The 72,089-nt window shown below is 38.6% G+C and overlaps 1 protein-coding gene across 1 annotated transcript; it reads right to left on the bottom strand.

The window, feature by feature from the left end:
* Positions 1-41,509: 41,509 nt before the first annotated feature.
* LOC104249049 (L-ascorbate oxidase homolog) lies at positions 41,510-45,845 on the bottom strand. The gene is made up of 8 exons (XM_009805419.2): positions 45,453-45,845; positions 45,194-45,303; positions 43,618-43,888; positions 43,282-43,384; positions 42,794-43,139; positions 42,310-42,672; positions 42,120-42,198; positions 41,510-42,030 (listed from the first exon to the last, which is right to left on the bottom strand). Exons 1-8 carry the CDS (start codon positions 45,642-45,644, stop codon positions 41,818-41,820), a joined length of 1,677 nt encoding a protein of 558 aa, XP_009803721.1. The 5' UTR covers positions 45,645-45,845; the 3' UTR covers positions 41,510-41,817.
* Positions 45,846-72,089: the final 26,244 nt, after the last annotated feature.

The following is a 72,089-nucleotide window of genomic DNA, read 5'->3' on the forward strand; positions in this document are numbered from 1 at the left end:
AGTAAAGAAAGATATAGAAGTTGAAGGCTCTATTATAACGTAACCCATAAGAATTACGCTATATAAATGATTGGTAAATTTTTTAAAGATTACAAGGGTACAATTGCGTTGGTCTTTATTAAATGACTAAGTGTGAACAACAAGTATATAAAAAGGAAGGGAGGATCCTAAGTTTTTTAGCCTAAAGGATCACCCCGTGCAACATAAATAATACTTCGCAACTCCCTTAAGGTAGGGGTTGCTCATATTATTCAGCAGGAAAAGACTATTATCTCCTCCTACCCAATTACTATGTTGAAGTTGTTTACTTAAAGGTGCTCTAATTCAATTCTAAGTCATGTTCTATGTGTGCATTACTTGTCCCATACTTATGGCCTAAGAGGCTTTGAACCTACTATTTGGGTGGTTCTAGACTTACTTAAGGTGCTTAAAATGATAAAACTAGGCAACATTCGAAACAAGTAGGACTGCACATAATAGTAATGAAAGGCTCAAGTTAGCCTCCACACATAAGTACAAAAGCACGCGATCAGTCACAGATTTCATATTATGCGGTGAGGGGTCGTAAGAAGTTTTAGAATTGAGATGCATTAAAGTCGTTCAAATCCTATAGGCTTGGCTTCTACGTGACTGCATGGTTTAATAAAATCTTGTGGGATATACTGCTATTCAGATTATTGAAGCCACATATCATAATTGTTATTAAAAGCTTATAGACATGATCTCTAGGTGATTTGCTCTTGGGCAGTGAAACTGCTGAAAACTCAGAATTATGCGTCTTTGGTCCTATAGGCATGCTTTCTAAGGGAGTAGTGATATGCTATAGACATGTCCTCTAAATTTTTTCTTGCCCCTATAGGCATGTTTTCTAGGCAGGCGGTGTGATAAGAACAACAACAATCATGATTTAGTTAATCAATTAAGGCTCTATAGACATGGTATCTAGATGAGTATCGATGGAAGCAAATCTTAATTACTTAACGTGATTCTATAGGCATGTTATCTAACAATCACACAACAATAGAACAAGTTGACCAAATAATCAATAATGTTTGAATCTTATAAGCATGCTATCTAATATCGTGTAGAAGTGAAGCATGTAAACTAGTGAAACACTTAAGTTGTTATAGGCATGCCTTCAGTGTATAGGAATAGGACATGTAAAGCAAGTGAAGTGCCTAGGTTCTTATAGACATGCTTTCTATCAGTGTATAGAAACAGAGCATGTCAATTAAAGTAGCAAACAAAACATGTAAACTCTATAGGCATGTTTTCTACCCATTCATGCGAGAATTTTTATCTCAGGCCCCAATTTCACTAATCTCCATATTATTCATTATTACAGATTATTACAGGCCCAAATAGGATAATAAAACAGTTACAGACTTAATAGGGGTAGCTATAGGCCCAAATACAGTAAATACAGGATGCCTCGGGCTGATTTTGGGTCTTCAATTGAGCTTGAAACCTTAGGTAATGAACATGACCATACTCTAAGTGGCTATTAATACGCTTTAGTTTTGAGTACCAAATTGGCCTACCAACTAGGCCCAAACCTTAAGACAGCTGCCCTTGGTACTAGGCCAGCAAAATGAACTTTAAGACTTAGGATTTTCATCTCTTAATACTATAGCTAACAAAGAGAGCAGTGATTTCCAGACAAAGACACACAAATAAGGTTACACAAAATCCCTTACAGTCACATATGGTATAAACAAAACAAGTTCCCCATGACAGGTTTGAACATCTTAAGCTAGCAAACTATGTCTGATAGAGTTTCAAAGAAAAACCTAGTCTAGAGTTAGCCTAAATGACTTCAGACAATCACCATGAGAATCTAGCAAAGTCATAGACAGGAATAAGTGGATGGCAGTTTTCACATGAAGGTTTTTTAATGGCCTAAGGAGAATGTGGCCACAAATAGCATAACAACAGACTAGTGGGCATAGTTTACAACAGTTTTAAGCATATCACATAATTAAACATGAGACTTAACATGTTGAGTATCAATCATAGGATAAAGGTTCATGATATGCAAGCATTAGGTCTTAACCACATACTGAATCTCATCTTAGAAGGCAATATCAACGAGCACAGGAGTGAACAAATTAGGGAGCACGCATTAAGTAGGGGGGAAAGCATGTTTAGCTAATAACATGATCAAAAATTAACCCTAGGAAATCATTAAGTAATATATGCATGACTCAACAAGAGTTAGAACACGTTTTGGGCACGAGCTAGTTATCACGATAGTATAAAACAAGGCAAGAAACCAAACTCATAATAAACAACAGTAACAAACATTTGAGCATAGGCATTAGCAGGCAAGCTAAGAAGGCAGAATCAAAATAGGCAGGCTGAACTACTAGAAGGCATAGAGTCTCAAAAAGAACTTCAAAAAACATATAATGGCATATTGATTCATACAAACTCCTAGAGACATAGTTATGCAGAATAGGAATACAAGAAGGAAGAAAAGAAAACTGCAAGAGTCAAAGATACATTACCAGTTATAGAAGAATAAGTAAACAAGAAGAGTGATTTCACCAACACTTCAATGTTAATAGAAAACGAACAGTACACCCCAAAATCCTAGTGCGTCAGAGTTCCCAAGGGTTTCAAGTGAACCCCGGGCAGTGATCGCATTGAGAAAGAGAAACAATCGAATTTTTGGTGGTCTTAGCTTTCAGCCGGCCAAGGTCTCAAATTTCAGAATAGTGTATAGAATGAGAGAATAAGAGAGCAACAATAGTTAATTTCAATGTCCGTTCCATTTTAGGGGAATTGGGAATGGCTTTATATAGTGATAGAATATGATGAACAAGCATAGAAAATAATTAAATAAATATAAATAAGGAAGGAAAGATCACATGCAATCAGTAACAGAGCCAATAAAAGAGATGACACAAATTTCAAACCATAGTTGGGTGCAACGGCCATAAATCGAACCGATAATGCAAGAGTTATCCATTGAAGAATGTATATAGACGAAATATCACCCAGATCTTCATAAAATCAGAGTCAATCAAGCCTGCTCTTGAAAGGTAGTTCTTTCGAAAATAGGGCAAGAACTAAGTAACACCACAAACATGTATATGAGAACAAAGTATCACAAAATAGGTAAGTGAATTATGGATTAATTCCATTTTTAGGTTGAAATCGGAGAGAAATCAGGAAGCGGCTACTAGGGCTTCTCAGAAGAGGAAAGGGGTTGAGTGGTTTTAAGGGCGGCTAGAAGTTGAAAATGGGGTCGTTGATCATTTAAGCTCCACGACCATGATCAAAGGGAAAACGAGGTAGGTAAGGAGAACAGGTCCCGACTGGGTTATAGGATTAGAGGGGATCTGGTTTGGGTTGGGGTGTTTATTGGAGATGGGCCAGCTGTTTTTGGCCTTGAATTTGTCCGAAAAATTGGCCTATTTTGGGCTAGATATTGAAACCCTTTAAAAATCAATTAAAAATAAATTATTAAAATGTCTAATAAATGGTAAAAATAATATTTATGCTATAAAAATATTTGAAAATAATACCTCAATATTATAAAAATATAAAATTCTTCTTTGGCATAAATAGTATGATAAACGCAATTATTTGTAGAATATAGGCTATTATTGCAAAATTATGTAAATAGCTAAAAAAATACAAATATAATTATGTGAAATGAAGTAAAAATATTTTAAAATATGTATGTGGGTGTAAATAACAAATGTGGATGATTAAGTCTTCACAAAATAATTTGAAACGATAATTAAAAAATAATCAAGTAATTTAATGATGCAAAATGACGTTTTGAAAGTATATTTACTTGTTTTTAAATATGAGGGAAACATTAGGTATCAATAGACATTTGTCGCATTTCTAAACGAACGTTTTTGCGTCTTGCTCCATCAGGGGCCAATAGTATCCTGCCCTAACCAGTTTTAGTACCAACGAATCTATATCGAAATGGATGCAAATTTCTTCATGGACTTCTCTCATCATGTAGTCTACCTCTGAGGCTCCCAGACATCGGGCCAATGGACCACTGTATTATCTTCTATATAATTAACCATACATGAGGCAGTAATGAGCCGCTTTGGTACGTACTGCCCGGGACGCCTTCAGGTCTTCGGGCAATATGCCATGCCAAAGATATTTGACGAATTCGTTCCTCCAGTCCTAGACTAAGTTGGTTGTATTGACCTCACAATAGCCATCCACATCCAATACTGAATGTAGAAGTTGAACGACAGTACTAGAGTGAAATCTTTCATCTCCGTAGACGACCCCAGATTAGGCAATGCATCCGCTTCCACGTTCTCTTCTCTATGAATGTGTATGATCGACCATTCCTTGAATCGTGCGAGCAATGCCTAAACCTTGTTCACATACTGTTGCATGTGTTTCTCCTTTGTATCAAAAATCCCGTACACTTGGTTTATTACCAGTTAGGAATCACATTTGATCTCGATGACCTCGGAGTCGAGTCTTCAAGCCAGTTCAAGTCCTGCAACCAAAGTCTCATAATCGGCTTCATTGTTAGTTAACGAAATAGTTTTAATGGCATGCCTCAAGGTCTCCTCGAGGGCCTGATTAGAACCACTTTGAGCCCGGAACCTTTTACATTGGAAGCTTCATCCGTAAACAAGGTCCAAACTCCTAATGTCTTTTCCGACACCAGTACTACCTCTTTAGCAGCTAGAGGCATTAACCCGGGACTAAAATCGGCCACAAAGTTGGCCAAATCGTAAGATTTGATCGAAGTCCTAGGCTTATATTCAATATCAAACTTACTAATTTTGACTGCCCATTTAGCCAAATGACCTGACAGCTCAGGCTTATGAATAACATTCCTCAAAGGAAAGGCTGTCACAATTTCTATCATATGGCATTGAAAATAAGGCCTAAGCTTTTGAGAGGCGTCTACGAGAGCTAAAGCCAGTTTTTCGAGGTACGAATAATGTGTCTCCATTCCTGATAGTATTTTACTAACATAATAGACAGGAAATTGTGTACCTTCCTCCTCCTAAACTAAAATGGCACTTACTGCTATTTCTGAGACCGCAAGATATATTAGCAATTATTTGCCTTCCCCCAGTTTTGGTAGTAACAGAGGGCCTGATAGGTATCGTTTCAAGTCTTTCAAGTCCTGCTGGCATTATGGAGTCCATTCAAAATTGTTCCTCTTTTCAGAAGCGAGAAGAAATGATGACATTTTTCTAAGGATCTTGAGATGAATCTGTTTAAAGATGCTAACCTTCTGGTTAATCTTTGTACCTCCTTTACATTTGTCAGATAGTTTGGGATGTCTTCGATGACTTTGATTTTATCAGATTTACCTCGATCCCTCTTTGTGAGACCAAGAACCCCAATAATTTTCTAAAACCAACCCCGAACGCACACTTTTCCGGGTTGAGTTTCATGTTATACTTCCTCAAGATATCAAAGGTTTCTTGGAGGTGTTTCAAGTGATCCCCCGGATTCAAAGACTTGGCTAAAATGTCATCGATATATACTTTCATTTTATTGCCTATTTATTTTTTGAACATCTTATTAACGAGCCTTTGATAAGTGGTTCCAGCGTTTTTAAGCTTGAATGGCATCACATTGTAACAATATGTGCTGAAATTCGTCAAGAACGGTATTTTTTTCTGATCCTCCAGGTTCATCTTGATTTGATTGTACCCAAAGTAGGCATCAAGAGAACTCATTAACTCATGCCCAGTCGTTGCATCAATCATTTGATCAATGTTTGGCAATGAGAGCGAGTCTTTAGGGCACGCCTTATTTCATTCGTTATAATCTACACACATTCTAAATTTTTTATTCTTCTTTGGAACTACAACAACAATAGCTAGCCATTCTGGATACTTTACCTCCCGGATTAAATCGATGTCTAGTAGTCGAGTTACCTCTTTTTTAAGAAACCTTTTTCTGACCTCAGCTATCGGGCGTTTATTTTTCCCTACCGGTGGGAAGTTCGGATCCAGGCTTAGCTTGTGCACAAACACCTCTAATGGGATACCTATCATATCAAAGTGTGACCATGCAAAATAATCGAGTTAGCTTTAAGGAAATATATAAATTCTGACCTCAGCTTGGAATTGAGTTTGGTTCCCAAGTGAAACTTCCTTTCCAAGAACTATACAAATAAAGCCAATTGCTCGAGTTCTTCTGCAGTGGACTTGGTTGCATCTTTCTACTCCGGTACCTGAAATTATCTCGGCACCTGGTGAGATTCCGACAACTCCTCACCTTTGTCATCTTCATTTGGAAAGGGAGAAGGCGTCGGTTCCTGTAATTGCTATTTGCTGGGCTCCTTCCCTTTACTATTGGAAATTGACATTGTGGTCATCTCTCTTGCTGCCGGTTGATCTCCTCTTATCTGCTTGATTGTTTCAGGAGTTGGGAATTTCAATAGTTGATGATATATTGAGGGCACAATCTTCATCTCATGTATCCACGGCCTTCCGAGGATTATTTTGTAACACATGTCGGCGTCTACCACTCTGAATAAGGTGGTCTTGGTTACTCCTTTGGCGTTTGTGGGCAGCAGGATCTCTTCTCGGGTTGTCATGCTTACCAAGTTAAACCCAGCAAGGAGCTTTGTTGCCAGAATGATGCTTCCAATTAACTTTCTTATTCCAGCAATCTCTATTGAATGATGTTGGTTGAGCTTTCTAGGGTTAACCAAAACATGCTTAATCTTAAAATCTAAGACATTGAGAGAAATTTCCGCGTCATTATGTGGCAAAAGAAGTCCGTTGGTGTCTTCCTTCGTGAAGGTGATATCATCTTCTGCTACATCCTAGAGGCTCTTATTGTGGGTCACTGATATCTTTATTTTCTTGTCTACCGAGAAGGTTACGACATTTATTTCATTCCCTCCAAAAATCATGTTAATAGTCAACCGAGGGGAGTTTTCTGCTATTTATGAAGGCTCCGCATTGTCTCGAGTATAACCATAATTGTTCTTGGCTCGGTTATTCAAGAACTCCATGAGATGGCCATTTTTTAACAACGTCGCCACCTATTCACGCATATGCCGGTAGTCCCCAGTTCTGTGGCTGTGAGTCCCATAAAACTCGCACCATAAGTTAGGATCCCTCTGACCGAGATCATATCTGACTAGCTTTGAGAATCGTGCTTTTTTGATACTCCTCATCACTGATACCATCTCCACTACACCGTTGTTGAAATTGTAATCCTACAACCTGGGATACGTGGAATCTCGGACCCTCGATACCTTTTTTTCTTGTAACGACCTATTGTTTTGGCCATAGTCAGTTCTTCTATCGGGACCAAACCTATTTGAGGACCGAAACCCTTTACTATCGCGTCCTTTGGATCTCCCCTATGACAAGAAACGACTTTTAGAAGATTGCCGATCCGCATCGAAATCACTTTTGAACTTATCTTGGTTCTTGTCTCCGTCCTGTCCCTTGGTTGATGTGAGGAACTCGAGTTGATTGTCTTCTATCCTTATTTTTGACTCATAACGATTATAGACATCCTCCCATATAATCACTTGAATTCGAGCATGCTTTCTAATAGAATGTATGGGTCTACCAACTTCTATAGAGAACCAGGTTCTCGATCAGGTTCGACAGTACACACACATAGAACAGAAGTTAAATGACAAGAGGAATTTTATGTGGAAAATTCCCAGCTCAACGGGATTAAAAACCATGACCTACCCTTGTAGGATTTCAACTTTACTATTGAGCAACTTTCAGATTACAACCTATGCAACCTAGAAATTAAACTCTTAATCTCTCACGAACTTGTAATACACCTATTACAAGCCACTTTGCAATACTCTATTAAAAAGACATTAAAACATGACTAACTCTAGCCAAGACATAAACACACAGGTTTAAGGTTTACAAAAATGTTCCTATATAGTGCTTCTAAATAAGCTAGATAGGAATTACAATTTGAAGAACTATTACAAAGTTACAACTCAACTAAGGACACACGATAACTCGATGTGGCAACTGGTCCATAGTTGCTTTGTTCTTTGTTCTTGAGGCACTTGAAACTGCTAGCTGCATGGTCACGTGAGAGAGCTTGTATGAAACTTCTAAGTGTTCAAGTGCTTTGTTTTACCTACCTTTAAATGCATATATACATGTGTGACGTCACTTCCAATGATACAAGAAAAGTGGGTAAGAAGTCTTCTTTGGAAAGTGGACTGCAACACTGTTCTGCATAGTAGCATGTGCAGGCAGCAACTTTCCAGCTGCAGAGTTGACTTCGTACAATCTCCTAGTGAACTGGTAGGGACTTGGTCCCTCAGCGGTTCCTTCCACTCTGAGGAGTTGAATCATATTCCACGCTGAGTCCCAACCTGGAGTCTTGTGAACTTGAGGTCTTGTAAATGTGTAACAGGTTCCTTATTTGGTTCTGGATAGTAAGTTTGTTAGATCATCAAAACATAAATTAAAGTACTTATAACCAAAGTATATGTAACTTATCAATTTCCCCCTTTTTGATGATGAAAAAATTATTATTGAAAATCCTAGAAGAATCCACAAAGGAACCAGATTGTGAACCAGAAGGACCTTAAGTTCCCCCTGAAACTATGCATTCCCCCTTTGAACTTTTCTGAGTTCCCAGTTCCCCTTGAATGACCTGGTCCCTCAATCTGTATTTTTTTAATTCAATTACATCATCTCTTCCCCCTTTTGGAATCATAAAAAGGACAAAATAGGTTAGCAGCATAAAGAAGTCTCGCATAGTTAACTTATGCCACTTATGTGCTCACAACATGATAAAAGAAAGAAGTAAAAGAGTAACAGCATAAATAGCAAGAGGGAAACCAATTTCATTAACCAGAATTGGACTATTACATGCGGGAGCAAAGTCATTGTTTTTCATCCACAGTCTAGAACAAACAAAAACATATACCAGAAATAACAAAACATCACCAACAACAACTTAAAAAGATAGACACTAGAAACTGGACACTGAGGAGACATTCTTTAAGGGACACTGGAGAAAGGGGGCTTGGAAGAGAAATCAAGAGTTTTGAGGACAAGATCCATGCGATCATTCGCAGACAGTTGCTCATTGAGCAGTCTTTCTTTTAGGTCCTCCACCTGTTTCCTTAGATCAACATTCTCCTTTGATAGGCGTGCAACCTCTGCGCTGTGAGAACCACTAGAACCAGGCCAGCCTTGCTACTGACTGAGCTGATTCTCAAGAATTGTGTTCTTAGCCTTCAACTTTCGGATCTCCTCTGTGGTACTATTTTGAACATTTACCAATTGGGAGATTGTGGAAGTGCTTCCAACTCCTCTGACTTTGTCAACACACTCACAGTCCTCCAGAGTAGTTTTTGAAAAAGATTGCTTTTGGGTGCCCACTTTGGCCTGACCCAGAGGTATTTTGAAAAACTCAAAGACTTTTGTGAGAAGGAACTCATAAGGCAATCCAGGATTCCCGTATTTGAGGTTCTCTACCTTTTGCATATGCTCAATCATTATGGCAGACAAATTGATAGATGAGAAATTGTCCAAAGTCTCCATAAGGAATAGGTCAGCTTTGGATGCAACTGACCTTTTTTCAGCTCGAGAAAGCAATACTTTGTTGGCCATCTCAAAGAGCAGCTGATAAACTAGAAGGAGTGCCTTCTTATGCATTTGTTCCCCATGTTGGACTGCATTATCCTTGACAATGGCATTTCTGAAGTTTTTTGTGCAAGCACTCTGAGCAAATGACACTCTTTCGGTAGGAACACCCAGAATTGACCCCAGTAAGGCATAGTCCATCACTATGTCCACCCCATTTACCAACACACAGATTTGATCACCATTGACTGTGAAGAGGATGGTGTAGAAACTTTGCACCTCGTCCTCATACACTATAGAAGCCTCACTTGTAAACAAATTGGTCTACTATTGAGCATCACACATAGCCAATAATTGTCTTATCCCAGCACTCTCTGGAATGTTAGAGGCAAATGTTCGGCCCCACACCACTTTCTGATTCCCCAGCATCCTTTTCTCATACCTCAGAGTTTCACTCACTTTTCCTTTCATGATGGAACCAGGTTCCTTATCACCATCGTCATCATCATCACCTCTCTTTCTTTTTACTGACTTGCCAATAGACTTTTCTTTCTCCACCGACTTACTCTGTCTATGTTCACCATATTTCTCCACTTCTTCCTCATCATACTTGTCATCATGCTTCTTCACTGTTATTGATTACTTTACCATATTTGCTCTAGTCTTGAACTACTATATAACTCTTTTTTTTAACTTCTCACATGGACAATAGTTCATAAACTAACACTTTTACACTCTAAAAAGGCTCTTTCTGCTCTCTCTGCTACTTGTGATCTTTGCTATTCTAGCCGGCTACAAGCCAAGGCTAGAAATTGCACAATACTTGTCTCTTGTGTTTTCTTTCTTTAACTAGGTATGCTTCTAATTAATTTTAAGAATCTAAACCTGTGTGTTTATTTACTGCCTTAGTTCATCTGACCTGAGTCCATTCTTGCTTCTGTTTTCTGCTTACCTAGCATGCCAAATACTGCCTTATTCAAATATGTGATTAGCATATTTTCACTTTACTTGCTTGCTTGCTATCTTGTTTAACATGTCTTACATATGTAACTAGCCTGTTGACTGACTACTGTTTATCTAGCATGACTAAACTTTGCTTTTGTATAATTAGCATACCTACACTAGTTAATATTTGCCTAGAATGTCCATTTAAATCATTGCCTGTTCTGCCTTACTCCTACTAAGTTATCTAGTCTCCCTAGGATAACTAAGTTGGGTTGTTTATATGTTTTCAACACGTTTCTGCTTTGACTCTTGCTTTATGTTTCAATGACCTGCATTATATCTAACTTATTTAGTTATGTAGAACCCATAAAGAACTCTATGCACCCTGTTATTTATGTGCTCCATTAAGGTGTATTCTCTGTGTTCTCAACCCCTCTTTCCTTGTGTGGAAACTGTTTGTCAAAGTATTTTCCAAAGTTGTTTGTTTGTGGCTTGTGTTCTGAGGGCAAATTGTTTTTCATACCTTTCTTAAATTGTTTTATCACTAAATCAATACTGTTTTTCATAAACAATTTTCATTACTAAGACCTTTCTTTACACTGATTACAAAACTATTTCAAATCATTATGCACTCTCACTTATTCTTAGATTACTAAGTCCTGCCCCTCTGGTATGTGTACTGCTTAGAGACCCTTGAGATTTCTCTGAACTTTGGCATATCAGGGCTAGTACCTCCACACTGCACATAAATCAGTCCTTATTTGAGAAAGGTCTGGGTGTGAGCACTGCCTAGGATCCTTGAGGTCCTTAGGAAACTCTTACACACCTAGACATGAAATTGGCTATGGAACTTTGGGCATTTGAGACTAATGAAGGTTGGGAAATTGCTTTGGGCCTGCTTCAGGCTCCCTATAGCTTAATTTCTTTTCTGTTTATGTAATATTCATTCAATCATTGTTCTGTAATAATTAATTGTAAATAGATATTGGGGTGACTAGTGAAAAGGGAGGGTAGTTTTATATTATGGGTAAAGTTTGGTAGATAACATGCCTATAGGGTCCATTTCGATTCACATGTGTTTTGTTAGATGACATGTCTATAGGGGTTCATTTGGTTCAAATGTGTTTGTTAGATAATATGACTATAGGAACTGCTTTGGTTCAAATAAATTCTCCTTGCTTTACTTTTACATAATTAGAAATCATATCTATAGGATCTAAAATAAGCTTTAATTATAGAAATTATGCTTATAGGATCTAAAATAAGTTTTAGTTAGATCTAAAATCAGTTTAACTTTAACTCACGCCTATAAATTCTTAATCAGATTAACCAACCTACTCGCTTCTTTAATAATCCTCAACACTGCATTAAGTAATATTGCTAGAAAGCATGCCTATCTGATCCAAAATTGCCCGTTTTGAAATTATTTACTGCTTACTGCATTCCTGATCAATGATTAGATACCATGCTCATAGGACATCACTATCACATGCCTAGGCAAGCCTAGAAGGTGACTAAAATTCTACAAACTGTAAAACTATGCCCTGTTATCGGTGACTGCTCATATTACATAGGTCTAAAATCAGTAAGCAAACTGAATAGGTCTTTGACACTTTGATCCTAACTCAATATTGCATATTCTATACTCACATAGATATCCTGTTCTAGGGCTTCTCTTAAATACCTGAAACTGTGTTTAAGACGTGCACTTGCTTGCTCTGTTTGTGGAGGTAAAACTTGAGCCTTTAATTGTCCTCTTTTAGTCTAGTCCTAATAGTTTTGATTGTTGCCTAGATTTTTCTCTTTTAAGTGCCTTAGAATGGTCTAGAACTGCCCAAACTAGAGGTCCTAAATACCTCCGGGCCACAAGGAAGGGATGGGTAGTACACGCATATGATATCTTTTAAGGTTGGTAGAACGCTTTAGGCTATGACCAAAGGGGAGGGAATTGGGTAGTACGGATATGATGACTGCGCGCTAATATCAAGTGTAGCCCCTCATTGAGGAGTGATTACCGGGCATTGCATGGGTGTGATCCTTTAGGCTAGCCAACCTAGGACCCCTTTTTCCCAATTCCTATGTGCTTTAAATGAACTTCCTTACTAATTCACATAGTTTATGTTCGGCCAGGACCCACCGTTGTGGACCGCGAGGGGTGTCTAACACCTTTCCCTCAAGGTTATTTCGAGCCCTTACCCTAATCTCTAGTAATGCAAACTTGTTCATGAGTTAATTGCTCTAGGCGCCCTAAAGTACCATAATCCGTTAGGTGGCGAATCTTCAAATACTCAATTCCTAAAAAGGAAATGAGTTATTCCCCCATGAATGTCGAAACCCGGACTTCCCCGTCAAAAAGGGCAAAAAGGGAGCGCGACAGCATGGCGACTCTGCTAGGGATATTTTCAGGATTTTGCTATAACGAACTTATCTTTTGTGAATTAGTCCAAGCATGTTATACCCCCACGTACCCTTTTCCCCTTATTTGAATTTAACTGTCTATTTTCAAGCATTTATGATTCTTTTATTCCTAAAACTGACTTGTCTCTTTGTTTTCTTTTCTGTAACTGTCTTTCAATTATTTAAATACTGTATTTATTATTTTCTTACGTGCAAATACTTGACAACATGCTATTTATTGTTGCATAAATCATGCTCAACATCATATTCCACTCGTGCATAATTAATCCTATAGCAGCGCTTGATGAGTGTTTGCGCTCTTCCTATATATCACCCTTTAAATTCGAAAAGGCGTATTTGCGGTAAAACTAGTCGATCAGTGGTGCGTTCGGCAGATCCGTGCCTTTCCCCCTCAAGTTGTCCGCTTGAGGGTCCCAGTCTAGATCTTTATAGTAGCCTTACTCTGGTTAATTATACATGTATCATGGTCAAACCTAGCCGGGTTAATATGTTGTCCGCATAATAACCCTTTAAGACAAGCCTTGTCCAAAAGTCCATCATTTTCCATAATCCCAATGGACGTAACCACGATTATGTGCATTAATTTGGAGAAATAAGTGCCAATATCTAATCATTACTGTATAAATAGACGAACCTAGAGGGGGAAAGGGCCTAACTCTCTTTGTTTTGCAGAAAATGAGGCACGAGGTCCCCAGATTCGGTATGGTTGGCAGCATGCCCTCACTCTTGCTAGATTGGTAGAGGGATCTTACTTCATATGACCAAAATCATGTGAAATGAGTCTTAGGAAACTTGCCTTCTCTATTGGATCTTCAGCCCAACAAAATGTTGATCGAGGCTGCAACTATGTTTTGGGACAAGGAAAGGGTTGTGTTCCATTTTGGGAACATAGTAATGACTCCCCTTCTAGAAGAAATAGGATGATTTGTTGAGTTGCCTTGGGATAGCCCTAATCTGTTAGCACCTGAAAATCGCACTGCTAGGGGATTTTTGAAGATGATGGGGTTGAAGAAGAATGACAAGTTGAATGCCTAAAGGACTCCTACATACCCTTTGAGTTCTTTTATGAAAGATACGGTCACAACAACTCTTACCATATTTTTGATGGTGAGCTCTCAATCATTTCTTTAGGTTGGATTCATCATTGGGTCTTCGTGTTTATTATGTGTTTCTTGGGCATGCTGGTATTCCCAATCCAAGGGGATATAATCCATACTAGGCTGGCCATGGTGACCAAAACTCTGAAGGACAGGATCGAGGGGGAGATATAAACTATCATCCCCATGATCGTTGCAGACATGTACCAGGCTTTGAAGCGATGTCAGAAGGGGTTCAGGTTCTTCGATGGTTGCAACTTGCTGTTACAGGTCTGGTTGTTGGAATATCTCCAAATGGGACAATACCATCAAGAATTTCCACGAAGGCCATGGAATGATCACATAGCATTCCATCATCCCAAAAGAATGAACTACATTCCAGACATGTTTGCCCAACCGGAGGACACTGTAGGATGGGTACAGCTTTTCAAAATTTGACCGAGGATCAAGTCCAGTGGATGTTCGAGTGGTTCCTTACCGATGAGTTCATCATCAGATCCAGCGATTTTCCATACTTGGTGTTGATTGGTAGAGGGGCATATACCCTTATGGTCCTCTCAGGGTTATGAGAGAAGCAAGCAGGAGACAAGTCATATCACGGGTTACTAAAATGTGTCACTTCAGAGCCAATTTCCAAGGTGACTCCATCCCCTACAAGAATGAAGCGTAACACATGTGGACCTTTAAGATTATTATGGAGAAGGATACTATTGAGCCAGACCGATATCATGCGGGCCACTCATACCTTTACCCTTCGTGGTTGGAGGAAAACATAGTCGGGGTCTTTAAGCCAAGGACTGGTCCAGAAAACAATGTCATAGATGAGGTGGTTGAAGCAGAAGTGAAGTACAATAAGCTGTGGAAAAGAGTTCAAGAGTCTGAAGCTGAGCATATGGTGCTGCATAAGGCTGACATGGAGATGATTAACGAGTGGAAAGAAAGAGCTGTTAAATCCAGCGAGAGACTGGAATATTTGGAGTACAGTTTAATGGAGTTGGAAGGGAAGATGAGAAAAAGGGTCACTGACTGCCAGGACGCTGAGGGAAATGAAGAAGGGTATCTCGCAAGGGAATTACTGCTGCTGAACCTGCGCAAGCTGGGAGAGTTGATCGACAAGAGCATCCAGTCTGGAGAAGGTCCTTCTGGAACCCAGCATATTAGATTTATTTTCTTTCAAATGTAATAAGGCCAATTGCCATTAGTGACATTATCTTATTTAATTTCATTTTGGGTCGTTTATTTTTACATTAATTAAATGAGGCAATTATTGGCACTAAAGTTCTCCAAATCTATTTGTCGTTAGGCCTACCTCGGGCACAATGAGGCTCCCAAATTAGGACATAAATTTACATACTCACAATATGTGTTTAAATACTGCAAACATCTCAGAATCCTTACTGACTTGTTTACCTTTTGTTTTTCTTTATTTCTTTATTCCTGCCCTCTAAGGTTGGTTCACACATATTGACATCATCAGCTTATCACACTAGATCTAGAGGCCCTATACCTCCTCCTCCTCCAAGTAATACAAAAGGCAAAGGAAAAGCAAAAATGGACGACTTAAGTGGTATTCGAAAGGATAATTTTGAGAACGTAGAAGCTTCAGACGGTCAAAGTACTCCAGCACCAAATAATCTAGTGTGGAGGTTGGAACAAAAGATACTGGAGCTACAAGGAGAGCTTGAGCAGGTCCGCAACTTGGCAAACTTATCACTCACCCTGAATGTTCCTCACATCAACTAACAAAATATAAAGAACCCAGCACCTCCCCAAAACACACCGAACCAACATCCACAAAACCCTCCTACACCGCATCAATACGCTACCCCACCCCTAAATCTCAATCCCTTGCCAATATCAACTCTGCCACAACATCAACATCAACCAATTCAGTACCCACCAACCGCCAATTATCACACTCCCCAGAACACACCAGAACCCATTCCTGATCCATAAAAATCAACCAATGACCACCATTACACCTAGGCACCTAACACTCACTAAAACAACCCCATATACGTGAAAATTGTACCTCACTCTATCCAACCAATCTCATATACACCAGAATCCTCCGAGAGGGACCTGATCAATAAAAACATAGCTAAAGAACTCAAGAAATTGACGATTTGACTTCAGGGTGTCGAAGGCAGCAAAGGAATAGAAGGTTTGAACTATGAAGACTTATGCATAAAGCCAGATGTAGAACTACCAGAGGGTTACAAACCTCCCAAGTTCGAAATGGTTGACGGTATAGGTGATCCCAGGGTTCATTTGAGGACTTATTGTGACAAGCATGTTGGGGTCCAAAAGGATGAAAGGATCTGGATGAAGCTCTTTATGAGAAGTCTTACAGGAGATGCTCTGTCCTGGTACATCAGCCAAGATCCTAAGAAATGGTCCAACTAGGTGAGTATGGCATTTGATTTCATTGATTGATTTAGGTTCAACACAGAAAATGCACCAGATGTTTTCTACATTCAAAACCTTAAGAAGAATCCCACTGAGACTTTCCGCGAGTACGCTACTCGTTGGAGGTCGTAAGCAGCCAAAGTTAGGCCATCTTTGGATGAGAAACAGATGAACAAGTTCTTCATCAGAGCATAAGATCCACAATACTATGAAAGGTTGATGGTTATTGAAAATCATAAATTCTCTTATATCATCAAACTCAGAGAAAGAATCAAAGAAGGAATCAAAAGTGGGATGGTGAAAACCTAAGGAATTATAGGCCACAAACAAGGCATTACAATCAGGCGACATATCAAAGAAAAGAGACGTTGGGGCAATAATGGTGGCTCAAGGCCCGAAATCTCTACTTACATATCAAACACCTCCACTTACATATCAAACACTTCCACCCACATATCAAACACATCCACCCACATACCAAGCACCACTACCCACATATCATCTTTCATCTCCCAGATATTCCCAACCAGCCACTGCCTATCATACCTATAATTCCCAACCACCTCATTTCCAGTCACTCCCAACTCGCCAAAATTATCCAAGACCATGACCCAATTTTGACCATAAGCCACCCAGACAGTACACCGCTTTTGCTGAACCCATCGACCAGCTATATGAAAGGTTGAAAGTCGTTGGTTACGTCACCCCTATTCCTGTTGTGACATTAGAGAATCCGTCCCAATGGGTCAACCCAAACAAAACCTATGTATACCATTCTAGTATGAAAGGGCACACCATTGACGAGTGCCAAAAATTGAAAGATACGATCTAGACGCTAATTGAAAATAAGATTATATAGGCAAAAAAAACTGCACCCAATGTCCGCAACAACCCCCTCCTGGATCATAGGGGTGGCGGGATACATGTGATAGAAATGGATGAAGAATGGGATCCTGAGGGATCAATCGAGCTTATTCGAGAAGGCGATGACTTTAAACTTGCAGTCATACTTACTCCCATTGTAGTATAGACTTAGTCACCGATCGAAGTTGAGATAACTGCATCAGTTCCATTTGAGGTTGAGGTAACTCCACCTGCGGCCACCCCTGTTCCATTTGAAGTGGAAGTGGCCACACCTTTCACGGTGACAGTATCAACCACACCTCCTTTCGACTCAAAAGTAATGCCCTGGGATTATGTTGCCGAGGCTAGGTGAAAAGGAAAGGCGAATATAGAGGAATCTGATGCTGCCCAAGGAATGACTAGGACCGGGAGAATCTACACACTTGAATACTTAGGAGGACCAAGTAAGGATGCCACTACCAAGCAACCTGTCATTGAAACGGGACCAGATAACCTTTGGAGGAAAGTACAAGCAAGGGAATATTAAGTCATTAAACATTTGAATAAAACCCCAGCTCAGATATCCATATTGTCATTGCTGCAAAATTCAGAGGCACACAAGAATGCTTTGATGAAGGTGTTGAGCGAAGCTTACATGCCCAACAATATCACCTGCGGTGAAATATCCAATATGGTGTGGCAGGTGCTGGAAAGTCATAAGATAATCTTTCACGAAGATGAGCTGTCGCCTGAAGGGTTGAATAACAACAAAGCATTGTATATCACAGTGTAATTTGAAGACAAATTAATTGCCAAGGTCTTGATTGATGGAGGTTCAAGCCTCAATATTTGTCCGTTGGATACTTTGAAAAGACTGGGCAAAGGTTTCCATGAAATACGGGCAGGGAGCATGAATGAGAAAGCTTTTGATGGGTCCCAAAGGGCCACGATTGGGGAAACTAATCTCTCTCTACAGATGGGGCCAACTTGGTTCGACGTTGAATTTCAAGTGCTTGACACATCAGCCTCATACAATGTTATGTTGGGCCGACCATGGATACATGCTACTGGGGATGTGGCTTCCACACTACATCAAGCCGTGAAATTCAAATGGAACCATCAGGAGGTGGTCATTCACGAAGATGGGAGTAGGCCCATTTATACCTGTCAAACCATCCCGGTTATTGGAAATATGAGAAGGTTAGGAGGAGAAACCTATCATCCCACCGAACGTGTCAATGCCATTGAGAAAGACAAATGGTGGAGCAAAAAAATAGAAAGCATACTGGTCTGGTTTGGGTATGAATCCGGCAAAGGGCTTGGGAAGAATCTCCAGGGTATTACTAAGCCGATATAGCTGAAGCGTTACGGTACAACCTTCGGGCTCAGATATCAGTATACATGGCAAGAGTATGATGATTGGTTGCCTCCATGACGCAGACCTTATTACCCTCTCGAGCAACTGGTGTTGTATCTAGATCAAACATTTCACCAAGATGATAAAATATAGGGAACTGTAGAAAAGGAAGCGTTGGCTGGGCTAAGAAATCTGTTTTTGGAAGATGAAGACATGTACTGCAGTGCAATAATTGAGGAGGGGGAGGAAGAAGGCCTCACTATTCAGACTGTGGAGAAGGGAGTTGTTCTCGGGACCTAGACCGCCACACAATCCCGGGCCTGCCGAGTCCCTAGGTAGCTTGGCAGATTTTATTCCGATAGCCATTCTAGACATTTAAGATTTTCAGTAATTTTGTTTTTAAGATTCACTTGTTTCAAAATAAATGCTCGATTCATCGAGCCGTACTCGTTTGGATGTTTTAAGTCTTAATCGAATGCATTGCTCTTTATTATTTATTACTATCTTTCATATTTTCTTTCTACAACATTATTGTTACTTTTCCTGATGAACCGGTGACTATGACATGTAATGAGGCAATGCAACATGAGAATAGTGATTCAGATGAAGAAAATGAGATACCTGAGGAAGTTGTCAGGGAAGTTAAAAACTTTGAGAATAAGCCTAAGTCCAACCTGGACGAAACCGAAGTAGTAAATTTGGGGGATGCCGAGACCGTCAAGGAGACTCACATCAGCATTCACTTATCGCCAACAGAGAAAGAAGAATACATTCATTTTCTAAAGGAATATGAGGACATTTTTGCATGGTCATATGATGACATGACCGGTTTGAGCACGTCCATAGTGGCTCAAAAGTTGCCTACTAATCCCATGTGTCCACCAATGAAGCAGAAACTTAGAAAATTCAAACTAGATATGAGCCTGAAAATCAAGGAGGAAGTTACTAAGAAGATAAAAGCCAAAGTCCTTAGGGTGGTTGAGTACCCACCCTGGTTAGCCAACATTGTGCCAGTTTCGAAAAATGATGGGAAAGTTAGAGTATTTGTTGACTATCGGGATTTAAATAGAGCAAGTCCCAAAGATGACTTTCCACTGCCGAATATACACATCCCGATCGACAACTGCGCTAAGAATGAACTTCAACCCTTTGTGGATTGCTTCGCAGGCTATCACCAGATTTGGATGGACGAAGAAGACACAGAGAAAATCACTTTTATTACACCATGGGGGTATACTACTACAAGATGATGCCATTTGGTCTAAAGAATGTTAGGGCTACCTACATGAGGGTCATGACAACCATATTCCATGATATGATACACAAAGAGATAGAGGTGTACGTGGATGACGTCATTATCAAATCCAAGAAGGTCACGGACCACATAGCGGACTTGAGGAAGTTCTTTGATAGGCTAAGGAGATACAACATGAAACTAAACCCCGCAAAGTGTCAATTATGGGTTCCCGCAGGAAAGTTACTGGGATTCATTGTCAGTCATCGAGGGATCGAACTGGATCCATATAAAGTCAAAGCTATTCAGGAATTGCCACCACCGAAGAGCAAAAAGGACGTGATGAGCTTCCTGGGACGTCTTAACTATATCAGTCGCTTCATAGCACAGTCCACAGTTATATGTGAACCTATCTTCAAGATGTTGAGGAAAGATGCCGAGACAAGCTGGACCGAGGATTGTCAGAAAGCCTTCAACAAAATCAAGGAGTACCTATCCACACCACCAGTTCTGGTCCCGCCAGAACTAGGACGACCTTTGCTACTCTATCTATCTGTGTTGGATGGAGCATTCAGATGCGTTTTGGGACAACATGATGAGACAGAGAGGAAGGAGTAGGCCATATACTACTTTAGTAAGATGTTTATGCCTTACGAAGCACGATATTCCTTGCTAGAACGCACTTGCTATGCTTTGACCTGGACGGCCTAGAAGCTGAGGCATTAATTCTATGCCTATACCATATACCTCAATCTAGGATGGACCCTTTGAAGTACATATTTCAAAACCCATGCCAACCGAGAAGTTAGCCAAATGGCAGATACTGTTAAGTGAGTTTGATATTGTCTACGTAACTCAAAAGGCGGTCAAAGGGAAAGCATTGGCAGATCATCTTGCTGAAAACCCGGTGGGAGGAGAATATAAACCCTTGAAAACCTATTTTCCTTATGAAAAAGTGTCGTTCGTAGGAGAGGACATTACCGAAGCATACGACGATTGGAGGATGTTCTTCGACAGAGCTGCAAATTTCAAAGGAGTGGGCATTGGAGCAGTTTTGGTATCAGAAATAGGTCAACATTATCGGGTATCTGCTAAACTCATATTTCCCTGCACCAACAATATGGCAGAGTATGAAGCCTGCATACTAGGGCTCAACATGGCAGTCGACATGAATATTCAGGAGCTGCTGGTAATCGGCAATTCAGATTTGCTTGTGCACCAGGTACAAGGAGAGTGGGCCACCAAGAATTCCAAGATATTTCCATATCTGCACCATGTGCAGGAATTGAGAAAGAGGTTCACGAAGATAGAGTTCTGACATGTGCCCAGAATTTAGAATGAGTTTGCCGATGCGTTGGCCACTTTATCATCCATGATACAACATCCAGATAAGAATTTCATTGATCCCATCCCAGTGAGAATCCATAATCAGCCGGCGTACTGTGCTCATGTCGAGGAAGAGACGGATGGAAAGCCTTGGTTCCATGACATCAAGGAGTATTTGGCGAAAGTAGAATATCCGGAGCATGCGAACCACACTCAGAAACGCACACTCCAAAGATTGTCCAATCACTTCTTCCATAGCGGAGGAAACTTGTACAGGAGAACTCCCGATTTGGGATTGCTAAGATGTGTCACCACAAAAGAAGCTTCTAAGCTACTTGAAGAGATACATGCTGGGACCTGCGGCCCACACATGAATGGTTTTGTCTTGGCTAAGAAGATACTTAGGGCCGACTACTTTTGGATGACCATGGAGACAGATTGTGTCCAGTATGTCCGCAAATGCTACCAATGTCAAGTGCATGTTGATATGATAAAAGTGCTGTTAAATGAGCTTAATGCAACAAACTCACCTTGGCCATTCGCCGCCTAAGGAATTGATGTCATTGGTCTGATTGAGCCCACTGCTTCAAATGGGCACAGGTTTATTCTAGTAGTCATTGATTACTTCAATAAATGGGTAGAGGCTGCATCTTACAATGCTATAACCAAGAAAGTCATCGCAGACTTTGTCAAACATCATATTGTTTGCCGATTTGGAGTTCCCGAGTCCATTGTTATTGATAATGCCGCCAATCTCAACAGTGATATGATGAAATCCATGTGTGAAACTTTCAAAATCAAGCACAAGAATTCCAGAGCCTATAGACCTCAGATGAATGGAGCCGTAGAAGCCTCCAACAAAAACATCAAGATGATTCTAAGGAAGATGGTAGAAAACCACAAGCAATGGCATGAGAAACTACCCTTTGCTTTGTTGGGATACCGTACTACAGTTCGCGCATCAACCGGGACAACTCCTTACATGCTGGTCTGTGGTACCGAAGTGGTCATCCCAGCCGAGGTAGAGATTCATTCTTTAAGGATTATACAGGAAGCTGAACTCAGCGATGCAGAATGGATAAAGAGCCGCTATGAACAATTGGCCCTCATAGATGGAAAAAGGATGAACGCAGTATGTCACGGTCAGCTTTACTAGAATAGAATGTCTAGTGCTTTCAACAAAAGGGTCAAACCAAGGCAATTTGCACCAGGACAGCTAGTGTTAAAGAAGATCTTCCTATACCAAGATGAAGCCAAAGGAAAATTCTCTCCCAACTGGCAAGGTCCTTACATGGTTCACAGGGTGCTAACAGGAGGAGCACTCATACTTGTAGAAATGGATGAAGAAATTTGGCCAAAACCAATCAATTTAGACGCTGTCAAGAGATATTATGCTTAGACTATTTACATTTTCCCATCTGATGTAATTGAACTACGCTTGACCTGATTCCCATTTAAGAGGGGATATGTAGGCAGCCTTATGGGTTCGGTCATATCATAATAAAATTTCCATTTCCCACTAGGATCAGAAAATAGGGCAGAATTTTGAGGAGGAGCAAGTCCAGCCAATGTCGTCTCATGCCAGAAAGTCAGAAATGGGTTAAGAAACTAGGGCAGAATATTGAGAAGGATTTTCAAAATTCCAAAGAAGGTTCAACAAGTTCCGTCACTCGCAAACGACCAAAGGATTATCCACCCAAACTAGGGTAGAATTTTGAGGAGGACCCTCAAAATTCTAACCTGAGAAAGTTGCAATATCCCTGAAATGTGTTACAGTCACTAGTTTATCTAAAACTACTTGTTTCTAAAACAAATTTATTTTTATCAATAGTTATTTTTGAAACTCTATTTTTCGGAACAATCAGGTGCTACTCAGGGAAAGTCAAATGTGGCCTCCAGAACAGAGCAAAGCAAGGCCAGTGGAAAAAGGCATGAACCAACCTCCCCTTACAAACTGACAATTTTTCTTTGAACGCAGGCACATTAGATGTAGCGATAGCATTCAAAAACGTGTATACACAAAGCAAATTCACTATCAAATAGGCCATCAGACACCGACTATATCTCCAGCTAAGAAATATACTATTCTTATTTGCTACTCTCTTTTTGCATGGGAGTAATCCCTGTCCCGCATACTTGCATAAGACTAAGCTCTGTCTCCAATCTGCATAAGGCTAATCCCTGCCTCCATATCTGCATGAGGCTAATCCCTGACTCCCTATCTACATGAGGCTAATCCCTGCTTCCATATTTGCACGAGGCTTGTATGAGGCTAATCCCTGCCTCCATATTTGCACGAGGCTAATCCTTTCCTCCCTACTTGCATGAGGCTAATCCCTGCCTCTATATCTGCATGAGGCTAATCCTTGCCTCCCTATCTGCATGAGGCTAATCCCTTTCTCCATATTTGCATGAGGCTAATCCTTGCCTTCCTACCTGCATGAGGCTAATCCCTGCCTCCATATCTGCATGAGGCTAATCCCTGCCTCCATATTTGCATAAGGCTAATCCTTGCCTCCATATTTGCATGAGGCTAATCCCTGCCTCCATATTTGAATAAGGCAAATCCTTGCCTCCCTATCTGCATAAGGCTAATCCTTGCCTCCATATTTGCACGAGGCTAATCCTTGCCTCCATATCTTCATGAGACTAATCCCTGCCTCTATATCTTCATGAGGCTAATACTTGCCTCCATATTTGCATGTGGCTAACCCTTGCCTCCACATTTTTATGGGACTAAGCATTGTCCCTCCTTGCATAAATATTGCTCTACTCTAGTACTATCTGTTTGCTTTTCAATCGGGCTAAGTTCAACCCTTCATTTCACAAGACTAAGCCTTGTCTTGTTAACATCATATTATTGCATATCATGGGCTAAAATATCGCCGACCTATCCAAAGGCATCATAGTCTAAAAGGCATTATCCTCATAGCCGGAAGATACCATGTCATGGCTTGAGGATCTCTCAAATTTGCATATCATTATTCAAAGGCGCCATGGTTCGGAGGCACCATTTTCATGGCCCGAGAATATCATTTCATGGCCTGCGAATCCCTTGCTAAACAATTCATGACCCAGGACATCATGGTCCGAGGACGTCATCCTTAACCATTCGAAGACAATTTTCATGGTCCAAAGGGAATTTGCATCATGTTTAAATTTTCGCACAAATGCATGTTTGTAGCATCTCTTTATCTGCAAGTGACCAGTAAGCAACATTATCCTAGTAGGAGCGACCTTGCTCCAGTTCCTTCAGCTACCTCAAACCTGGACCATTCACCATAACCATGTCGTTTTTGTAATGACTTCTACGATATATTCCGCCAATGAATCCAGAACTACACGTGGCCTGATTCGGGTAAAACCAGGAATATGTAGGCAGCTCAAAGACTAGAGTCCGGCCTCTATCTTTCAAAACATCCCATCTGGTCAAAATTGGCCATAATTTCTTTACCCGAAAACTCTTTCATCTTTCCCAGGTAAAGAGGGGCATGTGTTGATACCCAATTTTTCCCATAGTATTTTCAAAACTATGCATGGACATCAATTAGTATTTTTCATAAAATTTCTGCATTTTAAAAATATTTTAACTAATTTCTCCCAGCATTTATTTTATAAAAACAATCACTAATTGCATCACAAATAGTTTTATATTAATTTTGTGGCTTAATTTTATTATTTGCATTTGTACCAAGTTTCAATTATTGCACAAATAGCCACATTTATATTTTTAGAATGCAATTGTAACTACTTTGTAATTATAGCCTATGCATGCATTATTACATTATTTTACCGAAAAATAGCCTTTTATATTTTTAAAATATTAAGTAATTATTTTAAAATATTTCCAAGCATAAAAAATCATTTTTTACATCCTATTAATTATTTTTTTAAAACAATTCTCTATTAAAGAGGTATTTAACATATAGTCTTTTTCTATCCTGGACCTAGACTAATTAACTAGCCCAATTTTAACCCCTTATAAACCACCCCAGAAACCCTAGGCACAATACCCACCTGCCCGACTCAATACTCGGGCAAATCTTGGCTATTGATCATTGTGATCAACGGTCCAGATTCCCCCTTACCTAAAATAAAGCAGCCTATACCCCCAAACCCTAATCGTTCTAACACCCCTCCCCGCCGTCATCTGTTCCTCTCCTCTTTCGAATGCTCTCAAAACCTAACCCTAATTCACCCTCATCATAACTCATTTGATGTCGTTCATGGTGGTTTCTCACTAACATCATACCTCTAATGGCCTCTCCTATGTTGGTATTTTCATCTCTAAGGTCCTCGAGGGACCAGGGTCAGTCCACTTACACCTATGGCCCTTTTTTGCCTGTTTCAGGTTGTTCTGGTTCAATTTCGAGTAAAATCTTCCTATGTTGCCTTAAATCTATGGATTGTTAAGCCTACTTCATCTATGTGTTGTTCTTCTTGAAACCCTAATTTTGTTCTTTGAACTTCTCAGATCCGTGCAAGATTTGAGATGGATCGAACCAATTTCACATGAGTTTTACAAGAACCTTCTGATTTTCGAATGATTTTCCATTTCTCTAAACTAGGGTTTCCCTAAAATTTCTTTCCCCAAAATGTTTGATAATTTTAATCTTCTATTTCTTATGTGTTTCAACCGATTTCGTAAAGGTTTGCTTTAACCCTAACTAGTTTGTGCTAAAATCCCAAAAAATATTCGACAGTTTGTTTGGTTTCTGAGTTATTTGTGTACTGACTTTGTCCTATGTTTTGATTCATGTGATTTTTCTTTAGCTTAATTCGATGTCTTGTGATTTTTTATCCTAATGTGCCTCTACTAAGGTTCTTGGTTTGACTTTTCTACTGATTCTATATGTCTATATTCATTCTGGCAATTCATGGTAAACCTATATTTTTCTCCTTAAATCAGTGTTATTTTGAATTCCTGATTTACCAATTTGTTTCGTTAAAACCTATGTGTTGAATCCTGATTATTCCTTTCTTGCCTTATTTGAATTGTCTGTGATACTTGCTAATTCTTTATATGATTCTCTCCTTAATTAAATTCTTGACTATTGCATTCTGAAGGTCTTATTTTTGGTTTGATTTGAACTCTTTTCCTTAACAAAACCTCTGACTCTTACTTCTTTACTCGGTCTGATTGAATCTCTTGCCTTAATTAGCTCCTGTCATTACTGTTGATTGATTTTCCTTAATTAAAAGAGAAGACTATACTGAATCTTTGTATTATTGATTCTGAAATTCCTAATAGTTGGTTATTGATTACTTTACCTTATTTGCTCTAGTCTTGAACTACTATATAAACTCTCTTTGTTTTAACTTCTCACATGGATAATAGTTCATAAACTACCACTTTTACACTCTAAAAAGGCTCTTTCTGCTCTCTCTACTACTTGTGATCTTTTCTATTTTAGCCAGCTGCAAGCTAGGGCTGGAAATTGCACAATACCTGTCTCACATCTTGTGTTTTCTTTCTTTAACTAGGTATGCTTCTGATTAATTTTAAGAACCTAAACCTATGTGTTTATTTATTGCCTTAGTTCATCTGACCTGAGTCCATTCTTGCTTTTGTTTACTGCTTATCTAGCATGCCAAATACTGCCTTATTCAAATATGTGATTAGCATATTTTCATTTTACTTGCTTACTTGCTGTATTGTTTAACATGTCTTACATATGCAGCTAGCCTGTTTGACTGACTACTATTTATCTAGCATGACTAAACTTTGCTTTTGTGTAATTAGCATGCATACACTTGTTAATACTTACCTAGCATGTCCATTATGTCCTTGCATGTTTTGCCTTACTTCTGCTAAGTTATCTAGTCTTCCTAGGATAACTATAGTTGGGTTGTTTATATGTTTTCAACACGTTTCTGCTGTGACTCTTGCTTCATGTTTCAATGACCTGCATTATATCTAACCTATTTAGTTCTGTAGAACTCCTTAAAAACTCTATGCACCCTGTTGTTTATGTGCTCCATTAAGCTGTATTCTCTGTGTTCCTGACCCCTCTTTCCTTGTGTGGAAACTGTTTGTCAAAGTATTTTCCAAAGCTGTTTGTTTGTGGCTTGTGTTCTGAGTGCAAAATTGTTTTTCATACTTTCCTTAAATTGTTTTATCACTAAATCAGTATTAGTTTTCAGAAACTCTTTTCATTACTAAGACATTTCTTTACACTGATTACAAAACTCTTTCAAATCATTATGCACTCTCACTTATACTTAGATTACTAAGTCCTGCCCCTCGGGTATGTGTACTGCTTAGAGACCCTTGAGATCTCTCTAAACTCTGGCATATTAGGGCTGACACTTCCACACTGCACATAAATCAGTCCTTATTTGAGAGAGGTCTGGGTGTGAGCACTGCCCGGGATTCTTGAGGTCCTTAGGAAACTCTGACACACCTAGACATAAAATTGGCTATAGAACTTTGGGCATTTGAGACTATTAAAGGCTGGGAAATTGCTTTGGGCCTGCTTCAGGCTCCCTATAGCTTAATTTCTCTTCTGTTTATGTAATATTCATTCAATTATTGGTTTGTAATAATTAGTTAAAAACAGATATTGGGGTGACTAGTGAAAAGGGAGGGTAGTTTTATATTGTCGGTAAAGTTTGGTAGATAACATGCCTATAGGGTCCATTTTGATTCACATGTGTTTTGTTAGATGACATGCCTATAGGGGTTCATTTGGTTCAAATGTGTTTGTCAGATAATATGTCTATAGGATCTGCTTTGGTTCAAATAAATTCTGCTTGCTTTACTTTTTACATAATTAGAAATCATGCCTATAGGATCTAAAATAAGCTTTAATTATAGAAATCATGCCTATATGATCTAAAATCAGTTTTAGTTAGATCTAAAATCAGTTTAATATTAACTCACGCCTGTAAGTTCTTAATCAGATTAACTAACGTACTCGTTTCTTTAATAATCCTCAACTCTGCGTTAAGTAATATTGCTAGAAAGCATGCCTATAAGATCCAAAATTGCTCGTTTTGAAATTATTTACTGCTTACTGTATTCTTGATCAATAATTAGATACCATGCTCATAGGACATCACTATCACACGCCTAGGCAAGCCTAGAGGGCGACTAAAATTCTGCAAACTGTAAAACTATGCTCTGTTATCTGTGACTGCTCATATTCAGTAGGTCTAAAATTAGTAAGCAAACTGAATAGGTCTTTGACACTTTGGTCCTAACTCAATACTGCATATTCTATGCTCACCAAGATATCATGTTCTAGGGATTCTCTTAAATACCTAAAACTGTGTTTAAGACGTGCACTTGCTTGCTCTGTTTGTGGAGGTAATATTTGAGCCTTTAATTGTTCTCTTTTAGTCCAGTCTAAATTGTTTTGATTATCGCCTAGATTTTTCTCCTTTAAGTACCTTAGGATGGTCTAGAACTACCCAAACTAGAGGTCCTAAATACCTCTGGGCCACAAGGAAGGTACGGGTAGTGCACGCATAGGATATCTTTTAAGGTTGCTAGAACGCTTTAGGCTATGAACAAAAGGGAGGGAATTGGGAAGTAAAGATATGATGACTGCACTCTAATATCACGTATAGCCTCTCATTGAGGAGTGATTACCGGGTATTGCATGGGTGTGATCCTGTAGGCTAGCCAACCTAGGACCCCTCATTCCGAATTCCTATGTGTTTTAAATGAACTTCCTTTTCTTTACGTATATATATATATATATATGCAAATTGTTCAAACCTCTCCCTTTCTTCCATTACCTAAATCATAGATGTGTTTAGAATGTGAAAACATGCCTTTATTTGCGAATATGTGTTGAAATTGTTTACTTGTAAAATGACTAATTTACATAGTTTAAGTTCAGTCGGGACCTACCGTTGTGGACCGTGAGGGGTGCCTAACACCTTCCCATCAAGGTTATTTCGAGCCCTTACCCTAATCTATGGTAATGCAAACTAGTTCATGAGTTAATTACTCTAAGTGCCCTAACACACTATATTTGTTAGGTGACGACTCTTCAAATACCCAATTCCCAAAAAGGAAACGAGTTATTCCCCCATGAATGTCGAAACCCGGACTTCCCCATAAAAAAGGGAAAAAAGAGGGCGCGATAGCAGATTCCTTCGATCCATTCCTTCAGCTGCGGGATCGTATTAGGAACCCTTGAACCAGCTGCATGACCATAAATACTAGCGATGAGAGAATAAATAAAGGGAAATTGACACTTAAGGAAAGACTACACTTACGAGATGCATTCCACTTCTCGGGGAATGGCAGGAACTCGGGAAGGATCAGGTCTTCAGTTTTTACCCGAACAAAATTCCCCTATCAACCTCGATCTCGATCCTCGTCGATGCTCGAAAAAGGGACCTTGCTAGCTCGACGATAAATCTTGGTTAGTCCTCCTCGTAAAATTCGAGGAGTGTACAGATGGAGTAGATGGTTAATGGTGAACCGAGGAGATTCGATGTTGTTTACAAAATATTGTTGGAGGATTACGATCCTCTAAAGGGACGGATGAATTTGCCCGAGGCATGTCTCGTACCTCTTACAAAAGGACATAATTACTGGGTGCCCAGCATAAATGAGCAAGTGTGAACACTTAAATACCCTTCCATATGGGTAGTTATATCGTCCTTAGGCCCGGGGATAACCACATCCTTTCCTTCCCATTTACAGTCCTCTTGGACTATAGGAAGGGTATCTTCAGTAACGGAGCATATGTATCTCCATGCTCCTTCACCTCGATCTTGTTTGACGGAGGCCTTCTCGAACTTGAAGTCATCTCCGATTGAACATCCCCCGAGTATGAAGCTTTTCATATGAGGCTTTGGATCCACCTCGGGAGCATCCACCTCAACGTCTGTGGTCGGGTGGAAAGATAAAGGGACCGCTTGCTGTGGTAAAGATTTGGATGATTTGGCCATCGTGAATCTGGGAAATATATGAAGATTTGAAGAAGACGTATGAAGATTTGAAGGTTAGAAATGAAGATATGAAGTTCTGGATTGAAAATCCAATAAAAACGTGAAGATTTGAAGGTTAGAGATGAAGATGTGAAGGTTTAAGAAGTGAGGTATGAAGAGTTGAGAAAGTTGAAAGTCGTTATAAAGTACGAAGGTAAGAGCTAGGATTAGAAAGTGAAAAAAGTGAAGAGGTATGAAACTTTTATAGGGGAAAATTCAATCATTACGCGACGTTTCACATTTGAAGACAACCAACCAATGACCGACACACGTCCGAAGTCAGAATGACAGGACTAATGAGATGCTTCGGCTAGTCTGTCACCTCGGTTGTAATGTATGAAGGAAGGAACATGGATTCATCTATTGCTTCCCATCATTTCGGCAAACCTACTCTCTCGAAATTGAGGGGGCTATCTGATATTTTATACTTCAATACCACACAAGATGGGGGAGGGGGTGATTTGTGTGGTACCCAATTTTCGCTTAACTTGATTATAGAAGGACTTGGTTCTTCTATGTGTTCCAACTACTACTGTTGTGGAATAATAAGTACAGAAAATAAAGAAATACAGAGATTTTTACGACGAAAACACCTGGCTTAAATGGTGAAAAAACCACGACCTACCTTCCAGTAGGATTTTCCCAAACTCTCCACTAAAATCACTAATCCTAAAACTGCATTTACAAAAAATCTTTTGTAAACCTAGGATTAACTCTAATCTCATTGTGGCACATAGCCTCAAGTGTTGCGACAATTTCAAGTTAACTCTAACTTGAAAACTCTAAGTACCTAATACAATTGCTTCTATAAAAACTGAAAGGTACAGTGTAAAATCACCTACTACAATTGAACTAGAGTTAAAGATAGACTCTTGGAACTGGTTCTTCTATCTGGTTCAAGTAGCTTCAGGATTGCACATGTGAATCACACATAAATTGCATGCAAAATTGCCTTGCTATTTTCTCTCAATTCACGTTTTACTTCTGCTTATGTGCATTACCTGTAAAAGAAAACACCACTGATGTTTAAGGAGTTAGTAATTAAAGATTTACTAGGATACATATGCTACTCTTCCATGGTGGAAGAGTACTAGTTGATCTCATACTCTAACTATATCGTTTTCCTAAATCGTGTTCTCTTTGTGTAAGGAGTCTTTCTCCTTATCCAATATGCAACCTTTTCGATCATGATCAGGAGATATTACTTCTTATAAGTTAGATTTATCTCCTTCACGTGCATCTCACATGTTTGGGTTGATCACGACTGTACTTCACAAGAAGAACATGGTCCATGTCTAAGTTCTTTTGTCAGTCTTCAAAACTTCACATTTACTTGGGCCAACAAATTCTCTCTTTTTGATGATGACAAACTCTGTGCTTTTCACTCACTTAGGCCATGTAAGAACTCAGCTTATTCATCAATACAAAGTTTAGAAAAATTCAATTATCATCAAGGACCAAGTTAATTAGGTTATAAACATCACATATTCAGAATATGTAAAGCACAATATCTCTTCTCCCTTTTGGCATCATCGAAAAGGTGCATAAATAAAGTGTGAGTCCCAGATTTTAATAAGTACTCATGGCCACTGGGGCAACTGCAAGTGCAATCATGGATTATTCATCAGTAATCAGGAAAATATATTTAAACTATCAAGGAAATAGTAACAATCAACAAGGGCAAAAACAGTAGATATCATTGATAGAGGATATGTTGCTACCACAATCCACAAACAGAAAGAAAAAATATTCAAAACATGAGCAAAGAGAAAGAGAAATCCCTAATCTGGGTCACTGATGGAACTAGACAGGTTCAGGAGATAAAGGCTAGAATTCCTAAGGCTTGGGGGGGCTAGAGGGTTGGTTTTGGGCTTGGAGAAGATTCAACATATTGTGAAGAATCTCATCATTCTTCTCCTTTTCCTTGTTAAGCTCAGTTCTGAGAGCATCCATCTCAGATTCAACCTCTGCTAAGCGAGTCTTAAGCCTAGCTATCTTAGCATCATTGGCCTCACTTTCTTGAACTAGAGCCCTGACTTTACTATTGATAGGTGTCTTCTTGGATGAACCAGGTTCATTTGGAATGTCATTGACTAGATAGTCACAAGCAATTAGAGTATTAATTCCAAAGTAGTCCTTGTTTGTGTCCATTTCCCACTTCTTCAGAGGCACCTTGCACCGATCCAGAACAGTAGTCAAAATAAATCCATATGGGGTGGAATGGGCCTTGGAGCCATTGATAAACTTGTCCAGTAGTTTGATGATGAATGCGGGCCAGTTGATTTGCCTTCCACTTTCAAGGCACTCTATTAGAACTAAGTCCATATAGTTAGCAATGTGCCTTCTTTCCTGCCTGAGCAGTAGACACCTGTTGACAAACTCAAAGAGGACTTTGTGATGTGGATTCATTTCACTCTTGTGCACAGACTTGGCCTTATTCACTTCTTCAACATTACAGAATTGCCTAGTAATTTCAAGGGCAGGAGGAAGGGAATCCAGACTTGGCCATCTTTGCCTAGTATAGTCATCATATCCCTTAGCAGTGATGTCAAGAATCTCTCCTAGCTTCTCTGCATCAAAGGTCACTTGAACTCCTTTTACTTGGCTGGTGACTTTGCCATCTTTGACCTCTGCATTGTCCATGAATTCAATGATTTCATTCCTAGCTAGACTTCCATCCATCAGAAGGACCATGTCCTTCCAACCCTGAACAGTTAGGGCATCAACCAAACAAACATTCTTGGTTCCACCAAGTCTTTCAGCATTCTTCCCTTCAAAATTTTTCTTTTGCCAAACTTGACTAGTTTGTCTTGTTCACCATCAGACTCACTCTCTTCTTCACCACTCCATTCCTCATCTTCAAAAACTCAACTTGTTTGTTTTTCACTACAGACCTTGTCCTCTTGGCCAATGAAGGTTCATTAGCCTTAGACACAGATGAAGACTTCTTGGAAGAGATCTTGGTCTTTTTGGGCTTGGGGGTCTGAACCTCCATTGTTGTATGTTCCTCCTGATGGACCTGTTCCATCTCCCCAATATCAAATGCATCAGAGGACTCTGAAACCTTACCTTTTCCTTTATCCATCCTCTTCTTCTTACTTTCAGCCAAAGCCTTTTGTAATTCACTCTCAACCTATTTGACTCGACTTCATGTGGTCTTCCCTTTGGCAAGGGAATTTCAGTAGTTGTTGGGGAGGAAGACTTTCTTTTTTGGAAGGTTTTGTAGTGCTAGGGGCTTTTGGTGTTGGAGTTATCCTTTTCTTTGGATCATAACTGGCACCTACTTTCTTCAGAATGTCTGCTAGGGCCTCCTCAATAGATGAACCAGGTTCATCTTCCTGTGAACTTAGATTAACCAACCCTTTAGCAGCCTCCCCTGAACCACTTCCCCCTGACTTCTTGCCACTTTCTTCCACAGTTGCATGTTTAACCCCACAGATAGCTGGTACCATCAATTCAGAAGTGGGTGAAGAACCAGTCACTCCTTTCCCTTTTTCCCTCACATCAACACATACACCCTATCTCTCTCTCTCTCTCTATATATATATATATATATATATATATATATATATATATATATATATATATCTTTCTTTTTACCTCCTCTTCTTCCCAATTCAGACAATTCCACATTCCTGATAGACCCAACCAAAACAAACGTATTTTTTAAATTTTCATCCAAAGTAGAACTTACCTTAGAAGGAGAGTTTTGAGCCTTCTCAAAGTCAGAAGACCCAAGTCCTTCCCCCTCACTCACAGATTTGAATGAATCGTCTGAGTTCTCAAAATCTTGGGCTTGGGAAGCCTTCAATTCTGCTTTTAATCTCTTCGACAGTACACCTAAGGCTACAGTTTTTCGAGCTAGCATTTTGACATGTCTTTCTTAGGCTGGGGGTTTGTACTAGGTGGAGAAGGTGTGGATGAACTAGAAGGGGATGGTGGTGGAGGAGTCCCTGGATTATCTTGAGGGTTCGACATTGTAATTGATGGCTTGAGAGAGTTTGTGAGTTGGGCTTTTTGAAGGAGAAAACAATTTAGAGTGAAGGAGAATTTTTGACGGTTTGGAATAATGAGGGTGGCAGAAGGTAATAATGGGTATTTAAATAAAATGACTTATTCAATGGCTATCAGTAGCTTTTAGCAGTCAATTAGAGGTTTAATCAACCTGAAATTTTAGGTTGAATGAACGATTAAGCTTCCCTAGATTTTAGGCATTTTCTGTGGTGAGAATTCTAATAGAGACGGAACTGGTTCAAAAATAAATGGATAGAATTTTCTGATGTTTTTGAACATAGGTAGGAATCTGCTCATGATTTAAATATTTATATTTCTAATTGTGTAAAGTATAGAAAACATGCCTTGTTATTCAGATGAACCAATACTGATCAACCAGGTTCTTCATTTAGAATTCTCTTGATCATGCCTCAATTTACCAAAATAGAGAAAAATTTGTTAGAGATCAGTGAGTCATATCAACACATGTCACAGGAGTATACTATTTAAGTATGAAGCTGAGTAAAAATTAATCTAGATACTTACACAAGTTCCATATTTCCTAGCCAAAAAAAATTAATTTTTCATTTTTCATTTTTTTTCTTGTGCATTCTGAGCTGGTCCCATTAGGTGATCTAAATCATCCCTGATTCTAACATATTCCTTTCAAAACTTTCTCTACTCAGTGCTTTAGTAAAGATGTCCGTAATTTGTTTATCCGTAGCACAAAATTCTATAGTAATCAATCATTTCTCATAGTTGTCCCTAAAGAAGTGATGTCTAACATCTATGTGCTTAGTCCTCTTATGATGAACTGGGTTCTTTGTCATACTTATAGCACTAGTGTTATCACAAAAGATAGGGATGTAACCAACTTCAATGCCAAAATCTATCAGCTGCTATTTGATCCACAGCAGTTGAGCACAACAAGAGGCAGCAACAACATATACAGCCTCAGCAGTGGATAAGGCCACTAAATTCTACTTGTTAGTGGCTTATGATACCAGACATGAACCAAGAAAATGAGCCATACCTGAGGTGCGTTTCCTATCCACAAGGAAACCTGCATAGTCAGCATCAACATATCCTACTAGATTAAAGTTACTACCTTTAGGGTACCAAAGATAAATATCAGTAGTGTCTTTCAAATATCTCAGTATCCTCTTGACAACAGTCAAATGGGATTCCTTAGGATTTGCCTGAAACGGGAAAGCCCTACACTGAAAATTATGCCAGGTCTGTTAGCAGTAAGATAAAAAAGTGAGCCAATCATACCCCTATACAACTTATGATCAACAGATGAACCAGGTTCATCTATGTCTAATTTAGTCATTATTGCAATGAGTGTGTCTATTTCTTTTGATTCATCCATTTTAAACTTTTTAATCAACTTTTTTGCATATTTTTGTTGATGGATCATGGTTCCATTTGGGTTTTGTTTGGTGTGTAAGCCTAAGAAAAAGTTAAGCTCACCCATCATACTCATTTCAAATTCACTCCCCATTAATTTTGCAAATTCCTTACTCAGTTTTTCAGTGGTTGCCCAAAAAATTATGTCATTAACATATATTTGTACTACTAGTACAACCTTACCTTTTTCCCTCAAGAATAAAGTACTGTCATTCTTACCTCTTTTGTATCCATGTTCAAGCGGGAATTTGGATAGACGTTCATACCATACTATAGGAGCTTGCTTGAGTCCATATAGGGCCTTGTCCAATTTGTATACATGATTTGGACACTCCTTACTTTCAAACCCTGGAGATTATTTGACAAAGACTTCTTCCTTTAAGTAGCCATTTAGTAAGGTACTCTTCACATCCATTTGGTGAAGGGTAAATTCCATGTGCACTGTAAAGGCCATGAGGAGTCTTATTGCCTCCAGTCTTGCAACTGGAGCAAAGGTCTCATCATAATCTATGTCCTCCTCTTGCTATAACCTTGGACCACCAGCCTTGCGTTGTTCCTTGTAGCTGTTCCATCTTCATCAAGTTTGTTTCTGAAGACCCATTTAGTGCCAATTACTGATCTGTCCTTGGGTCTTGTGACCAGATGCCACACTTGGCTTCTTTCAAACTGATTGAGTTCATCTTGCATTGCATTCACCCAATCTATATCCTGCAAAGCTTCAGCAACATTTTAGGTTCAATAAGAGATAATAATGCATCAAAAGCACACAGATTCTTTAATTGAGATCTGGTTTTAACTCTAGAAGTTGGATTAGTAAGGATGTTCTCAATGTGATGAGAACTTTGATACTTGTAAGGTTTCACACACAACTTATTTCTGTTGGAGTTTCGCCCATGTTTTGTTGCCGAGGAACAGGCACATGGACAGGTTCCATTTGGGAGTTAGATTCATTTCTTCTGTGTTCAATTCCCCCTATTAGGTTGCCCCGGATGGAAGAACCTGTTCTATCACCTATTCCTTCTTTTGGTGCATCTTCAACTTGATATGTGACTTCACTCAATTATTTTACCAGCCCAATAGCTTCATCTTCATGTTCCTGTCCGTCAGAAAGAATATCAGTTTCATCAAAAACTACATGTACACTTTCTTCTACACACAAAGCTCTTTAGTTGTACACTTTATAAGCTTTGCTATATGAAGAATATCCCAAGAATACTCCCTTATCACTTCTGGGATCAAACTTACCTAGGGAGTCCTTTCCATTATTGTGCACAAAGCACTTGCATCCAAATGCCCTAAGATGGGATATATTTGGTTTTCTCCCTTAAAGTAACTCATAGGGAGTCTTCTCTATAAGAGGTCTAGTCATGCACCTATTAATGATATAACATGCAGTATTTACAGCCTCTGCCCAGAAGCTATGTGGCAGTTTACTAGAAAGAAGCATAGTCCTAGCCATATCTTCAAGAGTCTTATTCTTTCTTTCAGCTAGTCTATTTTGTTGAGGAGTCCTAGGTGCAGAGAAATTATGATCTATACCATGCTCATCACAAAATTCAGGAAACTTAGCATTTTCAAATTCAGTTTCATGATCAGACCTAATTGATGCAAGTTGATTACCTAGTTGTTTCTGAGTTTTTCTAACAAAGGCAGTAACTATGTCAAATGCTTCGTCCTTAGATGTTAAAAACAATACCCAAGTAAACCTAGAGTAATCATCAACAAGTACCATCACATATTTCTTACCACCTCTGCTCAATGTTCTCATTGGACCACAGAGATCCATATGAACCAGTTCTATCGTCCTGGTCGGCCTTCCCATTTTCTTGCTTTTAAAAGATGATCTTACCTGTTTCCCCCTTTGTACAGGCCTCACAAACTTTGTCTTCCTTGAACTTGATGTTAGGTAACCCTATTACCAGGTCCTAGGAGACTAATTTGTTGAGTTGATTTAAACTTGCATGACCAAGTTTATTGAGCCACATGAGGGGAACATTGTCCAACACACTCAAGCAAGTGAGTTTATTTTCTGAAAGAGTGGAAAAATCTACAAAGTAAATATTGTTAAATCTTTTTTCCTACAAAGCAATCTTGTCAGTGGTAAGATTAATCACAAAATATTTGGTAGAGGTGAATGTTACCAGGTTACCTCTGTCACACAGTTGTGATACACTGATTAGGCTATATTTCAAGCCATCTATCAAGTAGACATTCTAAATAGAATGTGAGTCCGTCTTACCTACCTTTCCAACCCAATGATCTCACCTTTCTTCCCATTTCCAAATGAGACATTACCTCATTTTAGGTCCTCAAGTGAAAGGAACTGGTTCTTACTTCCATTCATATGCTTTCAGCAGCCACTATCCATGTACCATATATGGCTACCTCCCTTCACTTGGACCTGCAAAACGAAATCAGGGGTTCAGAATATAAACTAGTTTGGGTCCCTTTCTATAGGTAAAGGGGTGAATTAAATTCCTTTTGGACCATCCAAGCAGCCTATTTTTCTCTTGATCAAAGGTTTTGTTCTTTTGACTGGCCTTTTCTTTTGCATACATTCACTTTTGTAATGACCAGTCTTGCCACAGTGTGTGTAGATTTTGTTTTCAGGAAGTGTGATATACTTGCTTTTGGGATCCCACTTAGGTGCTTGGGTCCCATAGCCAAGTCCTCTATTATTGCTAATGTGCTGCTATTGTAGCCAGGATAGTGCATCAGAGGACTTATTCCATTTGCAAGTTCTATCTAGTTTATGCTTCACCTTGCCTAGATCTTCTTTTAGGACTCTTATCTGCTCATCTTTCTTGTACAACTTATCCTTCATTTTTCCCAGATTTTCTTCTAAGGTGAGATGTATGTGATCAGCTTTCTTCTTACCTGTTCCTAATTTTAGTTTTAAATTTTCAAACCTAAGTTCTAAGACACTGGTGTCAAGTTCAAGAACCTGGTTCTTCAACTCAGTATTTTTAATATCACTTTCACTAGCCCTAAATTCCATATTTTTGCCCTTGGCTTTTAGGATCACACATTCCCTAGACAGCTGTTCCTTCTCATTATTTGTGACCTCAGACTCATCAATGAAGTCTAGCAGTAATTCAGATAGCCTTTTTTTAGACAAAAATTTAATCTTGTTTTTGAGATGAATAACACTTACCTCTTGTTCATCGTTTGATTCTCCAATGGCCATAAATGCTTGCTCATCTCCAGCTTCTTCTTCTGAATCCTCATCTGAGGTTTCTCCCCAAGCAGCAGCTATAGCCTTTGTTGATCCTTTGTTCCTGTTGGGTTGAACCTGTTCCTTCTTCCTATTTCTTTGTTCAACCCTTTCCTTCTTCCGTTAAATTTCCCACTGAGGACAATTCTTGATCATGTGATCAATCTTACCACATTTGTAGCAACCCTCGTTGGTCTGTTTTTCAGGAGCCGTTGGTTTGTTGAAGGTTGCACCTCTTGAAGAACCCTTTCCTCTCATTAGGTACTTCTTGAAATCCCTTGTGATCATAGCCATTTCATCATCCTCTAAGTTTGCACCCTCAGCTATTCTGAGAGCCAGGCTTCTTTCCTTCTTGGGTGCATTCATCTTCATGGTTTGCCTTCTCAGTTCATAGGCAGTAAGATTTCCAATCAGCTCATCCAACTTGAGAGTAGGAATGTTCTTTGATTCCTGAATAGCCGTGATTTTGCTTTCCCAAGTTACTGGCAAGACCCTTGTCAAGATTTTCTCAACCTTGTCTTCATCAAGGATAATTCTTCCAAGAGACTTAAGTTCATTTGTTAGTATTGTGAACCTTGTGTACATCTCTTGGATGGTTTCTCCTTCCTTCATGGTGAAATTCTCCTATTGAGAATATAGTAGTGTTCCTCTTGATCTCTTTACTTGAGGAGTTCCTTTATGGGCTACTTGTAGAGTGTCCCAGATCTCCTTAGCAGTGGTACATCTTTGAATCCTGCTATACTCGTTTGGACCTAGTCCACACACAAGCTATTTCTTGGCCTTGACATTCTTTTCCCATTTCTTCAAATCTTAAGTAGTACAGTCAGCTCTTGTCTTTGGCAGTCCACTCCTTCAACATTATTCTTTGTAGTAGCCAGGGGACCATCAGTAACTATGTCCTAGAGTTCATAGTCTTCTCCTATGATGTGTTCTCTCATCCTATTCTTCCACCAGGAATAGTACTGGCCATTAAAGAGTGGATGCCTAGCAATGGATTGCCCTTCCCAGTTTTCAGGTGGTGCACTCATCTTGATCTGTTCCTAAGGTGTTAGCCTCTTCAAGGATAACCCGCTCTGATACAAATTAATGTTTTATACTTCAATACCACACAAGAGGGGGGGAGTGATTTGTGTGGTACCCAATTTTCGCTTAACTTCATTATAGAAGGACCCGGTTCTTCTATGTGTTCTAACTACTACTGTTGTAGAATAATAAGTACATAAAATAAAGAACACAAAGATTTTTACATGGAAAATACCTGGCTCAAAAGGTGAAAAAACTACGACCTACCTTCCAGTAGGATTTTCCCAAACTCTCCACTAAAATCACTGAGCCAAAAACTGCATTTACAAAAACTCTTTTGTAAACCTAGGATTAACTCTAATCCCGTTGTGGCACACAGCCTCAACTGTTGTGACAACTTCAAGTTAACTCTAACTTGAAAACTCTAAGTACCTAATACAATTGCTTCTATAAAATCTGAAAGGTACAGTGTAAAATCACCTACTACAATTGAACTAAAGTAAAAGATAGACACTTGGAGCTGGTTCTTCTATCTGGTTCAAATAGCTTCAGGATTGCACGTGTGAATCACACATAAATTGCTTGCAAAATTGCCTTGCTATTTTGCTCTCAATTCACGTTTTACTTCTGCTTATGTGCATTACCTATAAAAGAGAACACCGCTGATATTTAAGGAGTTAGTAATTAGAGATTTACTAAGATACAGATGCTACTCTTCCATGGTGGAAGAGTTCTAGTTGATCTCATACTCTAACTCTATCATTTTCCTAAACTGTGTTCTCTTTGTGTAAGGAGTCTTTCTCTTTATTCAATATATTGTAAGGAGTCTTTTTCCTTATCCAATATGCAACCTTTTCGATCATGATCAAGAGATATTACTTCTGATAAGTTAGATTTATCTCCTTCACGTGCATCTCACATGTTTGGATTGATCACGACTGTGCTTCACAAGATGGACCTGGTCCATGTCTGAGTTCTTTTGCCAGTCTTCAAAACTTCACATTTACTTGGGCCAATACTATCTGTATATGGGTGAAATCGGGATTAACGCACACCCCGATTTCTCGGAGGATCAAACAAAGTAAGAGTATGAATATATGAGATCGAAATCGAAGTCGGAAACTCTTTGTATCAAGGCCCGAAGGGAGTTCTTACCATCGGACCCGATAAGACAACACTCCCCGAACCCAGAACGAGCTCCAAGACCTCAGAAAACATGGCAAACGACTGTACACGACTAACAGTGGGCCGTGATATCCGCATTCGACCGGATATCATGGCGTAGATCTCGCTCGATCTCGGTAACAGATCAGTAATTAACGAGAAAGGAAGATTTTTACCTTTTTTAGAATTATACGAGGCATGAAATTCTCCTACAATATAAAGGGGAAGCTTCTTATTTAATAGAACACATTGTAACACGCAAACCAAGGCAATATAATTTCATTTTTATTGCTCTCTATAGCTATAGCAATACTATTATTTTACTCTTTGTTATTCATTCTCTATTGGCTCCGAACCGAGGGTTCGATCGAGGGCAAAACTATTGTCCAACCCAAGTTCAAGCTGGGCTATAACATTACAAATGGTTTGATTATTCATTTTGCCTTTCACTCGTTTATCTAATATCTTTGATTATTTGTGTTGAATCTATCCACGTATCCTTAAAACCACGTACAAATTTAATTGTAATCCGTTTTAAGGGTAAACAGAAAAAACATGAATTTCTGCTCCTAGATATGAAAACAAACAGCAATTCGTTTATTGTTATTCAAGACAACTAAAACAATGAAGATAGAACAGAACAACAACGTTTAGTGGAAACAACGAAAGAATGGGAGCTTGAGTTGAGGTCATTCAAACTAGTTGTGGTAAACTAATAGGGGCAGTAATAAGCTATTACTTTATCCTAACTTTGCTCTCTGAGCCTGTGTATAACATAACACAAGAATCAAATGTAAGTCAAATTCTTCTCTTTTTCACTTTGCCTGAGCTTGATGGCATGAAAAAGTATAGCAGCAGAATGATTTCACGATTTGCAGTTTAGCCTAAAGCGGTCTTTTATGCCTGCCAGCCACTTTGCCACATAGAAGAGCGTTAATTGGAATGGGATATACATCTCGCAAAGAGGTTGATTCTGTGTATACATTCATGTATAACTGCTGTCCAAGATACTGTCGAGCCCAAAACTCGGACCTAAGGTTCCACAGTCCCACATTGTCCAATGCAATATATATTGCTGTCCATGACTTGGGATACACCTGCATTTTTCCAAAAATTTTCTCATGTTAATTTTCTTTCTCATTAATGTTGGAACAAAGTAACATCATATGTTTTCCTTCTATCTTACCTGAGTTGTGCTTCGTGAAACTGCATCGCGTAGATTGTATTGGTTCCTACTAGCCGGAGTCCATTTTCCTCCGTCCATACTGCATTAAGAATGTCAAGAGAAGTAAAAATTAAGAAAGAATACAAGTGCATAACATTTAGGTCATGACATTAAAAACATCTTGTGTTGTTTCTCTTCATAAGCAGCTTACCCTACAACCCAGAAAGCGTAGCCATTAAGATGCCAACTCTGCATGATCCCCTCCTTGTTCTCGAATACAATCTCAATGAATGTCCTATAGTCAGTCTGCAAAACAGATGTATCGAGGTGAATTCCTCCACCGGGTGGGGCGTCAGGTATGTTTCCTACAGTAAAGCCTCCAATCTTGAAGTAATCAACAAGCTTGAGCGGAGTATCAGTTGGCACAAAGGACACACTGTTGACAGCATATCTCTGCTTTCCATTGACTTGTCCAGCAGAGTTTGCAAGTCTGATAGTTCTAGTTGTGTTGATCATACCATAATGGTATGATCCTTGTGGATTTGGCCTTGGTCCACTAGCCGATAAGTTGGTCCTAAGACACAAAAAAATGAATATGAATACCATGCTAGAAGTGTATGATATGTTCAACCCAAAAAATGAAATTGTTGACAAAGAGCAAATATAACTAGCGAAGAGGTGAAAGCATGTGATACCTGATAGAACGAGCCTGGTTAAGCGACCAACCAATTTCAATGGTCGGACCACCAGGGGGGAAGCCGGAGACTTGCTGGTTAGAGTTGCTGTAGTGAAGTACAGCAGTGGTATCAATAAGAATAGACGAGAAACGGTTTGAAGCAACAATGTAGAAATCCTTAGGAGCTTGGTCAGCTGTGAAGAGGACAGAGTAGCATTGTCCAACATGAACATCAAGGGAGGAATAAATCTCTTGCATTGTGTGTGTACCCTCTACTTCCACCAATGTCATTTTATGATCTTGGATTCGGAAGTTGAGTGAATGTTCCAATCCAACATTGCATATCCTCAGTCTATAAGTTTTCCCTGTAAGAGATTCTCATTGTTAGATCATCAGAGAAAGCTATCTGTCAAGAATCTTAATATGATTTTTCTTTTCAAACTCTGTTATACAAATAAGAAATGCATTGACTTGGGCTTCAAATTCGAGCGCCTGCAATTGTTTTACCTTGCTCAACTGTGAAGGAAGCACCATTACGGCCTTGACCATTGATAAGAATGCCATCAACAAAAGGCAACTTGTGGTTTCTGTCAAGAATTGATTTCAAGTACTGCATAAATGGAAGTTCAAATAGTAACCGGTAAGTATCAGAGCAGATCATCAAAACAAATACAAATCTCATGGTTTTAATACATTCCATTCAATATTATTGACGAGCGATTAAGATTTTCCACAGTAAAGCATCTAGCTTGTCTCGTTAATCAAATCACATTGAGCGTGTAAAATTCATTTATACTGTCAGTAAACAAAGCTTAAGTTATTAGCGAGGATAAAATATAGTACCGTGTGATTGCTCTTGTACCAATCACCAATAAGGACGGTGAAATCACCAGCAGGTTCAGGGAAAGGAACAGGAATTCCAGGCCTGCTGAGGATCCTGAATCCTCCAAAACCACCTGCAGCTTTGTGAAATGCAGTAGAAGGAAAATAGTAGAAGCTCCCTATTTGATCCTTCACTTGCAAAACGTATGTGAAATTCTTCCCTGGTGGAATTGGGCACGTCGTTCCCCATACTCCGTCTTGGAATGAGTTTCTCCTGTTTTGAATTCCATTCCTATATATATATATATTTCACAAAAAACTATCAATCATATTTCCTAGAGAAGGAAAAAATAAGAAACAAATGCAAGAAATTAAAAGAAGGAAAAAGGTCCAACTTTGCATTGAGTTAAACTTTTCAGATATTCATGTCTTTAGACTTTACTGTTAGTAAATTGTATCGTATTTGCCATTATTTATAACGGAGCTTCAATGTAAATGAGTGGACTTTACGTATCCAAATTGTTCGACAAAAAAGATTTATATTTATGTTTCAACATTGACTACAGTTTAAATCACTTTCAGGTTAGAGCTCCATTAGGAATCAAGGCCAAATTTGACGCTTTTTCACAAATGAAACAACGGGAAAACTTACATTCGCCGTCCTTTGGCCGCTGTTGCTTCTATTAACTTTAGTTTTTTTTTTTTTAAACTTCGCATTTTCTAACTTCCATTGAGGGGAAAAATGTCGAGGTACATTGTTAGTGCTATTATTATTATTATTATTATTATTATTATTATTATTATTATTATTATTATTATTATTATTATTACCACTATCTTTCTTTAGTGCAGTTATTTGAGTTCACATGCAAAGACACAAGAGGAAGAAGTACATAATGACTAAACTATCTTTCACATGTTTGTCACATGATTACCTACTCTAGTCTAGTGTTTCAAACATTTGAGTATTCATTCAAACAAAAACCATGTGACTTTCAAATATTGAGAGAAACAATTCAAATAGTATTGATTGCCTAATTTCCACACACCCTGGGATCAAAACACTGTTACATCGTTTTCCTATGGATTAATTGCAAATAAACTGATAAATCTTATGGTTACAGTATAATAATAAGATAGCTCAAAGCTAGTTAAAGAAAAAAGCTAGATAAGCGACCTAAAACCAGCTGTAAAAAATCACTAAACTTATTATGTGTGGCCTTTAAACTTTACATTCTCTTTGCATGTTATACGACACCTTTTCTTATAGGTTCATTTTAATTTTTTTAATTTATATATATTTGGAAATGATTTAGTTTTAACATGTTAAAGGGGAAGAGGGGCAGGGATTCACAAGGATCAAATGCAAGGACTTCAATTTTTGTGAAATGGAGAGTTAATGAATCGCCATAAATTCTTTCAACAATATAACATGACATTATACATGCATGTCCAACTAGTTTTCTCAAGATAATGCAGTATTTACATTTTTCGACCGGTAAATGAATGAACACATATCCAAGATATAGAGCCTAGATAAATTAAATGTCAAACTTTTAAAAGTATGCATATGGAAGGGGTTGTAAAGGTAAATTACCATGAAATAAGAAAAGGCTCATCCAAGTAGTTGAAGACGTTGATGATAACATTGTCATTAGTAACAGAGTAAATGTCAGGACCAGGGAATTGGCCATTGATCAGAATTCCCTACACACACAAAAAAGAAAAAGAAAAAAAAAAGAAACACAGATTACTGTAAGATAAATGATCACTTACAAACCCAAGAAAACAAGGTCCAAAAAAGGACAATAATCTTTTTCACATTATTGAAAACAAAAAGATAAAAAGAAACCAACCTTTTGTTTAACACCAAGAGGAGAAATGGTGCCATAAGTAACATTAAATTCATAGAATCTGTAAGGACTCTCTGCTACTGTATTCACAACTAATAGTGCCACTAAAAACACAGCTACTGCTAGTTTTAGTGGCATTTTTCTTGTTCTTGATTTTCTGATGAGTTGGGAGTAGAAGGGAATTAAAGTGAACATGAAGATGAAGACAATGTCATATTTATAAGTGGTGTATAGACTAGTAAAATTTAAGTAACTTGTGAGCAAGTGGACCTCAGTTACTCATAGCTGTAAAAATAGGGAGGGAAAGATTTTGAGACAGGAGTTTAATTTTAAAATGGAGAAGTAGAACTAGCAAAAAGAATAAAGAAAAAGGAGTTGGCCCATGGGGGTGTCGGTGAAAGCATACATAGCGGATCTAGACAAAAATATAAGATTATTCAAATTAGGTGTTAATACCATAATTAAGATTAAAGTTCAAGAAAGACATTAATCACCATATGAGGCATTACTAAAGAGTCTAAATCACGTACTTCCTCCTGTCCACTTTAATTGTTTTTTTTTTGTTTTCACATATGTTAAGTAATCCATCTTTTAGTATTAAATAACAATTAAATTGCCCATATTAACCTTAATTTGTTTATTGAAAATATAACAAATACTCGTAGGTTTTTTTATTCTAAGGGCAACTTTGAAAAAAATAAAATAATTCCTTCTTGACATCTGAAAAAATTAAATGTTGTAGACCAAAAAAAAAAGATCAAGAAATTAATTAAAGTGAACCGGAGGGAGTACTTTTAAAATTTAAGGATAGTGAGTGTATTTTTTTCCAAAGTAATATTCACTAGCCCGAGAGAGTTTAAGCATTCCCTAGAGAGTTCTATTCTCATGATTAGAATTTGAGACTATTGATTAAGGATGAAGAAATTTTTACTATTATACTACATCTTTCAGTGATAATAAGAGGACTTGTTAACAATAATTTTTAACGTTTTATATAGATAAATTTGGATATGTATTTTAGAATTCAGATTTTCAGCTCAATACTCGAGCATCTAAATCTTGACTCGGTAACTAAGTAAGAATAGTGGGTGCTCAACCACGAGTACTAATGATCATGTGGTCTCCTCACATGCAATGCTGTTTTCTTCTGCTTGGTCTGAATCTCTGGCGCACTAGTCATGAATTGGTGATTTGTGATTGGTGATTGGTGGTAATTATAATCCCAAATTTCAAAGCTTAGAGAGTTGACTCAACAATTATCAAATCCTAGCCAATTTGTTTGAGGAAGGAATGAATACTGGGATTTTAAAATTCGAGTATTCTTGAAAGTCTTCCCTATGCGTAAGCTAGTCCAACTGTGTGATCTGCATTCTCATTGTGATGTGTGCTGCTATATATTATCCATCAATACTTATGGTTACATATAATTAGTATGTAAGCAACTTGCTTGTGTCAAAAAGAAATTATATTGTCAATAGGCGATAACCATGGTTCCGTAATGCCTCGGAGTCCAGCTACTAATCCAAGGTGCCGATCAGAAAGGTGACAAATATTCAATTTTAGAGTGTCTCGTTGCACTTTAATAATCCTCGTGGAATTTGGATAACAGTAAATATACATAAGACAGTATATAGTACAGAATGCATGGACCATAGTACTCTTTCTTCCTTTAGTTGTATTAGGTGTTTTATACGGGGTATATGCTTTTGTTTCAAAGTTAATGGCATTTGATATCAGTGTATAATATGTTAATTAGTACTGTAAGAGTATCAGAGCCTGAGAAGAATTTGATAATTCCATTCACGTGCAGGATATATCTAAGAGGAAGTGGAAACGGATTTGTCTCTCTACATATTCAGCAAAATGCAGATCTATCTGCACATGACACACAAAAGTCTATACTTTGAAATTTGAATATTAACCTACGTAACCTCTCACCCAAACCCCCAAATAAAATATTAAAAAAAAATAAATAATCACAGTCTAAATTTTGAACTTGAAGTGCACATCATATTGCTCGTTCTTTGCATAAATTTTTTGCTTAAGCTAAGCCTTGCTAGCTACCATAATAATAGTTGTTTGGCCAAGCTTCTTTTTGGCCAAAAGTGCTTTTTTTTTTGCCAAAAGTACTTTTGGCCAAAAATTGAGGTGTTTGGCCAAGTTTTTGGAAGGAAAAAAAAATGCTTTTGAGGAGAAGCAGAAGCAGTTTTGGAGAAGCAGAAAAAAATAGTTTCTCTCCAAAAGTACTTTTTTGACAAGTACTTTTGAGAAAAATATACTTAGAAGCAGTTTTTAAAAGTTTGGCCAAACACTAATTGCTGCTCACAAGTGCTTTTCAAACTAATTAGCCAAACACAAACTGTTTCTCATCAAAAATACTTTTGAGAAAAACACTTTTCAAAATAAGCTGATTTTTGCAGTTTGACCAAACGGGCTATAAGACAAGTGGACTAAGTTCAAGTCTTACTAATAGGAAGAGAGGCGAGGGATAGGGGAGACTTTAATTTTGACCAAATTAAAAAAAATCATTTACTTTATGATATACCTTAACCAACAAAATCACCTAAGAGATCTGAGGATCATAATCCACAACATTAGCACTAATTTTAGCATACATAGTGGGAAATTTGTTAATAATATGAATTCAAATTAAAGGCGGCACTTTGTTTTCTTTAATTTTCTTCTAGTGGTGGGGAAGAATAGAGTTAAACAACACCCCCCCCCCCAAACCCACCCACCCACCCTCCTTTTTTTTCGTGTTCTTTACTTGTTCACTTAATTAAGATACGAGTCGAGAGAAAGTCTATATGAACACCAGAATTCATAAAATAGCAATTAAAAAGTGGTGACCTATTGATCATCAGATTTAATTTGCCCCTTGGGTACAAGCACTCCGTACTGAGAAATTAGGAAATTCGCGATATAAATACATGCATCAAATTAATTATGGGGAAGGCATAAGTAAGGGTGTCTAAGTTTCTTTAATTGCAAGAGAAACAACATGACACGTTTGGGGAGATCGATTTTATGGCTCATTACCGATGTTCTTTTATATATAGTTATATACCCTTCTCGTAATAGATGGATAAAATTAAAAAGATAGGCAAATAAAATAGAATTATTTTCTTCTATTGAAATGTAAGTAATCATTTTCTAGAACGTTTTGATTTTACAATAACGTTCGAGGTAATTAGGAAGGTAGTATCCTAGAAGGTTCTCAATTACAAAGGCGGAAAATCCCCAATTGCATGTGCCATAATTGCAGATACCATCATATGATTTGTTAATTATTCCATCTGGAACGTAGACTTTGCTGCATTTACATCGATGAGCCAGAAATCACTTCAATAACACTGCAAACCACACCGATGTACACGCCTTTCCTCTCTTTAATTTGATCTTCTGGTTCCCCCCACATTCACGGGTCTACTACTACACTGCTAAATCATGAGTTTAAAAAGTATTATGTTAACGCGCTTCAAGCTAAAACCATAAGGGTTACCACAATAACTAAAGAATAAAAAGAGTTGAAACATGTTCGCTTTACAGTTACGCCAATAAGTAGGACATAGCCAAAAAATAAAGAACAAGTAGGCCATGGAAATTGAAGAAATCGTAGTCCACATTAAAGCCACAGCTATCAAGTTTTGATTGAATATAATGTTGAAAGTAGTACAGCCCAACATGCCGCAATCTGTGGGCAATTTAATGCCATCGCGTCGTATGAAAATGAAGTGGAAAGTGATACTATGCTTCTGTTGTCTGCAAATGATTGATTATTTTACTACTTACACCCTTCCAAAAATTAATTTCAGTATGAATTCAAATATTAAAATTCATATTAATCTAAAAAAACTACATAAACATAGTACTATATAAGTGGCAAAAGTTAATCGTTAAATATATTTGGAAATACATGAAATGTAATGGTAATAAAAGAAACTAACTGTTTGACTTCTATAAATAGTTATAGCGCTATTGGGCAGATATCTATTAATTCTGGCATATGATCACTATCCAAATTCACATGCTCGCGCTGATATTTAAATTAGAAAGAGAAAAATAAAAAAAAGGGAAATAGTTCTCGAGATTGACTTTTTCCCATTAACTGCTCCAAAGCCAAAGATCTAAACCGCTTGACAGTAAACTAAAAAGAAAATCAGCAGGGTAATGTGCAAACGGTACCAAGTACCAAACTCGATGGATAATGAATTCATTCCTAATTTACCACTTTACCCTTCTCCACATAAATACCATACTTTTATCTGGTCATGATTTGAACCTGTGACATGATCTAACCCACATGCGTTGCGCTATTACTATTAGACCAAAGTGCTATGGGCGAAAACGGGCTGCTGTTATTCTGTTCCTGCATCAAAGGAAGTTGCTTATATCCTGTGAAACTAGACGTGCTGAATTTTAATTCTGATCTATATCCTTCTAAAATATGAATCTGCAATTCTTAGCAAATTCGAAGATTTGTTTCCTGGACTTGCCTTTTCAATTAGACCAAAGAAAAGTAGTACGAGGGGCGTTCACAAAATTACGAAATGTAAATACCAAAGATAAATCTGGCATAAAAAAGGAGCTTTCAATATCAGACATGAAAGTTGACAAGTTAATCTCCATCATTCAAAGCAACAAAATGGCAGGCTACTGTCAAGTAAATGAACTACATTTCAAGATCTCATGACTGGGAATTGATAGTCAATTCTGTTTTATTGCGGACAAGATAGAACGCGCATCCAGACAGGAAGTATACCACCCAACACATGTAATTAATAACCCGTTTGGCCAAGCTGCAAAAATCAGCTTATTTTGAGAAATGTTTTTTTAAAAAATATTTTTCTCAAAAGTACTTTTGGTGAGAAACATTTTGTTTTTGGTTAATTAATTTGAAAAGCACTTCTGAGTAGCAATTAGTGTTTGGCCAAGCTTTAAAAAACTGCTTCTAAGTGTATTTTTCTCAAAAGTGTTTCTCAAAAAAGTGTTTTTGGAAAGAAGCTATTTTTTTCTGTTTCTCCAAAACTACTTCTGCTTCTCCTCAAAAGCACTTTTTTCTTTCAAAAAACTTGGCCAAACACCTCAATTTTTGGCCAAAAATGTTTTTGGAAAAAAAAAAACACTTTTGACCAAAAATAAGCTTAGCCAAGCAGTCTATAAATCCCGATGCCTGAGAATAGTCAACCAAGTTCCAGGTCAAATTAATTGGAGTATAATTAGTACAACTGTAATAATTTCATAGTAAAAGCAACTTAAAAGGGAAGTGACAAGTGAGGCTTGCTCAGTTGGTAAAAGCACCTCCACCAACGACTGTTAGGTCCTGAGTTCGAGTCACCATGGAGGAGAAGTGTGAAAAAACTATAGATCCTCCTAATTTGGGAGGGGTTTAAAAAAAACTTAAAAGGGAAGTGAAATTGTAGGAAAAGACCTTGCTAGAAAACATATCATTTAGCCTCCACCGAGTAGAAGAAACTTGTAAGATAGCACATTTAAATTTGAATTCCTATTTACCTATCAACGTAGTCTATCAAATTTGTTGACCTAAGCGGTATAGGTTTTGATGATCAACAAAGGAACACATGCATGAATCAGGTTCATGGACACTGTACACGGGTTACGACGTGCAAGGATAAATATAAGTAATTATTTCTGATAATGCCTTAACGAAAAGATTGCTTATTTGATAAGGAGCAGGACTCCTCAGTTGAACAGAACTCTATCCAAGAAAAGGAAAGAGTTAGAAGTTGAAGTTAACTAAAACTCTTTCACCAAGGAAGAGTAAAGTATCAAATCTCTAGTTAATCCTAATCCTACTAACTCTATAAATATCAATTTGTTCTGTTTTACAGCTGGCGGATACTTACTGAAGTAAAGCAAGAATTGAGAGCAAAATAAAAAGGTATTTTGTGAGCAATTCATGTGAGATTCAAGAGTGCAAATATGAAGCTACATGAACGAGATTGAGGTTCTATGTGTCTGTTTTTAACTCTAGTTCAATTATAGTAGGAGCTTTTGATTTGTACCTTTCAGCTTTCTTTAGAAACAAATCGTAATAGGTACTTGAGTTGTATTTTTCAAGTTAGAGTTAACTTAACGTAGTTGCAACAACCTATGATATATTGCTACAAGGATTAGAGTTTAATACTTAGGTTTGCAAAAGTTTGTAAACTTTTTTTTGGCTCAGAGTTTAGTGATGTATTTGGGAAAAATTCTACTGGGTAGTAGGTCGTGGTTTTTTTACCTTTTGAATAGAGTATTTTTCACGTAAAAAAACTTGTGTTCTTTACTTTATGCATTACTTATTCCGCAATTGTAGTGTAAGGAATGCATAGAAGAACTAGATCCTTCCATAATCCAGTGCACACGAAAATTAGGTACCACACAAATCACCATCCTCTTGTGTGGTATTGAAGTACAAAACATCAATTGGTATCAGAGCAGGTTATCATTGAAGAGGCAACACCTTAGGAAAAGATCAAGATGAGTGCACTAAAAAAAAATTATGAAGGGTAATCCACTACTAGGCCACCACTCTTCAATGACCAGTACTACTCATAGTGGAAGGAGAAGATGAGAGACCACTTACAAGCAAAAGATTATGAGTTATGGGACATAGTCACCGATGGACCACTATCAACACTAAAGAAGAATGCTCAAGGTGAGGATGTTCCAAAAATAAGAGTTGACTACAATCTTTAGGATCTTAAGTAGTGGGAAAAAATGCTAAAGCCAAGAAATGTCTTATTAGTGGACTTGGTTCTGACGAGTACAATAAAATTCAAGTATGTTCCACTGCAACACAAATATGGGACACACTGCAAATAGATCATGAATGAACAAGTCAAGTAAAAAGATCAAGAGGAACTTTGATGTTTTCACAATATGAAAACTTTTCCATGAAAAATGGAGAAACCATTCAGGAATTGTACACAAGATTCACTACCTTGACAAATAAATTAAGCTCTCTTGGAAGGATTCTCATTGAAGAAGAAAAGGTTGAGAAAATCTTAACTAGGGTTCTACCAGTCACTTGGAAAATCAAGATCACTGCCATTCAAGAATCAAAGTACATTGATACACTTCCCTTGGATGAGTTGATTGGAAATCTCAAAACTTATGAGCTTACGAGACAAACCATGAAGGTAGACGTGCCCAAAAAGGAAAGGATTTTGACACTCAGAATAATTGAGGGTTCTGATTTAGAAGATGATGAAATAAAAATGATCACCAAATACTTCAAGAAGCACCTACGGAGAGGAAAAGGTTTTCCAAGAAGTGGAAGCTACGAAAAGCCAAAGCAACTGAAAAGCAGGTGATTGATGTATTATGCAAATGTGAAAAAACTGATCACATAATCAAGAACTATCCTATGTGGGATATTGAGTGAAAAAAGGAGAGAGTTGAACGAAGTGACAAATTTATACCAAGAAGAGACATATCAAAGGATCAACTAAAGCAATGGTTGTTGCTTGGGAAGACATCTTAGATAAGGGTTATGATAAAGATTATGATGACATGAATGAGAACTTATGACTATTGGAGAATCTGAAGAAGAACCTAGATAAATTTTCTTGAATTAAATGATAATCAAATTCCTTTCTAAAGAGAGATTATCTGAACTTCTATTAGCTTTAATTGATGAGTCTGAGGATGTAAGTTCTAAAATGGAACATCTATCAAAGGAGTGTGTTATCTTGAAAGCAGAGTGCAAAAATTTGGAAATTTGGTCTTGTGAAATTGAAAAAGAAAATATTGCCTTGAAGAACCAGGTTCATGCATTTAATACAACTGACTTAGAACTTAGATCTGAAAATCTAAACTTGAAGTTAGGGACGGGTAAAGAAATGGCCGGTGATACACAACTCGCACTAGAAGGAGATTTAAGAAAGATAAAAGATGAGTTATACAAAAGGGATGAACATGTAAGAATATTTGAAATAGGACTTGATAAGGGTTAAACATAAGCTTGATAGAACATGTAAATGGAACGGGTCATCTAATGCACTTTCACGACTAGAAGAACACTATAGCAGCAACAAAAAGGGACTTGGCTTTGGGAACATAAAACCTAAATGGGAGCCCAAAAGCAAGTACCTAACACTTTCTGAGAATAAGATTTACACTCGTTATGGTAAAACTGGACACTGTAAGAGTGAATGTGTAGCAAAAGAATAAGTAAGTTTAAGGAACAAAACTTTTGTTCTAGGAAAGAATATGTTGTCAATTTGGGAAAAGAAGAATCTAATTTATCCTTTTGCCTATAGAAAGGGACCCAAATTAGTTTGGGTTCCTAATACTAACCCCCTGATTTCCTTTTGCAGGTCCAAGTGAAGGAGAGTAGCCAAATATGATACATAGATTGTGGCTGTTCAAAGCACATGACAGAAAAAAGGAACTAGTTCCTTTCACTTGTGGCCTTTAAAGAATGTAATGTCTCCTTTGAAAATGAAAAGAAAGGTGAGATCATTGGAGTTGGGAAGGTTGAAAATTTTTGATTCTCACTCAATTGAGAATGTCTACCTGATAGATGGGCTAAAATATAACCTGATAAATATGTCACAATTATGTGATAGAGAAAACATGGTAGCTTTCAGCTCTGCAAAATGTTTTATAAGTAATCTTACCACTTACAAATAGTTTTGCAGGGAAGAAAAGTGAATAATATATATGTGGTGGATCTGTCTACACTTTTGAATAATAAACTCACTTGCTTGAGTGTCATAGACAGTGATCCCTCCTTTGGAATAAGAGACTTGCACATGATAATCTAAGTTAACTCAATAAACTAGTCTCCAAGGATTTGGTGATAGGGCTGCCTAACATTAAGTTCAAGGAAGAAAAGATTTGTGAGGCTTGTGCAAGGGGGAAGCAGTTAAGATCTTCTTTCAAAAGTAAGAAAATGGTGAGTACTACTAGGTTGATCGAACTGGTCCATATGTATTTCTTTGGACCAATGAGGATAATGAGCAGAGATGGTAAGAGAAATAATATGGTACTTGTTGATGATTACTCTAGATTTATTTGGACACTATTCTTAACATCTAAAGATGAAGCATTTGCCATGTTCACTTCATTTGTTAGAAAAACTCAGACACAACTAGGTAATTAACTTGCATCAATTAGTCTGATCATGGTACTGAGTTTGAGAATGTTAAGTTTTCTGAAATTTGTGATGAGCATGGCATAGATCATATTTTTCTACTCCTGGAACTCTACAATAAAATGGAGTAGTTGAAATAAAGAATAGGACTTTGGAGGAAATGGCTAGAACCATGTTACTTGCAAGTAAGTTGCCTCATAGCTTCTGGGCAGAATCTGTAAATACTGCATGCTGCATCATAAAAAGGTGCAGACTAGACCTCTTGTTGAGAAAACTCCCTATGAGTTACTTAAAGGGAAAAAAGCCAAATATATCCCATCTTAGGACATTTGAATGCAAGTCTTTGTTCACAATAATGAAAAATACTCCCTAGGAAAGTTTGATCACAGAAGTGATAAGGGAGTATTCTTGAGATATTCTTCACATAGTAAAGCATATAAGATATACAATAAAAAAAATTACGTGTATAGGAGAAAGTGTGCGTGTTGTTTATGATGAAACTAACATTTGTTCAGTTATATGTTGATGACATAATCTTTGGAGCAACAACTGATAGGTTGAGTAATGAATTTGATAAGCTAATGGGGAGTGAATTTGAAATGAATATGACAGGTGAGCTTAATTTCTTTTTCTGCTTGCAGATTTAACAAACTTCAAATGGAACTATTATCCATAAGCAAACGTATGTCAAAGAGTTGCTCAAAAGGTTTAAGATGAAAGATTTCAAAGAAATTGATACTCCTATAGCAACAACCATAAAATTGGATTTGGATTAACCTAGTTAATCGGTTGATCAGTAAATGCATAGGGGAACAAATGGCTCTTTGTTATATCTCACTGTTGGTAGACCTGACATTGTTTTCAGTGTAGGCCTTTGTGCTACATTTCAGGCGACAAAGGAGTCCCACTTGAAGGCTGTCAAGATGATCTTGAGATACTTAAAAGGCACAACTGAACTCTGCCTATGGTATCCAAAAAGGTAGTAATATTTATTTGGTGAGATATGCTAATACTAATTATGCAAGTTTTCTTGAGGATGGAAAGAGTACTTTAGGTATGGCACAGTTTCTTGGTTCATGTCTTGTATCTTGGGCTACCAAAAAGTAAAACTCTATGGGTTTTTCTACTGCTAAAGTTGAGTAAGTGGTTGCTGCCTTATGATGTGCTCCATTATTGTGGATTAAACAACAGTCACGACCCAAAACCCACTACAGGTCCTGATGGCGCCCAACATCGCTATTAGGCAAGCCAACGGTGAACTACCAACTTAATTATGTATTTTATTATTTACAAAATCGTGAATTTTATTAGATAAAGAAATCAACGCATTAAAATTGTGAAAAATTAAAATTTAAATAGAATAGATAATAAAAGTGTGTAAATGCTAAGCAAAACCACAAACAACTTCTAGAACATCCCGAAACCCGATGTCACAAGCACATGAGCATCTACTAGGAAGTACAATAACAATACATCATCTGTATGGAATACAAGGTAGATAAGATAAGGTAAATAATTATGATGGAAACTTAGTGTGCTGCGAATCGTGGCATGGAATACAACTCACCATAGAGTCCCCTCAGCAGCTGCGCCTCCGCGCCCAACTAACCATCAAATGAACCTGTCAAATCCTACACATTAAATGCAGAAGTGCATCATAATTACGTAATTCAACGTGTACCTAGTAAGTATCTAGCCTAACCCCGAAGAGGTAGTGACGAGGGGTCGACATTGACACTTACTAGTGGTCCAACAAATCAAATACTATAACAAAGTAGGCAAATAAAAAATATGATAGGTAACAATGAGTACATGTATATGTAAATAATACGGTCTACAGCTAAATCGTGAACACAAAGTCCTTAAATACAGGATACCTCTTAAATAGAGTATGTAATGGTCAACACCAAATCAACAGTCACATCTCAAGTTTGATAAATTCATGAATACACACACTTCTTATCAAGTATTTCGCATGATTCTACCGAGGCGAGTGGCCCGATACCATAAGAGTGGTTTTATAGAAATGATGAGGCGAGCGGCCCGATCTCATAAGAGTATGATACATGATACTGCTGAGGCGAATAGCCTGATCACATAAGAATATGATACATGATACTACCGAGGCGAACGACCTGATCCCATAAGAATATGATACATGATACTACCAAGATGAATGACCCGATCCTATAAGAGTGTGTTACAATATCCCGCCAAGGAAAACGGCCCGATCCCATATGAGTGTTTTACAATATCCTGCCGAGGTGAACAACCCGATCCCATAAGAATATGATACATGATACTGCCAAGGCGAACAGCTCGATCCCGCTAGAATATTAAGCTTTTATGGGCCTTTTACCCCACTCACAAATGTACGTGTGCGTTATGAGATTCAAGAAAAACTTTCTGATGGATACGTACAGCGCGGAAGATATCCGTAAGGGAAGCACAATTTCTACAGCTAACCAAGTAGCTCGTCAAATATCTAAATAGTGAGTAAGATGCTCTACGTGAGTCTAATCTCATGATAAATGTATGTTAGAGCATTTAAACAAGCAGGAAGGACTCAAATAGTACAATTTAAGCATGGCGTGAGTCTAAGTCTCCCCAAACATAATAAAAAATCCTAGCATACACGTGGACACTCATTACCTCATACGTGCATAGCTCCCACAATATGTAGCACATAAGAATATAACACCTACAGGGTAATTTTCCTATCACAAGGTTAGATAGGAGACTTACCTTGCTCCAAAATTCCATAACCGGCTCCAATGCCTCTCTAATGCCTCAAACTGATGCCCTGCTATCCGAAACTAGTCAAACAATCACGAAAACCAATAAAAATATACTCCAACATCATAATTAATCAATTTATAATTATTTTCAAATCTTCTCAAAAAGTTAACCAAGTCAAACCTCGGGCCCATATGCCCGAATTCTGAATTATTTTGAAGATAAACATTGCCCATAATGCCAAAAACTCAAATATATAATTTATTCCTAATTCCATGTCCAATATCATTGTCAAAATCTAAAATGCCATTTCTGGGTTTTCTTCCAAAAATTCCATAATTTCTATCAAATTTCCATGTTAAAATCCATATGTAACACATGTATTTAACTAGAAACAAACAGGAATAACTTACCCTATGATATATGGCGAAAACGATATTCAAGAATCACCCCAAATTTGCCCCTCATGAGCTCCAAGGACTTAAAAGTGATGAAATGAGCTCAAAATCCCGAAATTAGATGTTGAATACACCTAATAGGCCTCCTTCTTCGTGATCGCAGTCATTATCCAAGTGATCGCGATTAACAAAAGTTCCAGCATCGTTTCCTTCATCGCGATCGTGGCAAAAACCTCACATTCGCAATGTACAAATTTTGTTTTCTCTTCACAGATACCCTTCGGTATAATGGCCATAACTTTTTGTATAACATTCAAAATGACAAACGATTTAAATTTCTGAAAACTAGATTCAAATGGATACAATTTTCCTTTTTTGATCATTCCTAAATTCCTTATATATTACAAGATATAAGCTTCCGAATTCAGACCACTAATAGTAGAAATTCCATCTGCGTGATCGCGAATTTCCTTTGTGATCATGATTCACAAGGCCTTGAACAGCACTTTGCTCTTCGCGGTCGCGGCCCTTTCTTCACGATCGCGAAGAAGGATGCACCAGATCTCAAAAACAGTAGCTTAAACATGGCGAAATAATCCGTAGCCCATCCGAAACACAACCGAGGCCCCCGGGACCCTGTACAATCATAGCAACCATTCCCAAAACATGATGCAAACTTGCTCGAGGCCTCAAATCACACCAAACAACATCCAAACTATGAATTGACGATCATAACCCTTCTTCCAACTTTAAAACTTCGCCGAACGCGTCCGAATTATACTTAAACGTTCTGGAATGATGCCAAACTTTATGTGCAAGTCACAAATCACGATACGAACTTATTCCAAGGCTCAAAATCGCAAACAACATCACTAAAATCAAAGTTCACTTCAAATCAATCTTAGAAAATTCTAAAGCCTTCAAAATGCCATGTTTCCACAATAAACGCTGAAATGCTTGCGGACCACCCGATACTCAACCTGAACACACACCAATGTCTGAAATCATCATACAAACATATAGGAACCTCAAATCTCGATTCCGAGGTCGTTTACTCAAAAGTCAAACCTTGGTCAACTCTTCCAACTTAACGCTTCCGAATTAAAAATTTTCCATCCGAATCGACTCTGAACTTCCCGAAATTCGATTCCGACTACACGTACAAGTAATAAAACATAAAGTGAAGATACTCAAGGCTTCAAACCGCCGAACAACGCGCTAGAGCTCAAAACTACCGGTCGGATCATTGCAGCAACAATTAATGGATTTTGGAATTGATGTAGGTTGTATCCCTATCTTTTGTGACAATGCAACTGCAATCAATATAACCAAGAACTCAGTCCATGACAAAAAACTAAGCATATAGATGTTAGGCATCATTTTTAAGGGATAATTTTGAGAAGGGTTTTGATCACTATGGAATTATGTGCTACTAATTTAAAAAAATTGCTCACATCTTCACAAAAGTTTTGAGTAGGGATCACTTTGAAAGAAACATATTAGAATTAAGGATAATTAAAATCAATTAAAATAAACTGGTTCTAACTCAATGATTGGTTAGATAACTTGTGAATTTTGTAAATTATTAGATTATATATTGCTCAGTTTCAATCTTTTATTAGTATTATCTTGTGCCATGTACTAAAATGTCGTACTGATATCTAATAATATTACCCTTATTTGCTTGGAAAACTCAGTCTTACACACGAGTATTTTCAGTGAAGAACCTGGTTCATCGAGCTTATAAGTTAAAATAAATACTAAAGAATCATGATCTGAAAATGAGTCACACTTTATCCTAAACTTTTTTTTAAACTTAGCAGTTATAAATGAACCAATTTCCACCAACCCGATCCCCACGTGCCATGATTGATAAAACTTTGGGGAAATGTCCAACGTCTCTTCAAATTGATACTCCCAATGCGAAAAGACTTTTAACATCCAAAAGTTGTCATTATACACTCAACCTCTTCACCCTTTAAGTTGATTCGACTTTCCCTTATTCTCTTCAAACCTTTGAAGGATCAAACATCAAAACCCTAAATCACTTTCAAACTTTCTCAGATTCTTGAAATGACAAAGACTTATGAAACTCCTGAGACCTTCGAGATCTCGTCTTCACCAAATAAAAACCCTTTACCTCCATTATCAACCACATCTTCAACCACCCAAACCCCCAAGAAAAAGCATATACAAATGATTGCACACGAAACAGTAACAAGCAGAGAATAAGCCAAGAAGTTGAATGAGAAATTGAAAGCTAGTCAAGTAGAAGAACCACAAAATTTTGATAATTTTTTCTAGTCTGCGACTGAGGGGGAAGACCAGTTTCATCTGAAATTGAATAGATAGTTTCTGGTTTCAACTTTTCTACTGCTAGGCCTAAAAGTCAAGAAAATCGTGAAAATTGCTTTGCTTTGGTTTGGTCTGTGGCTGATATTGACAAGGGAGATGTTGGTACTAATAATATTAGTGGTGAAAATGAAAAAGAAAAAGAGAGTGAGGGTGTTGAGGCACATGTAAGGGGAAGGGAAGAAGAACGAGTAGATGGATCTACTTCACCCACTCGTATTGTGCTGAATAAAGAAACATGAGCAACGGTTGTATGGGGTGAGAAGAGTGCTGATGAGGAGGGAAATCTAGAAGGAAGACTCAGGAAAGAGGTAGTGGATCTGGTGACACTACTGCAGCTAAAAGGTTGGTTAGGTTGGGGAAACGGTTTCAAGAACCTGTTCCTTCTAGAAAAGAACCCCTTCATGATTTTCCGCAGAAGGTGTTTGACAGCTACAACCCTAAAAAGAATAAGAATGCTGGTGTAAAAATTCGTGGAAAGGGTATGGGTGACAAGAAGAGAAAGGTTGCCTCTTCTATCCATGTAGAGACTTCTCCTACAAGAGGAAGAACTACAAGGAGCCAAATAAAGCAGAGTGAGGCCAGCTTGAAAAAGACCTTAGCTTAGAGTGCCAAGAATGCTGCTACCAAGGGGAAGAACAATATTGGGGAAACAACTAAAGCAATTTAGATAGAGGAGATGGAGCTGGTCCCTCAGGATAAGAATGAGACATAGGATATGGAAGTACTAGCTCCCAGTGCTAAGTAAAGAAAGATTTCTCAAGAAACGGCTGCTGAGGTAGAAGACTCTGTCTTGTCCAAGAGAACCGGTTCTGCTAGAAAAGCCAAGTTCGTTCAAGTAGTATAGGAAAAAATGAAGAAGATACTGACGAGGAGGAAGATAAGTTGGTAAAGTTCTAGAAAATGACCATTTTGAAGGGAAGGCTTCTTCACGATGTGGAGGAAGAAAGCATGGTTTTGCTGCTAGAAAAATTAGAGTTACAAGAATGGAAGGACATGGTCCTTCAGTTGGAAGGAAGGTTGGCCAGGCTAAAATTGTGGAATTTTTTTGGCAAATCATGAGGTGGTTAATGGAAGGGTCACTAGTGAGGTTAAAGGAGTGAAAATAAGCTTTAATGACAAAAATCTTGGGGAGATTCTAGGTATACCTATTGAGGGGTATAATGATTATACAAAGCTAAATTGGTGTAGTCTAGATAATCTTCCCACCTTACTAGTTATCTTAAAGAAATTTGTTGATAATGACTTGGAGGGAGAACCTAAAGCTATGTACAAGAGTGAGATGAAGCCCTCTCACGAGGTGCTTTTTGAGTTTGTGAGCAAGGTGGTTCTTCCCAAGCAGGAAAGAAGGTATATAGCCTAGACAGTGGTCAGGTTTTATAGTCTATCTCTTTCATTCGGTTGTTTGTGGCACCAAAACTCATGTCATTCCCTCTGTCTTTATCCTAATTGTTGTGCTTGCCTCCTTCAAGTCCCCTCTTAAGAAATTGGATGTATGCACTAGTAAAGATTACTTTGGGGCTGAAACTTTGACCGATTGTGACTACTAAGTCCAAACTTCACCCAAAGAACTTGGTAATCCAAGAGGGTACCTAAGAATAGCAAGGTTCGAGCACTGGAGCAGGAGAGTGGGGCAAAGCATGCTGAGATTGAATGGCTGAAGAAATGGTTGGTTGAATTTGAGGCTGAGAGGGACTTTCTCAAGTCTGAGCTTTCAAAGGAGAAGGAGAAGAATGTGGCATTCTTCAGTATATGATTATGCTGTTTCAATCCAAGAACCAAGAACCTGGTCCTTCCTAGTCCTAACCTATAACGACCCGATTGGTTGTTTTGAGAGTATTAGCCTTGAAACCCTATTATTGCTTCCCCTATTTCATTTTTGTGGTTTTGTGGCTCATAGAAATATTTGGTTTTTGGTTTCAGAGTAAAATGGGACACATAGTCCCTAGAATGGAAGTTTAAGTCGTAGGAATTGATCGTAGTTTTAATTGTGTGAAGACGACTCTAGAATGAAGTTTCGATGGTTCCAATAGCTCCGTATTGTGATTTTCATTTTAGAAGCGTGTCTGATATTGATTTGGAGGTCCGTAGATCATTTTGGCGTTAATTGGCAAAAGTTGGAAAGTTGGATGAACTTTGAAAAGTTTGACAGAGAGTGGACTTTTTGATATCGAAATCGGATTCCGATTCCAGAAGTTATTGTAGGTCCATAACATTAATTATGACTTGTGTGAAAAATTTGAGGTCAATCGGACTTGATTTGATAGGTTTCGACATCAGATGTAGTAGTTTGAAGTGTTAAAGTTCATTAGGTTTGAATCGATGCGCGATTCGTGTTTCTAGCATTGTTTGATCCGATTTTACGGCTCGATCATGTTCGTATGATATTGTAGGATTGGTTGGCATATTTGGTTACGATACCGGGTGTCTCGGGTGGATTTCGGGTGGTTAACAGACTAGATTTGCACTTGTGAGAATGGCTGAAGTGCACTAGTTCTGCTGCAATCACACTTGCGCAAGATTGACCGTAGGTGAGAGATTGCAGAAGCGAGCAGGCGATCGTAAATGCGGGGATGATGAGGATAGCTAATGGTCACAGGTGAAACATGAAGGACGTAGAAGTGGAGGCGCTTCAGCGTAAGTGTGATCGCAGAAGCGGAGTAGGTGAGGGAGCTGAGGTGGCCATGGCTTCCGCAGAAGCAGACGAGGGGCCACAGAAGCACTTCTATAGATACGGATGATTGTGCGAAGGTGCAAAATCTAGGAGTTTAAGTGAACTCCGCAGATGTGGATATTTCATTGCAAAAGAGGTACTGTAGAAGCGGAATTTAGACCACAAAAACCGAAATGCTAGGCAGTGTTTTAAACCAAAGAGTTTCGTGATTTCTCTCATTTTGGACTTTTCAAACTCGATCTAAGGTGATTTTTGAGAGGAATTTCGAGGGATTTTTTGAGGTAAGTCACTTGTGATCATTTTTATTCAATAATATTGTTTCCCCATTGGATTTCCCACCTAGTTTGTGTGTATTTAAGGTAGAATTTGGGAGTTTGAGGCTAGGGATTTGGAGAGTTTAAATTGGGGGTTTGAGTGGCAATTTGGTGTTGGATTTTGATAAATTTGGCATAGATGGACTCGTGGTTGAATGAGTATGCGTATTTTGTAACTTTTACCCGATTCCGAGATACGGGTCTGGGTCGTCTTTTTTGAGCGATTTTTTAATTCCTTGCTAAAGTCGTAGTTTCACTATTTAACTTAGCTTCTTATAGTTGTATTTATAGTATGTAATTGCTTTTGGATAGATATGGGCCGTTCGGAGTCGAAAAGTAGCAAAAGACATTCTTATTGACCGACTGATCTTGATTTGAGGTAAGTGACTTGTCTAACCTTATGTGGTGGAAATTCCCCTTAGGTTTTGGCACTGTTATGGTATTTGAAATACATGAAGACTATGTACGTGAGGTAATGAGTGCTTACTCGGGTTAAATAATGAAAAAAATTTGGTTCTTGCTGAGTAGTTTTATTTTAATTCCTTAACTGAGTTGCCTTAGATGTGTAGTATCATGTTTAGCCTAATATCGCATGTCTACGTGTCCAAATTTGTACTTGAAATATGTGAAACATGCTTAGTTGAATTCGTGCTTCCTTGATTTTTTATTCAGTCGGCAAGGCCGTCATATTTACTACAACTGACAAGCCAACAAAATATACGTATAGGGCCTACCAGTCCAACATACTGTATTAACTGACAAGACATATCTACAAGCCTCTAATAATAGATGTACTATGAACGGAACAGGGCCCCGACCTACCCATAACTTTAATTGTCGGATTTCTTGTTGTAAATTCGTTGTTCCATCGATTACGAGTTGCATATTTACTTTTGGGACTACGAGGCGGTACCTCGGGAGCTCCCCTATTGTATATTTACTTTTGGGACTACGAGGCGGTATCTCGGTAGCTTCCCTATTGTGTATTTACTTTTGGGACTATGAGGCAGTACCTCGGGAGCACCCCTGTCGTTTACCTTTATTTGCTGTGTTGTTACCTTCTGTAATTTTTCATTGTTTAATTTTTAGTCTTTTCATTATATTATATCTTCTATCTTGTTTCTCTTTTTATTCCAGTAGGGCCCTGTCCTGACCTCGTCACTACTCTACTGAGGTTACACTTGGCACTTACTAGGTACCTTTGTGGTGTACTCATGCTACTCTTCTGCACATCTTTTTGTGTAGACCCAGGTTTTCCTACCAGGCCAGATAATAGTGAGATAGCCCGTACGTGGAGACTTCAAGGTACATCTGCCAGCGTCCACAGACCTCGGAATCCCCCTCCATCCTTACTATGTTGTTTTTCCTTATTTTCCTTAGACTCTGATGTATAGAGATACTTAGCATTACTCTCAGAAGCTTTATTTCTTCCAGATTTTGCGATGTTGCTATTTGAGTTTCAGCTTAATATTCAGCTATTTTGTATAATTGTTAGGCTTACCTAGTCTTCGAGACTAGGTGCCATCACGACATCCCACGGAGGGAAAATGGGGTCGTGACAAGTTGGTATCAGAGCTTTAGGTTTATAGGTGTTATGAGTCACAAGCTGGTTTAGTAGAGTCTCGCGGATCGATACAAAGACGTCTGTACTTATCTTCGAGATGCTATGGAACTGTTAGGAAAAGTTTCACTTCTTTGATTCCTTATCCTGCGAAATTTTGACTTTGGACTCTAAAGTTTTGCCTTTCTATTTTTTCACAGATAGTGAGGACACGTACAACTTGATTAGATGACTAGACACCCACACCCCCTACTAGAGCTGCGTAAGGCCGGGTTCGGGTTAGAGCCCGAGGACATCTGCGTAGTGCAGCTAGAGCACCCGCACGAGCTGCTATAGAGGAGCCACCAATAGCTCCAGTTAGAGGGCAGACATCTGAGGCTTGTTAACGCACCAGCTCTTCAGGAGACCCTCGCCCACTTTCTGATTATGTTTAGCACTTTGTCTTAGGTAGTTTTGATACCACTTGCTCCTGCCACATCTCAGGCTGGGGGATGAGCAGAGATTCCCGCCCCCTGTACCCAAGACCAATGGGTTCAAGTTGACCAAGTTCCGGAGGTCGTACTAGTGTAGCCAGTAGCCCTAGTTTGGCCAGATGCTAGGGCAACAATTTTTGAGAAGGAGTAGCTTAGGCTCGAGAGTTACAAGAAGTACCACACTCTTACTTTCGGTGGCTTGGCGTTAGAGGATGCCTAGGGTTTTATTGAGGAGTGCCACCGTACTCTCCGTACTATGGGTGTTGCGGAGTCTAGTAGTGTTTCTTTTACTACGGTCTAGCTTAGAGGAGTAGCCTATCAGTGGTGACGAGTATATGAGTTGCATAGCCTGGCCGAGGCAGCTTCACTCACTAGGACTCATTTCTCAGATATATTCTTGGAGGAGTATGTTCCCCAGAGTCTCAGAGATGCATGGTGCAGAGAGTTTGAGCAGTTGTGCTAGTGTTCTATGACCGTGTCGGAATATGCGGTCCGGTTCAGTAATTTGTCTATGTATGCACTAGCCTTGGTTGCTACTATTAGAGAACGGGTCCGTCGATTCATCGAGGGGCTCAACCCCAGCATCAGGTTTAGCATGGCCCAAGAATTGGATATGGACATCGCATACTAGTAGTTAGTGGGGATTGCTAGGAGATTGGAGGTTATGCTAATTTGGGAGAGACAAGAGAGAGAGGCCAAGAGGCCTCGAGAGTCTAGAACATATAGTGGTACTTGTGTCCCAGCTGCAGCTCGTCATTGTAGGGGCCATGTTAGTTGCCTTGTTCATTTAGCATTTCTATCCGCTAGTGGTATTCCGGCCACTCCTAGGCCCTAGGCTCGTTATTATGCACCGCAAGTGTCTAACATACCTCTTGCACGGGGTACTTTCAGCGGTCAGTCCAACCGATCAAGCTCGAGCCAGTCATAGCAGCCACGTCCTTCGAGAGCTTATTTTTAGTGTGGTGACACTCATCATGTGGTTAGAGATTGCCTTAGACTCGGGAGGGGTGCATCTCTGCAGGCCACTTAGGCCCTGTGTATCCCACCAGGTCCTCAGGCTTCTCAGTCCATAGTTGTCGCGGTAGATGTCACCCTACCTGCACAACCAGCTAGAGGTGGAGGTCGCCCTAGAGGGGGAGGCCAGGCTAGATATTATGCCCTTTCTACTAGGATGGAGGCAATTGCATCCGACTCTGTCATCACAGATATTGTTCTGGTTTGTCATAGAGATCCATCCATCTTAATTGATCCAGGATCCACTTATTCTTATGTGTCATCTTATTTTGCTCCATATTTGGGCATATACCATGATTGTTTGAGTTCTCCGGTCTATGTGTCTACACCCGTGGGAGATTTTATTGTTGTTGACTGTGTGTATCGATCGTGTTTGGTTGTTATCAGTGGTTTTGAGACTAGAGCTGATTTATTCCTACTCAGTATGGTAGACTTTGATGTTATTTTGGTCATGGACTGGTTATCACCCTATCACGGTATCCTTTATTGTCATGCCAAGACGGTGACATTTGTTATTCCAGGTCTACTGCGGCTAGAGTGGAGAAGTACCTTAGATTATGTTCCTAGCAAAGTTATTTCATTTTTAAAGGCTTAGTGGATGGTTAAGAAGGGGTATGATGCGTATCTAGCTTATGTGAGAGATGTCAGTATTGATACTCCTACCATTGAGTTAGTTCCGGTAGTGAGGGATTTTCTAGATGTATTCCCGACAGATCTTCCGGGCATGCTGCCTGATAGGGACATAGACTTTGGTATTGATTTGCTACCAGACACTCAGCCCGTTTCTATTCCACCCTATCGTATGGCCCCAGTACAGTTGAGGAAATAAAAGGAATAGTTTCAGGAGTTGCTTGATAAGGGCTTCATTAGACCCAGTGTGTCGCCTTAGGATGCGCCAGTCTTGTTTGTGAACAAGAAGGATGGTTCTATGCATATGTGCATCGATTATCGTCAGTTGAACAGGGTTACAGCAAAGAACAGGTATCCACTGCCATGTATTGATGATCTATTTGATCAATTATAAGGTGCCAGAGTTTTCTCCAAGATTGACTTGCGTTCACGCTATCATCAGTTGAAGATTCGGGAGCCAGATATCCCGAAGACTGCTTTTAGGACTCGGTATGGCAATTACAAGTTCCTTGTGATGTCTTTTGGGCTGACCAACGCCCCAACATCATTCATGCACTTGATGAACAGTGTATTTCAGCCATACCTTGACTTATTCATCATTGTGTCTATTGACGACATTCTGGTGTACTCCTAGAGTCGAGAGGATCATGAGCAACACCTGAGGACTGTGCTCCGGATTTTGAGGGAGAAGAAGTAATATGCAAAATTTTCGAAGCGTGAATTCTGGCTAGATTCAGTGGCCTTTTTGGGTCATGTAGTGTCGAGTGAGGGGATCAAGGTAGATCCGAAGAATATTGAAGAAGTGCAGAGTTAGCCCAGACTATTGATACCCAATTTTTTCCTATAATATTTTTTTCAAATGCATGTATACCTTCAAAACTATGCATTAGCATCAATTGATATGTTTCATAATTTCTACATTTTAGGGATTTTAATTAATTTATCCAGTATTTTATTTATATAAATAAGTACAAAGTGCATCACAAAGGACATTATAACAATTTCATGGCTTAATATTGCTATTTTCATTTATATCAGGCTCAAATTATGGCACAAATAGCCACATTTATATTTTTGGGTTACAATTGCAATAACTTTGCAATTATAGCCCATGCATGCATTATTACATTATTTTACCAGAAAATAGATCATTGTATTTTTAAAAATATTGAGTAATAATTTTTAAATATTTCTAGGCATGGAAACCATTTTCATAATCTGTTAATTATTTTTAAAAATTATTTTTATCAATTAAAGGGGTATTTAACAAATAGCCCTTTATTTTTTCAGACCTGGCCTCTTTTAAAACCAGCCCAAACCCCTTAGTATTAACCCAAAAGCAGCCCAAAATCCCCTTAGTCCCAATCTGCATAACCCGACCCAATAGCCCCATTAATCGGGTCCGTTGATCATATTGATCAACGGTCCACAATCAAACCTACCATTATTATTCCTCTTGTTTTTATTACGAATCCATGGGTTCTTGACCTATTCTCTTCACCTCTACTATTTTCTGAAAACCCTAGTTCGATACTGTCGATTCTTCTCAGATCTTTATAGATCTGAGGTGATTCGAGCATTATTAAGTGTTTTCCTTTAAAAATTCCCTGTTCTAATTAACTATTTCAATTTTAATTGTTTTTCTAAAACTAGAGTTTATCCCATACTTTCTTCAAAGATTTTTCTAACTTCTCAGTATTTAATTAATTGTTCTTTCATCATCTTGATTGGTTTTTGCATGAATGCTCAAACCCTAGACAATTCTGTGGGATATATTGATTTTCTTCAATTTTGTTTTGACATTTTGGTTGTTTCTGTGATGCCAGTCGTATTAAGATATTCCGTCTTCTGAACTTAAAGGTTTTTCCTATAAAACCTAGTATTCTTTGGGGATTTTGCCCTAATTGATCTCTATTAATGGTTCGAACCTGTTTTTCTTGTTAAATCCTATATTTTTGTGAGGTTTTATTCAATTGATTTCTATTAAGGGAATCTGAGTAATTCTTTCCTAAAAATCAATATTTCTTTGGAGATTTTTACTGATTATTTTCTATTATTTTGCTCGGTTAAAATCTGTGCACACAGATCTTATTTGTTTCCTTTTTTGTAACTTTAATTGATCACACTTGCCTTAATTAGGCATCCGTATGATTTTGGAATTTTTGCTAACTCCCTATTTGGTATAATATGGATTCCTTGCCTTAATTAACCCCCCTTGTTGTGACCGTTAAGTGATTACCCCTTATTAAGGGGTCTATTCTAGACACCCTCATGGAAATTGATTATGTGATTATTTGATTGTCCTTAATTGATTGACTTCTGATTCTCTTTACCTTATTCGTCCTACTCCCTAAGTGCTATATATACACTCTTGTTGTACCTCTCAAAGACGGACAGTAGTTCAAAAAAAAACATGCACAAACTTTCTCTCATCCCTCTTTCTTCTACTTGTGCTTATTGCTTGTTTAGTCGGCCGAAAGCCAAGGCTAAACTGTGGAATCCTGCTCGCTTTACTTTCTGCTTTTTCTTCCTTAACTGGTATGTTCCTATTTCAATGTCATTCCGAAATTCAAATCTATGTGCTCCTTGTTGAATCCATGTCTCTTTTTGCACTAGTTTAATTGCTTAGGTATTTAACTATTCTTTCTCGTTTGCTGGTGTGATCAGTATATTTAAGTTTCACCCTCTCTTGTTCAGTGTTTTAATCAGCATGTCTATTCTGCTTAAGTATTTAATATGGTCTTAAATAGCCTGTTTACTTTTGTGGCTTTCCTGTCCTGTAACCCTAACTAGTATGGCTACTTTGTGTGATTGAATCTTTGTGGTTCTTCCTGTATTCTTCAGCATGATTGCCTCTGTATCCAGACTTATGTCTCACTGTGTTTAGCCAGCATATTTATTGCAGTATTTAAGTCATGTGTGTTCTTAAATAGCATGCCTATCACTAAGTATGATTGTAATTTAGACCTTAAATCAGTATTCCTACCTGCTCTATGTCTCTATTAACTAACATGACTGCCTTTACCCTTCTTCTTATGTGCTCCTCTTCCAAGTGTCTTGTGTTCCCAACCCATGCTCCCTTTTGTGTAACTGTTTATACATCTAGAACTGATTGAAAAAGTGAAGTTGAAATTGGGCAGTGTGATGCTTTTGCGATTATGCTGTTGTTTGCTGAACCTTCCTTTCCCTCAAATGGTTTTCAATATGTTTTTCACTCCTGATATGTTTCTCCAAACTATTACTACTCCTAAAGTATTTTCACTCCTAAATATTTTACCTCTATACTGTTTTCAGAAATCAACTATATCAAGCAATCTCACTTCCACTCTTAGATTACTTAAGTTTTGCCCCTCCAGTGTGCGTACTGCCTAGGAATCCACGAGATTCCTCCAAACTCTGGCACACTGGGGCTGGCCCTTCCACACTGCACATAACTACTTAAGTTCAGGGCGTGAACAATGGCAGCTAACTCAAAGTCGTGAACAGGGTAGTTCTTCTCATGTATCTTCAACTGTCTAGACGCGTAGGCAATCACCCTACCATCATGCATCAACACTGCTCCGAGGCCAACCCTCGAGGCATCACAATAGACTGTATAAGACTCGAACCTGTAGGCAGTATCAAAATTGGGGTTATGGTCAAGGCTGTTTTGAGCTTCTGAAAGCTCGCCTCACACTCATCCATCCACTGAAATGGAGCACCCTTCTGGGTCAACCTGGTCATAGGGGCTGCAATCGATGAAAACCCCTCCACAAAACAACGGTAGTAGCCAGCCAAACCAAGGAAACTATAGATCTCGGTAGCTAAGGATGGTCTGGGCCAACTCTGCACGGCCTCTATCTTCTTCGAATCCACCTGAATACCTTCACTCGATATCACGTGGCCTAAGAATGCCACTGAATCTAACCAAAACTCACATTTTGAGAACTTAGCATATAACTTCTTCTCTCTCAGAGTCTGAAGCACAGTTCCCAGGTGCTGCTCATGATCTTCCCGACTCCGGGAATACACCAGAATATCATCAATAAAGACAATGACGAACGAGTCAAGATATGGCCGGAACACACTGTGCATCAAATGCATAAAGGCTGCTGGGGCATTGGTCAGCCCAAATGACATAACAAGGAACTCGTAATGGCCATACCGAGTCCTGAAAGCAGTCTTCGGGATATCTGGTTCCCGAATCTTCAACTGATGGTAACCTGAGCGCAAATCAATCTTAGAATACACCCGTGCGCCCTAAAGCTGGTCAAACAGATCATCAATACGAGGCAAAGGATAATGGTTCTTAACTGTAACTTTGTTTAATTGGCGATAATCAATACACATACGCATAAAACCATCCTTTTTCTTCACAAACAAGATAGGAGCACCCCAAGGTGATACACTGGGCCGAATAAAACCCTTATCAAGCAATTCTTGTAACTGATCCTTCAACTCCTTCAACTCAGGAGGAGCCATACGATATGGGGGAATAGAAATGGGCTGAGTGCCCGGCAACAGATCAATGTGCCTGGAAGATCAGTTGGAAACACATCGGGAAAATCACGTACTACTGGAACTGAATCAACTGAAGGAGTATTAATACTGACGTCTCTCGCATAAGCTAAATACGTGGCACACCCCTTTCCAACCATACGCTGAGCTTTAAGAAAAGAGATAACTCTACTGGGAGTGTGATCTAAAGTACCACTACACTCAACACGCGGAATACCTGGCATGGCCAGCGTTACGGTCTTGGCGTGACAATCAAGAATAGCATAATGGGGCGACAACTAGTCCATGCCCAGAAAAATATCAAAATCAACCATGTTGAGTAACAATAGATCTGCTCTGGTCTCAAAACCACGAATAGTAACCAAACACGACCGATAAACGCGGTCCACAACAAGAGAATCTCCCACAGGAGTAGAAACATAAACAGGAGAACTAAATGAATCTCGGGCTACACCCAAATACGGAGCAAAATAAGAAGACACATAAGAATAAGAGGAGCCTGGATCGAATAGAACCGATGCATCTCTGTGACAAACCAGTATAATACCTGTGATGACAGAATCGGAGGCAACAACCTCGGTACGAGCAGGAATGGCATAATATCTGGCCTGGCCTCCCCCTCTAGGGCAACCTCTACCTCCCCGACCTCCACTTCTAGCTGGCTGAGTAGGTGGGGTAGCAACTGGAGCTGTAACCATAGCCTGAGAACTCTGCGGGGCACGTTGTGGCTGAGAAGTCTGTAGAGGTTCACCCCTCCCAAGTCTAGGGAACTCCCTCACTAAGTGGCGTGTGTCACCATACTCGAAACAAGCTCTGGGAGGACGTGGTGGCTGTAACTGGCTAGGGCCAGGTCTGCTAGACTGACCTCTGAAAGAACCCCGCGTAGGA

This window comes from Nicotiana sylvestris, chromosome 10, assembly GCF_000393655.2.
Source record: "Nicotiana sylvestris chromosome 10, ASM39365v2, whole genome shotgun sequence".
NCBI classification, from domain to species: Eukaryota; Viridiplantae; Streptophyta; class Magnoliopsida; order Solanales; family Solanaceae; genus Nicotiana; species Nicotiana sylvestris.

Bases quoted from the DNA above. Each gene is read 5' to 3' on its own strand.
- LOC104249049 (XM_009805419.2), bottom strand. From the start codon at position 45,644: ATGTTCACTTTAATTCCCTTCTACTCCCAACTCATCAGAAAATCAAGA. The intron at 42,673-42,793 runs GTATCACATGCT...TTTGTGTCTTAG, and splicing joins AACCAGGCTCGTTCTATCAG to GACCAACTTATCGGCTAGTG. The intron at 42,031-42,119 runs GTAAGATAGAAG...GGAAAAATGCAG, and splicing joins TTTCACGAAGCACAACTCAG to GTGTATCCCAAGTCATGGAC.